This window comes from Sceloporus occidentalis, unplaced genomic scaffold, assembly GCF_023333645.1.
Source record: "Sceloporus occidentalis isolate IW3139 unplaced genomic scaffold, rSceOcc1.0.p SCAF_2, whole genome shotgun sequence".
NCBI lineage: Eukaryota > Metazoa > Chordata > Lepidosauria > Squamata > Phrynosomatidae > Sceloporus > Sceloporus occidentalis.
Window position 1 is genome coordinate 178,479,387 of NW_028316982.1, and position 72,089 is coordinate 178,551,475.

The 72,089-nt window shown below is 39.9% G+C and overlaps 1 protein-coding gene across 8 annotated transcripts; it reads right to left on the bottom strand.

The window, feature by feature from the left end:
- Window positions 1–5,989: 5,989 nt before the first annotated feature.
- On the bottom strand, window positions 5,990–41,680 carry LOC149319380 (patatin-like phospholipase domain-containing protein 4). 8 transcript variants are annotated; one of them, XM_089511572.1, is made up of 11 exons: window positions 41,577–41,629; window positions 39,561–39,657; window positions 37,257–37,320; window positions 33,960–34,270; window positions 29,304–29,427; window positions 22,074–22,258; window positions 15,893–15,987; window positions 15,573–15,708; window positions 14,546–14,611; window positions 10,834–10,986; window positions 5,990–6,757 (listed from the first exon to the last, which is right to left on the bottom strand). In XM_089511572.1, exons 4-11 carry the CDS (start codon window positions 34,116–34,118, stop codon window positions 6,626–6,628), a joined length of 1,050 nt encoding a protein of 349 aa, XP_089367698.1. In that variant the 5' UTR covers window positions 34,119–34,270; window positions 37,257–37,320; window positions 39,561–39,657; window positions 41,577–41,629; the 3' UTR covers window positions 5,990–6,625. The 8 variants fall into 8 exon arrangements, with proteins under 8 accessions (XP_089367698.1, XP_089367699.1, XP_089367702.1 ...); XM_089511573.1 differs by lacking the exon at window positions 39,561–39,657 and having other exon boundaries at window positions 41,577–41,626; XM_089511576.1 differs by lacking the exons at window positions 37,257–37,320; window positions 39,561–39,657; window positions 41,577–41,629 and adding an exon at window positions 41,654–41,680.
- Window positions 41,681–72,089: the final 30,409 nt, after the last annotated feature.

The window sequence follows — 72,089 nt, forward strand, 5'->3', positions numbered from 1 at the left end:
AGTTCCTCATCTATATGTAGTCCCCACAGGCCTATCAAAAGCACACAAACGTAGCGGCTCAGCCAGGATTAATACCAGTGGATTTTCAGATCTATTCCTGAATCCTCGGTAGCTCCTGACTTTCCAGAAAGTTCCTAAACCGTGGGTCTTTTACACTTGGCTCTTGTTGATTGACAATAGCTTAAAAACATCTGGTATGGAAGACAATCAATAGCCAGCTTTCCTTTATAAATACATATCTTCAAATAAAGGGACGTTTATTCTCTTGTTCAATGCACTCATTAATATTACAAGTACCTCTTCTAAAGATCTCACAAGACAAAAATGACTGGTCACCTAATAAGCTCCAAAAAAATGGGCTTATCTAAAATCTTGAAAACCTGTTATGAAATCAGGGGACATAAAAAATGAAGACAGAAATTATATTTTGAACTACAAGATGGAAAGGATCAACTTTTCAGGATATAGCATTCATGTCTACAGCTAGGCCAGAATGGTTTACATTCGTTCTTGTTTTGGCAAGTGTGTTCTTAACTATGTTTGTTTTTATTTGAAGCCAACAATAAGCTGAATCAAAATTCAAACATCTTTGTGCAGAGTGTTAGCACTGCTTCCTCTAGGAAAAAAAGTCATGCTGGCAGGTGTACATCACCCCACACAAAGGGTGAACACACTGTGCTAATATGATTAATTACTGTAATTTCCTATGACAGGAAACATACAGATTTTTAAATAATTATCAGAGGTGGGCCACATGAGAGAGAAAATCAAATATTCATTTTGCTTAATTATAGTATGCCGCAAAACATGTTTTATAAAAGCCTGTGACAAACCTGTGACTCAGAACAGTATAAGTGGTTCCAGGAAGTTTTAACATAAATTTGCAGGCAACAGTGTTATCACTGTCTTGTCACTGTTCTTTCATTCACATGCTGGAACAGACCTGAAGATCAATAGAGGTGAAGAAGAGCTTAAAAATAAAGTCCCATGTAGCAAGTATTGTTAGAACAGAACATCAGTATGAAATAAAACAGCTCTCATATATGAAATTGGAGGAAATCTTGAACAGACGTGGATCATTAGAAGACTAGGAATGGGAAAGACAGTCATAAAAGAATTAGATAAGATAAAGTGTAGAGATATACAACTGAGCACTATTATCCAAACCATTATATTCTTCCTCATCATGTACGGATCTGAGAGCTGGACACTGAATAAAGCTAACAGAAAGAAAATAAATTCATTTGAAAGGTGATGCTGGAGAAGTGTGCTGAGGATTCTGTGGATGGCCATGAAGACAAACAAATGAGTCATAGAACACATCAAGCCTGAACTCCCTCTGGAGGCCATGATGATGAAATTGAGGCTGTTGTACTTTGGACACATCATGAGAAGGCATGACTCACTAGAAAAGATAATAATACTAGGGAGGGTAGAAGGCAGCAGGAAAACCACACACCAGATGGTTGGACTCAGTCAAAGAGGTCATGGGCCTGGATTTGTATCTGAGGATGCTGACTAGAGGGCAGTTAACACACAATGAATGAACAATGATGCAAAGGAGGAAGGGCACAAAGATGCATGCCTTATTATTGTAAGGATTTCACTTGTTTGATAGCTGCTTTTTGTTTGTTTGTTTGTTTGTTTGTTTACTTACCTTTATACTGCCTGAGAAGAGGTCATAACAGATTCTACAGGGAGGGTGAGAAATCCTTTTCTAGTATCTAAATATAAGTTTCTGTTCCAACACAGTAAGCAGAAAGATCTTGTACCATCTTTGAGACCAACTGAAAGAAAGAAATTGGCAGCATGAGCTTTCGTAGACTTCAGTCTACCGTATATACTCGACTATAAATCGAGAAATTTTATCCCCAAAATAGCCTCCAGAATCCTGAGTAGACTTATGCACGGGGCAATAGGTCCTTCGACTAAGCCGCTCCCTGGCTGGGCTGCCTCTGTGGGGGACAGTCCAATTAAGGAGAGCCTGCAAAGGGTGAGATCTTGCCCTGGAGTCTCTTCCTGGCTGGGCTGCCTCTGTGAGGGACAGCCCAGTTGAAGAGAGCCTGCAAAGGGCGTGCTCTCCCCCTGGAGTCTCTCCCTGGCTGGGCTGCTTCCACGGGAGAAGGCCTAGCTGGGGACAGGTTTGGAAGGGCGAGTGATCACCAGCAGCCTCTCCCCAGCTGGGCTGCCCCCTTAAGTCTGACCCTCGACGTATCTACGGGTCATATAAAAACCCACATTTTTGGCCCCAAAAGTTGACCTCAACTTATACATGAGGTTGACTTATAAATGAGTACTTCTTTAGATGCATTTAGTGGAGAGGAAACCAGCAACAGACATATAAATGCCATTGGTATGTGAGAATGACATTCTCACATACCAATGGCATATATACTGTATTTTCTGGCATATAAGACTACTTTTTAACCCAGGAAAATCTTCTCAAAAGTTGGGAGTCGTCTTATACGCCGGGTGTCATCTTATAGGGCTGGTTCTGAAACTTCTGAGTCAGACTGGAGAATCTGTGGTCGCCACATATGGTGGGGGGAGCTCAAAAGCGGTTGCGGCCACATCCCCGCCGTATGCGGCGATTGTATGAAAGCAGCTACCGCTCTGATAGTCTTGGAGACAGGGAGGGCTGGGCAGGCAGGGAGAGCTGACCAGTCCAAGCAAGCTTTGTATACAACAAGGTTTCATGCTAAGTACCTGCATGTCATAAGCATTTGAATGAAAATTACCATATTGAAATCAAATCTGATTTTTAAATTTTTTTATTTGGTGTGCATTGGAAGAGGGGTAGTCTTATACGGTGAGTATATCCCAAACTCTATATTTTAACTGGAAAAGTTGGGGGTCTTCTTATACACCCAGTCGTCTTATACGCCGGAAAATACGGTATGTCTGTCCCTGGTTTCCACTCCACTAAATGAATCTGAGGAAGTAGACAGAAGTCTATGAAAGCTCATGCTGCCAACTACTTTCTTTCAGTTAGTCTCAAAAGTGCTACAAGATCTCTCTACATACTGATTCTACAGACTAACACGGCTATATATTTGAACTGTTCCAACACAGTTATAGAAAGGTCTGTCTGTTATTTTGGCTTCAATTCTATACATATTTTCCTTGAAAGCTATTTCATTGAACTCAATTAGACTTAGATCTGATGACACATGCATAGGATTTGCTATCGGTCTGTAAGCAGAAAGCTGTCCCATTCCTGCATTAGAGCCCTGTTTTGCATCCAACATCCACAGAGAATATTCCCCGTAAGGAATAAAACTGAGAACTCATTAACATTAAAGAACTTTTACCATGCATTAAATACAGCAACTGAATTAAGTAAAGATAAACTTACCAGGAGAGTGCATTTATTTTTCCAAATTATATATGGTACTCCCCCCTCTCCTGTTTGTGTCAAAGTTCTTCTCTATCTTTCTAGGCTATCAGCAATCCTGCTTATCTTCCTTGTCTACAATGGTATATACTCCCCACTCCTCTCTATCAGTAGTGCCTATGTACACCAATGCCTTAAAGAAATATCCACGAAATTGCTGCTTTAAAATCAAAGATAGCATTCATAAACCTCATAACCATACTATTTATTCTTCAAAGGTCTTTCCAAACACATTAAAAGTTTCTACATCTTCTGAAAGAAAATTTTACCAATGCCAATATACCAGATATTTCCTAGATTCTAAATTAACTCCATTTCTTTTTCTAACTCATGTTCTTTTGTCATTGTAGAAATAGCTCAGAAGCCAATCCCTCTACTTTTTATGGAATAACTACAACAGCTAGCCTCAGCTAAAGTAAATTTGCTGAATAGTAAGTCAATACTTAGGTAAACAGAATTGCTTCAGTGGGACTATCATAGTTGAGACAACTACTCTACAATAAGTATGTACAGGACTGCAGCCATGGTCTCTGTATAAATTTTATTAGAATTGGTCTATGAACTTCAGGAGTTTCTTTGTCCTACCACTAACCATTTTTGTTGCTCAGCACTTTCTCCTGAAATGTCTGGAAAAATAATACTGTACTCCATAAAGGGTACAGCATTGCGTAGTGGTCTGAGTATTGGACTACAACCCTGGAGACCAAGGTTCAATTCCCCACTTGGCCAATGGGTGGTCTTGGACAAGTCACATGCTCTCGACCTCAGGGGAAGCCAATGGCAAACAACCTCTGAACAAAATTTGCCAAGAAAATCCAATTTTGCTTTAGGGTTGCCATAAGTTAAAAGTGACATGAAGGCACAACCACCAACACCACAGCAACTCCATAAAATCCAGGCTGCAAATTTGGAATATTACTGTCTGTTCTGGGCCAAGCCTGTTCATGGCCTATTTCTCTATGGAACTACAAATGATTATTTGTATTTGGTTTGGTTTCCTCAGACTGAGATTTTACATATTTTACATATTCATACTTTTATTTTTTACATTTCAGTCCTACAGTTTAGCAAAATATGAAATTAAGGAACCATGCAGCTTGATGGCAACACATTACTTGCCACACTAGAGCCTAACAATCTGAATCACTGCCATAATGATACACACAGATAGCATCATACATTGTACACATACTAAATTTGATGCTCCAATTGTTTGTCAGTCTTGAATGGTTTCAAAACATGTTAAGTGAGCTGCCACTAGACTTGTCATCTCTGTGGATTTTAGCCTGTCTCATCAAATAGAATATGCCTGATTTCACACATGCCACTTAAAAGAATTACCAACCCACACACCCACCACTGGTGTGCACATGTGAAACAGAAATGTAGTTTTAAACATGCCTTTGTAGGCTATTTAAATTATTATACAAGTGCTGAATTACAATCAGGGTCTACATACATAATCTTTGAACTGCATGCAAGTCAACTGTGGGAAGACAACAGGTAACAAAACATGGTGAACAAACTGCAATAAGACAAACATTAATTCAAAGTACTTAATATCACTAGTAAATATATGTTATAAATCACAAAACAAGGAGAAATAGTATTTTTCTTAAATTATGTTGGTAGCATACATGTAAATTATGTGAATTATCAGGTGCACAGAAAATCTCTTGAGTAAATTGGTTGCCTCTGCAATTTGGGCTACATCATCCAATTCCCTTTGCTGATGTTCTGTGGGCAAGAGTTGCTTCATGCAACTTGTTTCTCCATAGAATGGAAGAATTTTCTAATCTTCTAATCCAACTCCTGACCACTGAAGCAATCAACAGCTAAAGCATCCCCAAACGATGGCCATCCAATCTCTGTTTTAGAACTTCCAATGAAGTCCAACACCATCTGAGATAATTTGTTCCACTGCCAAACAGTTCCTACAGTCAGACAGTTTTTCCTAATGTTTCCTTACTTGTATTTCAAATCCACTGCTTATTCTCTTGAGAAGCAAAAAAAAAAACCAACCAAAAAAAAAACAAAAAACAACAAAAAAAAACCACAAAAAAAACCAAGCTTGTTCCATCTTCCATATGACAACCCATTCGATATTTAAAGATTGTTATCAAATCATCATTCTTCTCCAGGCCAAACATACCCAACTCCTTCAACCATTCCTTACAGAGCATGATTTCCAGACCTTTCCCATCTTGGTTGTCCTCCTTTGGATACATTCCAACTACCAATACTAGTACTTATAGAGTGGTACTGTTACACTTCCCCTTGAGCTTGATGCTGTTGTCCTGTTGATGCATGCTTGCCTTGTAATGTATTAAAATATCCATATCTCTTTTTTACATACACTACTGTCAAGGTAGGTGCCACTCATCTTATATTGTGCATCTGATTTGTTTTCCCACATTGCTATATAACTTTCTGCTTCTCTCTGTATTCTGGATAGGAACCATTCCACTGGTATAATATAAGAATAGGCCCAAGGCATGTGTCTATGTGTACGTATATCTCTTTAGAAACTATTTCATCGTCACCCTACCTGCAATGTGTTTTGCACGAGAGAAAGCAAGAGACAGCATATGCAAATGAAAATTGAAAAAGTTATAGAATTTATTTGAAGAACAAGATGTTCTAATGGCAAAACACATACACATAACAATTAAAAGATATGCAATTAAGCTGTTTTGTCTCCCACAGCTTCTTTGTAATTAGAGTTCATGCTTGAGAGTACACCAGCAGGGGAGGGGGGAAACTGGATTTAAAAATGAAAATGAATAAGTCAATTAATGGACACACAAACAGGATTAATTGAGAAAGAACACAAGTATGCAACTCTCTGCTGACAGTTCCTATTTTCTGTCCTAATCCAAGCATACATCTCAAATCTTACTAATACCAGCAAATCGTATTTGAACATTTCTTAAATTATTATTGCATACTGTATGGCATTCACATGACACAAGAACAAAAAAAACCCAAAAATCCAATTCTTTTTTAAAAAGCAGAACTGCTACTACACAATTCCATTGCATTTGAACCTGTTTACAAATTCCATCCAGCACACCTATATATAAACACTTGTATGACAGTGACAGATGTAAGTCCTATGGCATTCATTTTAGATAAACAGAAATTGTGATAGCAATCCCTTGGGCTCTGTGGAGTGTTTTGTAGCTTTACTCTGACAGCCATCAGACTTTGTTAATTTTTGACACACATAATCTATTCAAACCAGTTTTCCTTTAGTAAAAAATGTACAGCATCGTCATATCCTTCCTGGTATAGTGATTCCATTTTCTCCTGGCCTGGTGGAAACAGGGCCTGATGAAGTCTTACAAAATTTGCTGTGGACAACTGTAAACAAGAAATAAGACAAATGAAAGGAGTCTTATATTTTCTGGTTGGGGTTAGCTTCATTTTGAGGCAACACATCCTTAAATATAGTGAGCCTTTCAACTTCTGTGGCAACTATTGTAGGACTATATTACTGTACACGTTAAGTGTCATGGCAACAACCTAGAATCCTGGGATTTGCAATTTAGGGAAAGATATTGAGAATTCCCAGCCAGAGAACTGTAGTGCCCGACCAAATTAAAAATTCCATGATTTCATAGGAGGTTGATATGGAAGTTAAAGTGGAAACAAAAGTCCAGAACACACTGCAGAAACAATCCAGTTTGAAAGTGATTTATCTGCCCTGACTCAGTGCTAGGGAATCCTGGGAATTGTAGTTTATTGTGGCTCAAGAGCTCTCCGACAGAGAAGGCTAAATATCTCACAAAACTACATTTCCCAGAATTCTCTAGCATTGAGCCAGGGCAACTAAAGTTGTCTCAAACTGGATTATTTCTTCAATGTGTTTTGGACCATACTCTTTCTTGCTAACTAGTCCTAAACATTATTATTCTCATAAATATTCCATCCACTATGGTATATTAAAATCCTACATATAATATATGAAATATTGTAACTTGCAACTCTTGTCAGTTTCAATCATCTTATAAGACAAAGTCTGACTGAAGTAGCTTTGAGTGAGAGGAAACAGCTTTATAGTAGTCGGCTCTCCTTATCCATGGAATTTTATCCATGGATTCAAGCATCCACGGCTTGAATATATTCCAAAAAAGTAAACATTCCAATAGCAAACCTTGATTTTCCATTTTATATAAAGGACACCATTTTACTACCCAATTGTTTTTAATGGGACTTGAGCATCCATGGATTTTGATATCCACGGGGGGTCCTGGAACTAAAACCCAGTGGATAACTAGGGACCACTGTACTGCCAGATTCTAAAAAACGGACAGGGTACATGATAGCTACATTATTTCTTTTTATTAAATCATTTTTTCTGCCTGCCCTTTTGATCTCATTAGGATGAATCTTTGCCTACTAAAATCCCATTTCATTTTTTTTCTCCCATTGTGTCATATAAAGAGTTCAAGGCATCACATCCTAAGTGATATCTGAATCCCATCAAATTCCTCCATGACTTTTTCATATCATCATTAAGGATGCTTCTGGTGATCTGAAATGTTCCTGAACTACATTTCTCAGATTAATGTGCAGATTGGAACAGACATACATTTTTGGGGGAAATAAAGGTTAAAATACATTTTTAAGCAACTATATACTTTAAACTGTGTATTTAAATATTGATCTGAGAGGAAGCTCCAAAAAATTGTAGATCAGTGCTGGAATAGAACAGAGTTATGGATAAAAACAGAGACATATGACACAGACCAGAAACAGATCTGCTCTTCCCCAATTTTAATCCAAATAAAAGGATAGCACAATTTTTATGCACCCCTGGAGCATGAAATTTTATGCAAGCACTTTTGAAAGAGATATATAATTTATACATAACTAGCCATGTTAATCTGTTGTATTTTATGTCCACTGTGGACTTTAGTCAACAATTGTTTATATTACATTTTTTGTCCAGTTAGTCTCCAAGGAGTTACTGAAATCTCTTCATTGGCTGTCTATTAGCTTCCAGGCTGAGTACAAGGTGTTGGTTATTACCTATAAAGCCCTACATTGCTTGGGTCCAGCATACTTGAGGGAACACCTTCTCCCATACAATCCTTCCCACGTACCCAGGTCCTCTGGTAGGAACCTACTCCAGCCAAAGAAAACCAGGCTGGTGGTGACTTCCCAGAGGACCTTTTCAGTGCCGTTCCTAAAATATGGAATGACCTGTTGGAAGCGATCCGCCATATTACATATTTGGAGGCGTTTAAAAAGGCGTTAAAGATGGATCTCTTCCGGCGGGCCTTTCCAGACTAACCTCCAGCTGAATTAACCAAATTCATCCATTCACGTTCACTAGCTCTCCTGATGGTCTCTTGGAATAATTCGACCTGTGTTGATCCTTAGTTACAAAATTTGTAACTAAGTACACTGTACTGGGGATATTGTATTGTATCTTGATGTTTATGTGTAATTTTTAGCAGTAGGAGGGAGGGTTAAGGGGATTAGGGAAATTTTATTATTGTCTGTATATCTGTTTTATTGGACTGTTGTTACCTGCCTAGATCCCGGAAGGGAGAGGCAGGATATAAATAAATATTTTATTATTATTATTTTATTATTATTCCTTTATGTCTTTTTACTGTCGTCTCTGAGGTTACTTCAAAATACAGTGGATCCTTGATATCCGCTGGAGTTTGATTCCAGAACCCTCCATGGACACCAAAATCCGTGGATGCTCAAGTCCCTTTAAATACAACAAGGCAGTAAAATGGTATCCCTTATATAAAATAGTAAAAATTAAGGTTTGCATTTTTTAAATAATGTTTTCAAGCTGTGGATGGTTGAGTCATGGATGCAGAATCCATGGATATGGGGGTTGGCTATAAATGGATCCTCATCTCAACTATGCAAACTTTTCAGGCACAGATGCCTCTCACAGAGTATGAAAATGTTTTCTCCATCTTGGCAACAATTTCCAACTTTATTTATTTCACTTACATCCCAGCCTTTTCCCCAAGCTGCCCACCAGAATCATTACCTATTTTATTCTCAGAACAGACCTATGTGGTAGGTTATTAAGCGACAGCAACTGGTGCAGGGTCAACCAGTATACTTACTGGTTGTACCAGGTTCAGTCAGATCCATACTCATTATTTTTGGTATCACATCACCATGGGTCTCACCTAAAGCTGTTCCATTACAATTAAGTACTTTCGGCACCAGGTCAAAATATATTTGTTTCTCCAGGCATTTTCAACTGCTTTATTAAGTTAGTTGATGTGAGCTCTCTTATTTTCTGTCCTTTATTGCTAAAGTTGATGGTGTTTTATACATTACATTAGGATTTTATTACATTTTGTAATAAGATAAAGGGTGATATAAAAATATTTTTATATCGGTACAGTCAAATAAATGAGCCCTGATAACTGATATGATATCTTATCATCAGATGAGCTGCATCATCAGGATTACAGTGTCAAGAGCAAGGGAGGTAGTAGTGGAACTCTATTCTGTTTTGGTCAGACCTCACCTGAAATACTGTGTTCTGTTATGAGCACCACAATTTAAGAAAGATATTGATGAGCTGGAACACATCCAGAGGAGGGTGACCAAGATGCTAAAAGCTTGAAAAGCAAATCTTATAAGGAATGGCTCAGGGAGCTGGGTACCTGTAGCTTGGGGAAGAGAAGACTGACAGGTGATATGATAGCTATCATCAAATGTAGATGATAGAGAAAGCTTGTTTTTTGCTGCCTCAGAAGACTAGAACATTAAACAATGGATTCAAAAAACAAGAAAAATGATCCCACCTAAACATTAGGAATAACTTTTTTACTCTGAGAGCTGTTTGACAGTTGAACAGTTTTGGAAGTCTTTAAACAGAGGTTGAATGGACATTGTCCAGGAGTGCTTTAGTTGTATATTCCTGGCAGGAACTGGACCAGATGGCCATTGTGGTGCCTTCCAACTCTAAGATTCGATGAATCTATGATGATATTGCTTTGGTTTCATTGTCAGGCCTTCTTTTGTTTTGCCATATATTTGCTTTAAATGTTGCACATGACCAATCCCAAAGATGTAAGATAAAATATTATTTAATATTTATTTTATTTATAATATTTATTTATAATATTTAATATTTATAGATAGTAACAAAAATGTGGAAGTTGCCAAACTATTAGCATAAGGTTTAACTTTGCTTAACAAGAGTGGTTAAGCCTTGTGCAATGCCTTTATGTTAGTGACTGGATTTATTTATCTTTGTTTCACACTAGGGTTATATATGTGTGTGTGTGTGTGTGTGTGTGTGTGCGCGCACACACACACACACACACTATATATATATATATATATATATATGGAGAGGGAGGGGGTGCTGCAAGATCAGGTTTTAGTACAAGCATTTCCAGGTTTTAGCATGAACATTTCCCTAAATATTTGTTTGTGTAACTCACCATTAAGTCTTGTTTTGCAACTTTAGCATAGACATCCATACGTCCTTTGTCCTGTGGGCAGATGTCTAGTCGGCCAGAAAAGGGAGAAACAGTCACAGTTCGGCCCACTGGCAGAATGGGGAGGCCATTGGTTAAACCACCATCGATCCATTTCTAGTAGAAAATGAAACTTGACCTTGTTATATCCTGAACATACTTTACCTGCTCCATTATTCTATATTTGTGGTATCTTTTCCAAATCTACTCTTCTAAGGTATGTTTTATTTTCTGTTCCAAAATTTCCTTAGCTTTATGAAATTCTAAACAAATACAGTATTCTAGTCCTTTTTCAACTGCTTCTTTTTGTAAATTTATACCTTGCAAATTTAATCTACTTATCTGTTTATGATATTTTTATACAGCCCAACAGACAAGTCTCCTCAGGAGGATCATAAAACTGAAGAAAACATCCTTCCATAAAACATCCTGAATTCACTAATTGGTCAGATTTCTTTCTTAATTCTCCCAGTCTCACAACAGTATGCCCCTTAGAGCACATTACCCACAGAATGATGCAAGACACGTGTATGATTTATAGGAACCTGTGAGATGGTCATAGGACTATTTTGTGTTATTTGGCAGAAAATACATACGGGGGCCAGTAAAATATAAAGTTTGTTGAGACAGCAAACCTTCTGGATGAACATAAATTCAAAACCAGATCCAAATCAGGGGCTAAAATTCAGAGGTGGTCCCATCTATATTGTGTTTATCATTATCTTAAATTTAAGAATTGGTTAATATCCATGAGTGGGGCAAAATGTAAACAAAACAAGTAAATGTTCATCTGCCATGCATTTAATCTGCAATAAACTACTCCTAATGGGAAAATGTACTATTATACAAGACAAAAAAAATGAAGCCAGATTAAAAACTCTCTAGTGCCCTTGTCCTTGCTTAAAATGTGTAGCTTCTTGTCATCTATGCTATCAAGAACATTTCCAGAATGGAAGCAAAAAAGTTGGCTTCTAGATAAAAACATACAAAAGGGCAGGTCGAGACATTTTCATGGAAGAAGAATGGCTTTGGATTAATGGCTGGGGCTGACTCGACAGGTTTATTCTATTATGGACTAACAATTGCATTTAGGTGACAGCTGGAAAATGTGTGCGCGCACACATACACACACCATGTTGCTTAACTACAACTCCCAGTATTTCTCATTGTTATAGTGGTTTGTTGGCACTGCAGTTTAAAAACATCCAGAGGAGCTCAGAATTGTCACTCTAATTTAGGACAAGATCTTCTTGACAGCAAAGCCTTAACCTCTATAGCAGAATCAGTGGGGGCATAGTATGGGGTCTTTCGTTATAAATGGTGAGGTACAGCAGCCTTGCGGTTTTGCTGCCAAGGATAACTCTATCCAAAGGTTCTCCTGAATGTGCAAAGGCTCCAATGAGGTAGGAGGAAAAAGGTACACATGCTGGCCCTGCCCTTTACATGTCAGTGCACACCTCTACTTGACCCCTCATTCCTGACCATGCTACTCTATTAGCAGAGTCCTGTTGAAATAAGAGTCCTGTATTCATGCATAAAAGAACAAAAATAGAACTCTCCTTCATACCTTCTCAGTGGGAAGGGAGGTTGAGGACTAAGAAACTGTGTGCCAATGTGCATGTGTATACTGTAGAAGGAAGAGCTAGCATGCAGAGCTCCATTCTCTGACAAACTTTGAATTCTCACACCTTCCAGAGAATATGAACACAGAGCTATCCATGCAATGAAGGGGAAAAAAAGAGGCGTGCCAAAGCTGTTGGAGTCTCAAGCCCCTGGTGTTCCTTACTCGTGGTTGCAGCAGCACTGCAGATAGCTCAGTTCTTAGGGAGTGTGCTCTCCTTTACAACAAAACCTATTTTCTCCCACAGCATGATATTAAAATGTACCTCTTCATAATTCAGAGCCTGTTGCATTTTCACGTATTATTTCTAGTAATTCACACATATATTACAAGCAGAAAAGATACTGTGAAACAGTGTGCAGTTAAAATCCACTTAAAAGAAGCACATGAAGCATGAGGACTAAGCTTAATGGAATATACATCTACAAGCAAATTCAGGTATCTAAATCTATGTAACTGGGCTCATTCATTTTAGAGTGCCATGTGCTGCTTCATGAACCAAACAAAGGCATAATCGGATGGGTAAATGATAAAGTCTCTCTTACTCATCCTCTAAACCATAATTCAACATAATGCTCCAGAAATGCAGATGTCTGGTGCAGTGGAAGGCCAGGTTAGAGGACAGGGCACAAATACAAAGAGTTCTCTTAAGGCTGCAGATGTATCTCAACCATGGGAATCAGGAAACAGAACAAAACAATTCACTCTAAAGTCCTCACTAAAACATACCTAGATAGTGTTCTGAAAAGTCTGTGATCTGCAGTCCCTTTTTAGAAAAAAAGAAGTCAATGGACTTCTTTTGGTCACAGTTTCCATTCATGCAGGAGACTCAGGGGCTCGACAGACTTTAGAGAGAGTCTGAGAATTATGCAAGCTGCAAGATGCCTTAAGGGGTTGGGAGGAGAATCCTGTGCAACTGTGGGGCTGCCCTGGGATCTCTCCCCACATTTTGCACGAAAAATAAAAACTTTGATTTAAAAAAAAATTAGAAATGCTCCAGAATACTAAGACAACTTTGGTGGGTGACCTAAAAACAGTAAAAGAGGGAGGGAAATCCACCCCAAAAAGTAACCAGGAGTAACATAATGTAATTTCTTATCACCCAAAATGGCAGCTGTAGCAGTACAGTCCTCCAGGGTCTTGGAGGAGCCCGCCCCCCCCCCCCAAAAAAACCACGGAAAAACCCAGCTGTAGCATGTCTACCCTTGCTTTAGATTTTGTGAGGAAAACCTCTTGGAGTATAACAACAAGAAAGTGGTTTTTTTTAAAGGTCACTTTGGCACAGTACAGAGTGCCAAAAAGAGGTGCCAGGGAGGCGCCTCTCCTTGCTCCGCAGCAGCGCCATAGCAACGGCACAATGACGTGCCAGAGGCACAGCACCATTTGGACACTGCACTGCTGGCACGTCATCGCTGCACGCACCATCTGAATGGTGCCACACAGCTGCGGCATGCCCATGATGTGCTAGGGTTGCGGGCCATGTGCATGCCCCGCCCCCGAGCAACACTAGCACGTCATGGGCGCACCGCAAAGGGACCGTCTGTACTGGGCCTTTGTTTCAGAAGTAGGATGTAAGGTGGAGATACTGAAATACACTAGCTTTTATTGGCACTTATCTGCTTAACTGAGAGCATGGTTTTAACAATATCCACATAAATTCTTGAATCCAGTTTTGAACCCAGGTAGCTGAGTGTAGGTAAGCAGATTTATTGCTTTCCCACATCAACTGTAAATGACCACAGTAAAGATCTGAAATACCTGTATCACCTTGCAGAGTCCTTTAAAATTAAGGACAAAGTCATGATTTGCATCATTCTGGATCTGATTACATTCTATTCCACTCCCACAGCTGTATAAATAGGTTTTATACCTAAGGCTTTAATACCCCTTGGTACTGCATCCAAAGAAGTGGGTTTATATCCATGAAAGGTCATGTAAAAATAAAAACCAGTTAGTCTTAACGCTGTTGTCACATTTATTTTTTTCATCTCTTCCCTTCCTCCTTTCTACACATATCTGTAGCATCCAAAATATTAGAGATTTAATCACACAGACCTGTCCTTTATAATCCACTGGATTGATACCTGCATACAGAGGAATAAAACTGCTGGCTAGAAGGACCTGTAGAAAAGGGTGGACGGGATGGAAAATAAAAAATGTTTTCACTTATTTATAATGTCTGTTTTATAGTAAAAGATACTAGTTGTGTATAAGTATCTTTCAATTCAATAATAAATATATTTCAGTTTATTTCAGGATATGCTGCTTCTTTAAGACTAATGACTAAATAACAGAAGTTACTGAACATCATGCAAAACCGTGGATGTTTTAATGTTCCAAGGGGAATATGTAGCAAGGCTTGTGCTTTCACAAAGACACCATACCACTTCTATCCTCCTCTGCATCAAAAGATATAAAACTGAGGTTTCTTATCACATTTTAGATCAACCACAGGCTAGTGTTACATCAAAAATCTAAACAGTGGCTAATTTTAACAACTTTCTCCAATTATACCTTCCCAAAGCACTTCATGAGTCTGAGGAAGTAGGCTCAAGTCAATGAAAGGTCATGCTACCAACCTCTTTCTTTCAGTTAGTCTCAAAGGTGCTGCAAGATCCTTTTGCATACTTATAGCAAGTAAGATAGTGCTCCTCTTAAGAAGCTTACAATTTAAAAGACACAAAAGAAAAGGAAGTGGGGAGAGGACAGGAGGAAGGCACTGAATCAATTTATGAAGTTGTTTGTTACTGTAAATCTGGCCCTCACTCCATCTCTAATGATATACAACATCCCATAATGTTGGATGGGGGGGCTCATATACCCATCTGTGTCAAACTATGCATGCAGTTAATTCAGGAGTATCTAGGTGTGCATGGTTTTCTATACAGAAATCTGTTGCAAAAGTTTTCAAAAATATTAGGTCAGGCTGTTGTTATTTCAAACTAGTCAACAGTTCTTTTTCAAGCAACAAAGTGAATAAAATGAAGAGTTCTCAAGCCACAGCTAATAAAAAACCTAAACACTTCAATCCTGGAGACAGTCATGCATTTTCATTTATAGAAGTGATACGCAACTCTCCTACCTTAACAAGATCCTCCCTGGAGGCAAAATTTGAAAGCAAATGATTCTTTCCATTTTTAGCACTAGTGACTGATACAAAGAGACGATTTTCCGCTATCTCATGTGCATTAGGAGGGAGAATCGAATCAATGCAGCCCCTACAGAACAACAGAATAATAAACATTAGTCAGCCTTAATAATTAAAGACCATCTAAATAATTTAGGTAGAAGAGAATGTACTGTTTCTCTCATAGTCATTACAAGAAGCCAACCAAACAAGAATCTTGTCAGAAACATTTGTCTGAGGTGTTTACATGAAGCCAAATTTAAGAATATACTTACCTAAGTTTTGCCATGAGATCAAAGCCTGGTGTTAGGGCTCCAAAATACAGCTTCCTAGTATCTTCTGCAAATTCATAGATAATTTTTGTACATTCCTGGAAAATTCCACCCCCCCCCAAAAAAAAAAATACTCGTTTTATTGTTATGTCTAAAACACAGAGACAGATATACACTGATTATAAGAAGTTAAATAGGTTTAAGTAAACTTTAAATGTGTGCTGAAAAAGAACAAAGAAGCATGATTGATACATATTCCCTCCCTACATAGTCTCAGTTGCATTTGCACAAACATTTCCTATTTCCTATTTTGTATATCAATTATTGCCACACTGCACAAGAATAAAACAATAAACCTGTCATCCCTGCCAAAGGAATACAGTGTAAAACACACTAAGGACTTTTTCACACGGGGACCTATGTGCTTCCATCCCAAAAATGGTTAAAGTGTTGGCATCCTAGAAAAGCAAGCCAATTTGCTAATGGTTATCACACACAGAGCACAACAAGGGGTTAAAAGCACATTAGTAAGCAAAGAAAGTGTGTCAAGTGCAAATTTGGGTTTCAGATGGTGAAGACAAATACGGTTGCTAACTTGGAAATGCCTTTTCTGCGCATGCTCCAAACTGTCCTTTCCCCAAGTGCAGACACACACATGCTCCAGAGATGGAAAGGAAACCAGGGAGGAAAATCCTCTTTGTCCCAGAAGCTGTTTCAGAGGAAGGAAGGATGAGGCTTCCCTGTGCAAATGCCTTTAAAACCACACCTACACCCAAACACACACACTAGAGAAAGAGGAGGGGGCTACTCCATAAACCTGCCTGATTCCAGTGAGGGCTGATACTCCCAGATGCCCTTCTTTTCTAGGACATGTCCTCCATTTCTCTCTCCTCTTCAGGGGGAATTACAAAACATCTTCTCCCTCTGCCTTCTCTCATCAGCTGTTCCTTTAATTAGAGGCTGCAAGAGGAGGAGAGTTGGGGGGGGGGGAGAAGAGGGGTGTGTGTATCCTTTTAAGAAGATCCTGTCCCTCTCCTGGGGACAGCAAGGAATCTTGGGAAATTCGAGAACAGGGGGCATCTGCTGCCATTATGCGAAGAGAGCAAATTCACAAATGAAATGGAAATGCAAATATGGTAGTTTTGCAAAATTGCTTATTTCCTGATTCACCTCACTTTCTGTCTGGAGTCTGTCCTGTTTGCGTGCAGCGTCATGTGAAAAGCAACTGCAATCTTGTCTCTAACGCCCTGGATGACCCTGCATTGGACCACTTTAACCTAATTTTCCCCGTGTGATGAAGTCCTCAGAGACTATCTCTCTCACGAAGGACAACAGACAGGACAGAGTTAGTGCACTGCTGACATTATGTATACATATCTTAACTATGGTAAATGAGGAAAGAAAAAAACTCTCAGACTAACTGCATTGAGATATTGTAATAATCTAGATATAGTGCTAATGTTGCTGAAGATTATTTCGCTTTTCTAGATGTTTTTGAACTCAAATTCCAACCAGGCCAAGGTACTAAATGGCAAAGTATGATGGGATTAGTAGTTCATCGTGGTTTGTAGAGTCAACAGGATCAGACCTTCTAGGTTCACAGACCCACCCACCCCACACACACATCTAGGTTTGGACAACACAGAAAGCTGCTGTACATCAAATATTGGCGCAAAAGCTTCCAATATCTTCCTTATAGCCCTGGGATAGAAAATTATGGTTTCTCAAAATGTTCAATGCAGCCACTCCACAAAATATATTTCTCATCCTCTTTTTATCTCAGATACATACACTAGAGAGCCAGCATGGTGTAGTGGTTTGGGTGTTGGACAAGGACTCTGAAGACCAATCCCCACTCAGTCATGGAAACCCAAGGGGTGACCTTGGGCAAGTCACACTCTTTGAACCTCAAAGGAAGGCAATGGCAAACCCCCTCTGAATAAATCTTGCCAAGAAAATCCCATGATAGGGTCATAGGGGCTTAAGCCTTAGGGTCGCCATAAGTCGGAAACAACTTGAAGGTGCACAACAACAATCATAGACTAAATGGAAAGCTGAGTGCAAATTGTGAACTATTTTGTTTTTAAAAAGGACTGAATGTCTAATTTTTAAGAATTCCCTGAGAAGATTAATCTAAAATATATCAATTTTATTAGCATTTAACAAAGAATCACTACTCTGATTAATCAGTGATTTGAAATTCCTGAATTTGCCTGAAATTCTTGCCAGCCAAGAGAACAGATGATGAAAAGCATCCTATTCCCAGATTCTTCTCAAGCAACATATACCCTTGAACACTTATAAAGAATCATGCAGGTTTCAGTCACAGAAAACTGTCGATGACAATTTTCAGTGATTTTTAATGCCACAGACTAGCAATTGTAATTTACTAAGACAAATGCTCGTAAAAATGCAAAATCAGCTTAAACAACTGCACTGAGCATATGGACAGTACACAAGGCAGTGGAAAATTAAGAGAAAACTTAGTCAAACAACAGTGATCCCTACTAGTGACTAGGAAAGCTTCTGAGAGCATATGACTAAGGGTACTGGCAGTGACAAGCATGGCACCATGTATGCTAGTGTAGTTTTCAGGGCAAATTATATGACTGGAACATAACTCCTGGCGGGCCTTAGTGAGAACCTGCTGTAGTCAATAGACAGGGTAAAATAACTGTAATATAACATCTTAAAGAAAATGGAATCTTCTGTGAACTGTGCAGTCTGTTAGACCTATGCCCAACCTGCTAATGAAATGTGCCAGAGAAAGACTCACTAAATTCGGCGGTGGAAGTTGTAAATGCTTCTCTGAAAGAGGGTTATGTTCAGCCTCTCTAAAAGAAGCCATGTAAAACCTTTGTTGAAAAATATTGGATTCCCTCTCCCTAGATAATTAATTATTGGCCAGTTTCTCATCTTCCACTCCTCTTAGTCTGGGTGGTGGCAACACAACTCAAGGCTTTCTTTGATGAAATAGATTACCTGGATCCATTCCAATCTGAGTTCAGGCCTGGTTATGGACCGAAAATAGCCTTGGTCATCTTGGTGGATGACCTACTTAAATGAGAGAGTGTGTCTGTTGGTCTCCTGGATCTTTTAGAAGCATTCAATAACACTGACTGTGGTATCCTTCTGGATCTTTTGGCTGATATTGGACTTGAGGGCATAACTTACTCGGATAACATTCTTAGGGGATGGTGCTGGGGGACTGTTGTTGGGACTTTTGTCCATTAGTTCTTTGGGGATGAATACTGTCCCCATGCTTTATAACATCTACATGAAGCACTGGGAGATGTCCCTATGCTTTATAACATTCAGAGTTGTGTAGTTGGGTGTCATCATAATGCTTGTCTACGTCTTTGTCTGGATGCAGTGAAGGACAGGATGCAAGTGAGTAAATTAAGGCTCAATCCAGACAAAATGGAAGTGCTACTAGTCAGTGGGGAAACCAGCTAAGTACAGGGCTGAGATAAAAGCCTGTTCTGGATGGAATTGCACTCCCTCTGAAAGATCAAATTTATAGCTTGGTGATGCTCTTGGATGCAGCACTGCTCTTAGAAGGCCAGGTTGCTGTGGTGGCCAGCAGTGGCTTTGCCCAGTTTCGACTGGTGTACCAGCTGTGCCTTTTCCTGGTGGAAAAGGCACAGCTTGTGATTAATACCATAGTCTCCCAATTAGGCTACTGTAATAGTCTATGTGGGAATGCCCTTAAAATATGTTTGGAAGCTGCGGTTGCTGCAAAATGCACCAACCAAACTGGTGTTGAGTGTGCATTTTAGAGACCATGTAACATTGGTCTTGTAAGAACTGCATTGGCTCCCAATCTGCTTCCAAGCTTAATTTAAGGTGCTGGTTTTGACCTACAAACCCCTAAATTGCTCAGGGCCAGGATATCTGAAAGACCACTTCCTTCCATAAGAGCCTGTCAGAAATTTGAGATCTCAGAGAAGAATGTGTTGTGTGTTTCAAAATTGTTCTGTTATAACTGTCTTAAAATTTTTAGACTGTTTTTAAAAGTCTTTAGAAAGAATTTTAATATATTTTAAAAACATTTTTATCATTGTACTATTTTATTGCTTTCATATGTTCCTCACCTCAGGAGCCCTTATGGGCTGGCAAGTGATACAGAAATATGGTATTATAAATAAATGAATGAATAAATAAACAAAAAGATAAAATGGTTAGTATGTAACACTCTGCATGCAGCATGTAACTAGGGTGGGTTAAACACACTCACTGTTTTGTTTTGTTTCAATTTAGGCGTCCAATTAGGAAAACTGTAGAGATCAACACTTATCTAAAACCAACTACTGCACTGAACTATTATCATGATGCTACTTTCTGTCAGACTCAATCAGATTTATAATTCTGGCAGGGAGGAGATGATTAGGGTGGGTTTACACAACAAACTCACATACATGGTAAAGAGGACAATTAGAAATTGAGATGTGTACCTAATTCTACATTTTTGGTGTGCATTTGGACATCATATCTTTCAACATCTTTCAATTCTTAAAATCTAGGTTCTACACCATCCATAGCTAATGAAGTACTATAGGTGCATCAGGAATACAGACCATTTCAGAAAGAAGGGAAATTATTGGCCTTATATCTCTTAGGTGGAGTGCAAGGTTGAAGTGAGCAATTGCTGCTGGCTAGCTGAAGGTTTCTTCTCTCCTGTCTCAGTCACACTGCAGCCCCAGCTGTTCCCACTACAGGAAAAAAAACCCACAGCAGGATTCTACACATATAAACCTTGGGCTTTACTCTTCCTAAAAGACTCATATACCATGATTGGAAAGTCAAATATTCACCATCCATCCTTCAATGGGCAGTAGATTTGGCCACCATTAGTCATGCATGATTTGTATTTTACATCCACCATCTCCAAGTAAATGTAGTAGGGCAAGGTTTTACTAATGTAAATGCTGAGCCCGTGTTCGTATTCTATGTATTACACCCCTCCCTGACTTTTCCCTTTTTCACCCTTTTTGTTTCTCTCCACCCTACCCCACCCATAGTTATATTTCAAAAAATGCAGACACCAAAAATAATGCAAAGTATAGTGAAATATACTGGGAATCCCTGCTTCTTAGGCTATAGGTATTACTCATAGCTCTAGTCCAACTAGTTTTGGACTATGACTGCATCTGCACTACAGAAATAAAGCAGTTCAACAGCACTTTAACTCTCACATTTAGGTCTAATCTGCACTGCAGAAATAATGCAGTTTGATGTCACTTAAAATGCCATTGCTCCATTCTATGCAATCCTGGGATTTATAGTTTGATGTGGCATCAGAGTTTTCTGGCAGAAGAGATTTTCACATGGGGAAAAGTGATGGGAGCATAACGGGATGCTCCTGTCACTATCGTGTAATTGCATGAAGATTTTCAGACTACGTCAAATGATATTGCAATAATCACATCATTATCCCACGAATAAAGACGAATTCTAATGCAGTTTTTAATTCACTGTGCCTTTAAGTCATTTTTGAATTATGGTGACTCTAAGGTGACCTTGGGTATGTCACACTCTCAGTTTAAGAAGAAGGCTTACATTGAGGTTTTCCGTGGCTATATGGAGATTTGTACCCTGGTCTCCTATAATCCTAGTCAACATTCACACCACTACACCATGCTGGCTTTAGATACAGATTAAGGAGCGCTATTTATTGTTTTTATTTCATGCCAACAGAATGTGCCCAGGCTAGGTATTGCCAATTACGTTAGCTATAACAGCTAGCCTATTTTAGCTTTTGGCATAGAGTACATTTTATAGTAAATATTTTAGGACTAAGTTGATAGAATTTTTATACCCTCAGCCTCAACTTCATCTTGTTAACTACATGATAAATCTTCAAATGATAAACACTTCTAAGTGTGTACTATAAAATAATCGAATAAGAATTATAAAAGCAGTAGCCTCAAAAATAAAAATAAAAAATCTTTCATCAACTTTCCCATAAAAGTGTGCAATGTAGCAAATATACAAAAGATCTGCAGCCAAAAAAAGAATGCTTTCTATAAATTTATTGTTACTACCATATGCTTTCTCAAGACTAAATATGCTAGCAGTAGCCTTTAGCTGTTTTGTGACAGAATTTTGATCCTGATTTTCAAAAGGTTTAGTTGATATCCTAAATTAGTAGAGTTTCAAGTTTGCACGTTCTTTTTCTAATTACCTCTATATTTTCTGGCACCGTTAAAAGAACAGTGGCAATCAAAGATCCAGAAGAAGCTCCTGCAAAGGCCTTGACAACCTTCAATAACTTCTTACCATGTCTGTAAAAAGCAGATGCTGCCCCCAAGTGGTAGATCCCCAGAAACCCACAGGCTGCAAATGACAAGTTGATATGTTTCATTTTTGCTGTGGAAGGAAAAGAACATTTAGAAGGGAATATTTCCCCCGGAACCTTTAACTCTGATCCTTAACACAAAGTTCAGAACCGGCAGGTTATGCTGCATTGTTAAAAGGTACAAAGCACATTAGCTCCCCAAAATGATTGGATGTGCATACATATTAGGCAACTTTGATGTGGAGGCCAGAGGTTCTTTGAAATCCAAATGAACAAAACATTACAATATGTTAATTTTTCTAAGGGGAATTTCATCTAAACATACCTGCTCTCAACATGAATTTTAATCAGTTGTAAAATTGAATTATGAGCAATTATGAAGCTCCTCTTCCAGTAGGCAACTTATAACAATAATCAACACTTTTAATCATTTCCCAGAGCTTTTTAAAACAATGGTTCTATCTAAAATGTACACATTTCCTTACTACTGCCAGAACTGTGCAACTGATCATCATGTTCTCTTAAACAGGAATGCTAAAACCTACTAAAAGCTTGCAGTTAGGTAATATTTGTACATCTCATTCACATGTGCATACTTGAGAGTTGTCCAGAATGCTTTATCACTCTGGGTAAGCAACAGTAAAATTAACAAAAATAATTTTCAGGTCAGAGGTGGGAATTGTGCAGCTTTGGCTGGCCTGCACCTCTCACTATTCCTCAGTCCTGGCTATACTAGATGGGGCTGGTGGAAGTTGTAGTCTTCTGTTCTAGAAGTGTGTGTAGTTCCAAGCCGCCCCGAGGCTTTGTTTGATGTCAAAAATTCATACATATTACTGCTATGAGATAAGATATAGTGGGGGGAAATAACTTGGTAGTAAATGGTATTTAACACAGAAGCATTCCAGCCCTTTTACAGATCAGGTCCAGTATTCCCTCACAACCAGTGTTAGAACTGGGTCCCTAAAGAGCTCCTAGCTGGCTGTATGGGGCCCCTGGGATGGGATGTACCCCCTTTCCAGGGAAAGCTGGTGGAAAACAGAGTTCTAAAGGATACTAGTGCAAAAGTACAAAAAGAAAATTAAATTCAGAGACATAACCATGTTAGTCTGGAATATCAGTATGCAAAGGGATCATGTAGCTCCTCTGAGATTCAATGAAAGAGAGAGGTTGGCAGCATGTGTTTTCCTAGACTTGATCTACTTCCTCAAGAGGCATGGCACTGGTTCACTCTATTCATCTGAGAAAGTAGACCAAGGGGCGAAACAGACCAGTCCAATAGAGCAGCTTGCCGCTGCCCCTTTCAGCACCGGATTGAGACAGCAGCAACCGCACACTGTGGCCCCAATCCAGCGTTTTTCCAGCCCCCAAAGTAGTGGCAAAATGCCGCTCCTTTTGGAGCTGGAAAAAAGGCACCTTTGCCACTGCAGTGGCACTTTCCAGCGCTCATTTTGCCGTGCACCATCTCAACACTGCATGAAAGGAGTGCCATAATGCCACCTGCCATGAGGTCCAGGAGACAGTGTGACGGCAGCTTTGGGGTGGAGTCGGGGTGTGCATCATGAGTCCACCACACCCCCACTGCACCCCAAACACCGGCTCTTTTAGCCGGTCTGATTAGCCCTCAAGTCTATGAAAGCTTATGTTACAATGTCTTTCTCTCAGTTAAGTTTCAAAGGTGCTACAAGATCACTTTGCATAAAGCAAACACAAGCCATCTCTCCTCCACATAGCTATTATAACCTTGAAAGTAGATTAATAACAGAGAAAAATTCCCTTTCCCAGTCTGTTCTCAGCCTTAATATCTTTTCCCAGGCTGAAACTGCTAATGTATCACAAGATGATGATGAGGATGATTCTTACCCACCTTTCCCTAAGGGTCAATGTGAGATACAACACAGATTAAAACACATAAAACCATGTTAACATATCAAGTGTATCCAACAAGATCACTAATACAAATTAACTCTCTCTATACCACTGGATGGTTTAATTTTAACAACTCCATAAAAAGGTGTTAGTAGAGCCCCCAACTAACTACAAACAGTAATCTGGGGACCACACACGGATGCCCTAACTCTGCCCCTACAGCACCATTTTGGCACGCACCAGTCAACACACACAATTTCCACCCTTTGTCCTATTTAAACACACACACAAGATTGCTTTGGAAGTCTTTTTTATAAAGATTTTAATTTGGGGGAAATACTTCCATCTCATATGAATGATAATGATGGAAAAACACCATTGTGGATAAAATAATATTAAACACTTATTTATTATATTAGAGTAAAGGAGATGCACATGTCCTAGTTTGCATTGGATATTAACCAGATCTACACAAACAAATAGTGAAGTCACAAGATGGAACTCGATACTGAGCAGCCACCGGAAGCAATTCCTGCACTTTCTTCTTGCTCTCCTAGCAAGACAAAATCCATAATGCAACTTCACTATACTGCAGCTTCTCATCACCCTGCAAGGAGCAGCCAATTCAGCAGAGCGGCAGTGAAGAAACTCACAATGCATAGAACAAAGCATGTTTTTCATATCTGTAATCAGACAAGCCCCCAGTTTGTATTACTGTAGTATGGAAATAAAAACAAAGGCCCTATACAGGCTGGCAGAAAGCACCAGCCTCTGGGTGAAGTTAGGGCACAGCATCCTGATGCTGGATGCCCTAACTCTGCCCCTAGGGCACCATTTTGGCACGCACCAGTCTACACAGCATGCGCCATCATGGTGCAACTCCAGTGAGGCATCCACATGATGCAGCACCGAAAGGGTATCAGAAAGCAACATCGCCGTGGCTATGGTGCCCCTTGGAGACTACAAAATGGAGCTGCTTTTTGCAACTCCTTTTTGTGCTCTCCAGAGCCAGTAAAGGGATAGCCCCAAAGTTTAAAACTGTCCAAAAATACCAGGACAAGAAGATTACAGACCACCAATTGGGAAGAATATCTGAGATTGTTCAAAGACCTATGTTTTTGTGTATATGAATAAAATTGCACAGATTTGTGAATTTTGGTTGGTGACACTAGAAATGTATTTTTTAAATTTTTCCTTTCATTTCTTCTGCAACAACTCATACGAGTTCAATTTATGAGCTTGTATGAGCTCAGAGAATATAGCAGCATACAAAAGATATGTAAATCTAATTAAGTATATCTTTATATTTCCTGCAGCTAAGCCTACTGCTTGCATTACCAAAATCTACTAGAATAATAAGCTTTTTAAAAAATATATCATTTTCTTCATGTAATCCACTTATTTCTCTCTCTCCTTTTGTATGCTTTTTCAACTTCAAATATAATATGAAGTAAATGCAGAAACTAATTATTTTGTACTGCATTGTGTTTTCAAGATTAATTGTCCAGACACATCATAACAACATATTATTAGCAGACATCTAAAGCACTCAGCCTTGACACACCTCTTCAAGTATCAATGACACCAACATGCATCGGCAGTAATATTGACCTCTGAACCACAACACAATTTTGTACATATACTGCACCATTCTAGACTACCTCAAGCAAATAATTAATGAACAATAGCTATAAACGCTACCACAGATCGCAGAGCCATGTGACAATCAGATTTTTAGTATTAGGCATGGCAAAATTTTGTACACAAGCCTGCAACAGATAAGCCTTAGTATTTTATCAGATGCTTTGTGGTAGAGCTCAGCTGTGGAACACAGGAAGCCCCATTAAATTTGTGTTCCCCAAAAAAACACTCTCCATTAGTTTATATAGGATTTTTCAAAATTTGAACACAGAAATATGAAACAGTTCTCAAGGGCAAATTCCTTTCTGCCCACATCCCAGTTCAGTAAATATGATTACAGAAGCCCCATTCTCGCTGCAACCATCCTACTTAAAACAGAAACATAATGGTTTGTGAGCAAGCTTTATCACACAACTTGTCAATTGCACAAGTGGGGCTATTTCTGCCATCTTCTGTACTCCCCCTTAAACCTGGCCCCCTACCATATGCCTTGCCTAGCATGCCTTGTAGGTTTTTTAAATATATATATATGTGTGTGCATGTGCATGCTTTACCTTTTCAGTTCTGGATTATGCTAATGCAATTTTAAGTTTTTTTACAAAGGAAAGAAAAGAAAAAAATAAAGGAAATCAGGCTGCTTGCGAATAGCGAAATGAAGGGGGGAATGGGGAGAGGAGGAGATTAACACCACATGATTGCTAATATTGCAGCTGCTGTGGCAGCAACATTTGGTATATTGGGTCTAATAGGATTGCAGCACAACTGGGAGCTATTGATGGGTTTTCCCCATAAATGAAAAGGGACACATTAACCAAGCTTGGGAGACACAGCAACTATGGGTTGGAGGCAACATGGTGTGATAGGTATCACCAAAGGTGCTATTTTAAAACAATAATTGAAAATTAAGTCCATTGTAGCTGAAAGATTTGCTAATAGGCAAGTATTTTAAAAGCCTACACATTTTCATGATCAGTGGCTCCTTCGTTTCAGCAGCCCCATTCACCCAGTTGCATTTTTACTCTTTGGTGAAAATGACTGGGGCTGCTGAAAGGCAAGGAACTGATCCTGTATGTTATAGATAATTTGCACACTGTACAAGATGGATAGCCAAGACGGGCTTTATGGAGTAAATGAGACCCTTATTGCCTAGATCGGAAATACAGGAGGTGAAAAGAGATCAGAAGAAGGTTTGGACGCAGGTTTGGTAACTCTTTGGCATATCCAGGGATTATTTCTGGGACGCCACAGAAGCAATGAGTTGATGGTGTGCTCCTTTCTAAGGAAGGGCACAAGTGAGGGCTGTATTGGCTGGGTTAGTGGGCCAAAATGGGCAAATCACATGATTGCCTCTTGTTTGCAACAGGTAGGCACACGTTTGTCTCTTGCCCACAGCAGCCGGGGTGGGAAGAAATGGAAGTATGATGAACCCCCTTAGACACCTACTGAGTGAAGGAAATGTAACTGGACCTGTTCTTTAAACTTGAAGGATTTAAGGAGTGGGAATGAAAGCTTCACTTGTGGCTGTCCTGAGTCATGTCCTCCTCTATGTCTCAGTAGCTGAAGAGGTGATATCCCTTGGGAGGTTCTTCCTTGGATATACCTGGGGGACAGGTGAGAAGATCAGAAGGAGGCTCCTGCCTCAATCAGTGAGCTGTCCTCACATCAGATCCATTACATGGGTTTGTATGCCCTCTTTTGTCCAGTGGCTCTGGTGAGATAGTCCTTCTCAGCTAAGAAAGGGAAACTAGATATGCATGAAAAAATTTGACAGTATTCTTCTGACCTAAATAATATTTTTTTAAAAGTCTGACCTAAATAATTTTACCAACTCATTTCTTTGTGAATCCATGAAAAGATAAAGCATCAGATAACAGCTATTACATTGTTATAATTATCTGCAGCTTTAAACTCCTTTTTCACTGTTCTGACTTAACAGCAGTACATGGATTCAGGGCAAAAAGCAGCTCTTATAAAATTATAATTTATAAGTTAACAGGCATCATTTTTTGAGAAAGAAGAGACAGACTGCAGACCAAATTAACCATGTAGCAAGCAAGTGAGGCAATATGCAAGAGAGAAGTAATTGAAGAATGTGAATATTTTATGAAGTTGGGAGGAGGGAAATGAAAGAAGACCCCAAAAAAAGAGGCCAAAAGAGATCTATTTGAAAAAAGAAAGCAGAAATATTACCGAGGGAAAATTAAAACTTCATGTGTTCTACATGCAGACCATAGCCTATTGTGTGATAGAAAGATAAAACACAACGGTATATGGGCAAATTAAGTAATCAGACACTAATTAGATAGACCCAATGTTTTTATACCAGCAACTACCCTATCAACAAGGTTCAGTTCATATGCTACATTTTTAAAGGTACAGTGCTGCCTTGGAACAGATTAGCATCCGCTGGAATGATTGCTACCATGGCTGAAGATGTCTGTATTTCTCTTTCCAAAACAAAATACCACAATCAACATTCAAAATGATCTCCACAGAGCACAATAATAGTTAAAAAGCAAGCTAAAATTTCAACAGAGAAAAGTCAGAATCCCTCTCCCCCTAAAAATCCAAGGTTAATGTACAGGATGGGAAAAGCCTGGCTTGGAGTCAAAAGACATGCAGTGATGTTGTAGCTGATCACAAGACTTGTTCTTTGTTGCAACAGATTTCTGCTGTTCTAATGATAAGAGTTGTGTAACAGTAAAACAGACTGCCTGAGGTACTGGTAGACTTTCTCTTCCTGCCCTAGAGGGATTTATGCTAGAGGCTGGGCAGCCAACTATTTGGGATAACATAGGGATGAAATAGACAGTCCAATTGAGGAGGCTTTCAGACTCTTTGGAAGCTTGCTGATTAAATAACACACACCTCCAAAGCAGCCAGGAACCGTGCTGAAACCACGCTCTGGTCCTTAGGACCAGACCAAAATGTAGCCAGAATAATCCAACTCCTGGCAGAGCTGGTCAGCCCCTGCATGCATGGCCCACCTTGGGATCAGAGTGTGCGGACAGTAGGGCTCCAACCCACTTCCAGCAGGAGCAGACTTGAGCTGCTCTTTCATACATGTCTGCTCTGGCCCATAGATGCATCCTGTGTTGTGAATCCTGCATCACAGTGTAGTCAAGAAGGCAAAAGTTATTTATGAGGAAGAACAGATAAGCTAAGAGTAACTGTAGCCATTTAGTTTTGCCTGACTCTACAAAGAAGGACAAGACTCGCCCTTTCTCCTGTACCTTCCCTTTGCAATTGTGTGAAAACTACTTTTCCATTTTGAACTCAGTTTGCAGCAATAAATATAGGACAAAAAGGGAAAGTGGGAGAAGTGAGAAATTGGGACATGATAAAGGCAGCCGAAGAAGTGGGACAACGGAGGATTAGTCGGGACAGTCCCTGTAAAGTTGAGACAGTTGGAAGGTATGAACGAAAAAGCTGTAGCTCTTCAACTGTTTTAAAGATAACCTAATCCTAGGAAGTGGTTTTGCTGTTTGTTTTGCCTCCCCATAAGGATTTTTTTGTTCATTTCTTTGTTTACTTGTTTAAGTGACATAGTTTTGTAATTCATCTGGATTCCAACCCCCCCCCCCAAAAAAAAAAAACAGTACAGAATACCTTCGATCTCATGATGTCTTCCACCATGTGCCTTTGATGATTTGTCATAAGCAGTAATGCCTCCCTCTCCATTGACAGCTGCTGACATATCCATTATCAACCATGCATTCTGACCTCTGGAGACCTACATGTGCCGTAAAAGAGGTGATATCTTCAAACTTCAACAAAAAAGCGAAGTAAATCAGAGAATCATAGAGTTGGAAGAGACCGCAAGGGCCATCCAGTCCAACCCCCTGCCATGCAGGAAATCTAAATCAAAGCATCCCCAACAGATGGCCATCTAGCCTCTATTTAAAGACCTCTAAGGAAGGAGACTCCACTACACTCCGAGGGAGTTTGTTCCACTGTCAAACAGCCCTTACTGTCAGGAAGTTCCTCCTAATGTTGAGGTGAAATCTCTTTTCCTGTTGCTTGCATGAATCCATTGCTCCAGGTCCTAGTCTCTGGAGCAGCAGAAAACAAACTAGCTCCCTCTTCAATATGACATCCCTTCAAGTATTTAAACAGGGCTATCATATCAACTCTTAAACTTCTCTTCTCCAGGATAAACATCCCCAGTTCCCTAAGTCATTCCTCATAGGGCATGGTTTCCAGATCCTTCACCATTTTGGTCGCCCTCCTTTGGACATGCTCCAGTTTCTCAACATCCTTTTTAAATTGTGGTGCCCAGAACTGAACACAATATTCCAGGTGGGGCCTGACTAGAGCAGAATAGAGTGGCACTATTACTTCTCTTGATCTAGACACTATACTTCTATTGATGCAGCATAAAATCGCATTGGCCTTGTTAGCTGCCACATCACACTGTTGACTCATGTTCAATTTGTGGTCTAGACTGGAAGAAGACAAGCCCTCCCTTCAGCCACCATCTTGAGGGAGAGAGAGCCAGGCTAGCTCCAAGAAGCCAAGTCCTCCCTCCAGTCCATCTGCCTTGGTCCAGACCTCGGAGGTAGAGAAGACTGCTGGACCTCATCCCTTTCCCCACCACCATTCCCTTCTCCTTTTGTGTCGTGTCATTTTAGATTGTAAGCCTGAGGGCAGGGAACCATCTAATTAAAAAGATTGTATGTACAGCGCTGTGTAAATTTACAGTGCTTTATAAATAAAGGTTAATAATAATAATAATAGACTCCCAGATCCCTTTCACACATAGTCTTGTTCAGCCAGGTGTCCCCCATCCTATATCTGTTCATTTCATTTTTCCACCCTAAGTGCAGTACCTTACGTTTCTCTGTGTTGACATTCATTTGGTTAGCTTTGGCCCAGTTTTCTAATCTATTAAGGTCTGTGATGTCCTGCCAGGACTGATTGAAACTTTCCCCTGCATTTTCTTTCATTTTGGTTCAGGCCATAGTATGTTTAGTGTAGAAAAGTTCTTTGTATTAGTTGTGGGAGGAGCTGTAGGATTCCCCTGCATTATTTCCAGGTTTGGTTTGCCCTTTCCCAGCATGCTCTGTTGTAGCTGGAAGCTTTTAGTTTTGGAGCAGTCTTTGCTGTGAGCAGGCAGAGAGCTGTCTTTTTGGTGGCAAACAGGCCCAGACAGCCGGAAAGGGCATTTCTTACAAGTTAGCCAAATTAGTTACCAATTTAGCCATTTTAGTTACCAACTCAGCCAAATTAGTTACCAACAACAAGTGAATAATGAATTCAGGAGCTGAAAGACCCTGCACCAGCTCCATTGAGTGAGGAGAGCAAACCATCAGACCCAGAAAGATGACAACCTGAAGATTGCTGAAACTATAAAGTATCTTTTGTCTAGAGCTGGGGAGGAGAAAACTTTAATTTTGTCCTTTAAATTAAATTTCCCCCCTTTTTGAACTTTACATTCAGCTTCAGAGCCATTTTTGGGTAGAAGAGTTTGATCTCACCAGGGTACCAGCGTTGCACACCCAAACCTGCCACCACCTTTAGTTGGGTGTGTCTTCACAAGGTCATTCTGAAGTTTGATCCTGACCTCAAGGATATTAGCTACTCCTCCTAATTTGGTGTCATCTGCAAATTTGATAAGTATACCTCCAATTCTGTCATCCAAGTCACTGATAAAGATGTTGAATAACACTGGCCCCAGGACAGAACCCTGTGGGACCCCACTGCTCACTTCTCTCCAGGATGAAAAGAAGCCATTGTTGAGCACCCTTTGGGTTCGGCCAGTCAACCAATTACAAATCCATGTAACAGTTATGTTGTCTAGCCCACATTTTACAAGCTTGTTTGCAAGAATGTCATGGTGGACCCTGTCAAAAGCCTTACTGAAATCAAGATATACTATATCCACAGCATTCCCTCCATCTAACAAGGTGGTAATTTTATTAAAAAAAGAGAGAGAGAGATTAGTCTGGCATGACTTCTTTCTCTGAAATCCGTGTTTTATTTTTGTGATTATGCCATTGCTTTCTAGATGTTCACAGACTCTCTTTTTAATGATCTGCTCTAGAATATTTCCTGGTGTTGATGTCAGAATAACTGGACAATAATTGTTGGGATCCTCTTTTTCCCCTTTTTTGAAGATGGGGCAACATTTGCCCTCCTCCAGTCTGCTGGGACTTCTGTTCTCCAGGAGTTCTCAAAGATTATTGCCAATGTATCTGATCTTACATTTGCCAGTTCTTTTAGTACGCTTGGATGTAGTTCGTCTGGTCCTGGAGAATTATATTTGTTTAGATTAACCAGATATTCCTGTACTATGTTTACTTATTCTGGGCTGAAATTCCCCTATTCTGTCCTCTGCTCCATTATCCTCACATAGAGCACCCTTTTCCTTTTCTGAGAAGACTGAGGCAAAGAAGGTGTTGAATAATTCTGCCTTTTATCTGTCTTCTGTTAGCATTTTGCCATCTTCTCCACACAGTGGCCCTACCATTTCTTTCTTCTTCCTTTTGCTGCAGACATAGCCAAAAAAGCCCTTTTTGTTGTTCTTAACCTCTCTAGCAAGCCTGAGTTCATTCTGTGCATTAGCTTTTCTGACTTTACCTCTACATATGTTTGCTATTTGTTTGAATTCCTCTTTGGTGATTTCCCCATTTTTCCATTTCTTATACATGTTCCGTTTAAAACTTAGCTCAGTTGAAAGTTCTTTAGTCATCCATCCTGGTTTCTTGAGACATCTCCCATTTTTCTTCCTCATTGGAACTGTTTGAAATTGTGCCTTCAGTATCTCCCCCTTGAGAAACTCCCATCCATCTTGAACTCCCTTCTCTTTTTGTATTCCTGAACATGGGATCACCCCCAGTATTTCTCTACGTTTACTAAACTCAGCTTTCCTAAAGTCTAGAATGTGTGTCTGACTATGCCTGGCTTCTCCTTTCCACTGTATAACAAACTCCAGAAGTACATGATCACTCCCACCTAAGGATCCCACCCCATTAACTAGGTCATCCCTGTTTGTTAGGATCAGATCCAAAATAGCTGATCCCCTTGTTGCCTCTTCCACTTTTTGGACAATGAAATTGTCTCCAAGACCAGTGAGGAATTTGCTAGACCTTGAGGATTTGGCTGAGTTTGACTTCCAGCAAATACCAGGAGCTCACTTTTTTTTCAAAAACAAAAATAACCAAGTTGGAAGAAAAAAACCTGCAAAACATGTGTCACCGTTAAGTAAAAAAGCTTTCTCCACACCAGCATTATAAATTGTATACATACATCTCAGAGCATGTGCACCCATACTCTCCTCCCTACCTGGCTCTTATTTTCATAGTAGCTAAAAATTATGCTACCATTTTAAGAATTAATCATTAAGGTCATTTTCATACTGCTTCCCTCACCTCATGAGTCTTAGGCTAAAGTTTTAAGCACGTTTACTTGAAAGGAAGGAATTAAAGACCTTTCTCTTCTGACAAGCTTTCCCCCATGTGTCCTGACTTCATGCTGTTCTCCCCTGTTGTACAATGGTTTCATTCAGCTAGTCTGTTTTTTCTGGTTTTTATGCTGCTGTATTTTTATGGTGTTTTTAAACGTAATGAGCTGTTTTTATGATGTTTATATTGTATGTTTTGTATTTTGTTTTGTATATCTTTTGCCTTGTTGTAACCCGCTTTGATCTACCCTGGAAAAGTGGGCTATAAATAAAAATTATTATTATTATTATTATTATTATTATTATTATTATTGTAAGACCCTCTGTATATATTTGGACTAACCTCTAAGTAAATAAGTAAAATATTTTAAATCCCCAAGCACTAAATCTGGCTATTCATTCAAATGAAATCTGAACAAACATTCTCTGAAGATGCCAGCCACAGATGCTGGCGAAACCTCAGGAATAAACTCTTCTAGAACATGGCCACATAGCCCGAAAAACACACAAAAAACTATGGATGCCGGCCATGAAAGCCTTCAACTTCACAAACATTATTATTATTTATCCTCTGCAAATTTATGTTTCACATGTATGATAATTTCCTCAGTTAGTATGATTTTTTAAAAAAAGACACATTAGGTTTCATTTATTTTATATGTCAGGATCAAGGGCAGGACTGTAAACTTAAGACAGCCTTCAGAATGAGCGCAGTAATACCCAAGAGCAAGCCAATGAAAAGATCCTTCATTTTCAATTGAACACTTGTGTGTATAAACACAGCAGCAGAGAAGTAAATAAATACTTTTATGTTGAATAAAATCTAAAAAGAAAAAGAAAAAAAGAAGTAAATACATACTTACACTGTATGTGAATAAAGGATGGAGAGTTTGTAAAATGCAGCAGTTCTCACTATCATGATGATATTTCCGAATTTTAAGAAGGAGAGCATTGTGTGGGCCACACTGTCTGAAGTGAAGGAGTTGTGCAGAAGATCTGTATAAGTTTCTCGTAGCCCACATTCCTCCAAATTTAGATGGTATCAGGAATCACTTAAAGAAGATTCATCTTGCCATCCACCAGTATAAAGGAGAAGGCAGACAGAGCACTGCCTGACAATTTTATTGCAGAGTGTATAGATTACAAATACACTTGTAAATAATCTTGAAATTACCTGGTTGAAAACACAAACAAACAAATTATAAATAGCTGTCAGGATGCTGTTGCAAACTAATAAACTACAGGGGGATCAATGTGATCAAGGCAGGAGGCAGTAGTTAGGCAAAAGAGCAGTTTCAGGATCACAGGTTCAAACCTGCTGGAGACAAGCCAAGGATGACATTGATGGAGAGAGATTTAGCGCATTCAAATTAAGATTCACCCTTCATTGCTTCTCCAAGGCCTGAAATTGTGTACCTAAGGCACTGAAAACAAGGATTGTGCTTTTAATCTAACAGGATCAAATTAGGTTTAAAGTGTCAGATTCATAATAAGCATGCAATGTTCCAATTCTGCCAAAAATTGGGATTTAAAACAGAAGAAGCCTTGGAGCTACTCTAGTACTTAGGCACAAGTGTATGGATGTTCCCATTTTTTTTTTCCTGGAGTCACCAAAAAAGCTAAAGCCATTTTCCAAACATTAATTCTATTCCAGTGCTACCCAAAGTGGCAGTTCAGGGACTGTCCACAAGTCATCAATTGCTGGTCTCTGGTGAGAAAAACAATTTTAAGTCAATGGGCATAAATATGGTACTAGTCCCTGCACACTGGGGGGAACCTGCCAGTCCCTCACATAAGACTACTTGAAAGGCATAGCTTTATTCTCAGTGACAAAACACTGTGTGAGAAAAGACAAGTGGCATGTCCTACTTCTTTAAATACCTGCACATAAGCTCAGTCACAGGCTCCTTGTTTATGGCCACCATTATTCCATCCACCATGCATTCAAAGTGGTCTTGATCTATAAATCCCTATAGGGCTTACGTCCAAACAATCTGAAAGACCAACTTTCCCATATGAACTTGCAAAAACTCTTAGATCTTCTGAGGAAGGCTTTCTCTCTATTTCACCATCATCACAGGTACTCTTGGTGAGGATGCAAGACAGAGACTTCTCAGTGACTCCCAACCTCCTGAGTGTCCTTCGACAGGAGGCTAAGCTGGTTCCCTCCCTGCTTTCCTTTTGCCAGCAGTCAAAAACTTTTTTTGTTTAAGCAGGCTTTTAATATGTAATGACACCAGGGAAGCTTTTTTTATTGGGGGAACATTTTATTTATTTGTTAACTTTTGTGATTTGAAATAATTTTATACTGTTTTAATTTTGATGATTTTAATTTTTTTTAAAATTGTATGGGTAGATTTTAATTAATTTCCTTCTGTGAGCCATCTTGGGTTCCACTCCGGTAGAAAGATGGCATATGGAATAAATAAATAAATGGAGGGGAGACAATAATTTGGAACCTATGGCCTGGAGTTTTATCAAAGTTTATTTTGAGATCAAACAAACAAGCAAACACAACATAAATTATGGGCATGTAACTTTCTTGTATTTGAGAATGAACCTGGTAACCTTAAGCAGCAATGAGCTACGTGGAGGTGAAAAAGAATATAGGATGAAGTTTTCCATACTGCTATTGCTGCACTGAAATTCTCAATAGCCCTGGTCAGAATAACTAAAAATAAGGACTAGTGACAGTTGCAATCTGACATTTGTAGGAAAGCCCCATCTTCCTGCAGTCAAAGCTGTCTGTCCCTCATCCCCTCCCCATGCTGGCAAGTATTAATTTCTTGCAGGGCAGTAAGTATTGCAGGGTGATTTATACAGCTTGCATAATCAGAGGAAGAGTTTGTTGTTGTTGTTGTTGTGTCTTCAAGTTGTTTCTGACTTATGTCAACCCTAAGTTGAAACTATCATGAGTTTTTCTTAACAAGTTTCTTCAGAAGGGTTTGCCATTCCTTCCTCTAAAGCTAAACCACTACAACAAGTTGGTTCTCAGAGGAAGTGTTAACACCTCCATGATCACTCACAGATTTAACCCCTGCTGTACAGAAGAAAAACAAAGTAAGTTTATGTGTATAAACATTGTAGAAATTGTTATTATTTACCATCAATATGTGTATAAACATTGTAGAAATTGTTATTATGTACCATCAATCTGGCTTTTACTTATGGCAACCCTCTAAATGAAAGACCTTCAAGGGCCCCAACCCCTCAATAGTCCTGCTCAGGTCTTGCAAACTCAGGGTTATCATCTTTTCCAACAAGCAAAAGGAGCTGTTAAAAATTATAATCACTGTGTGAATCCAATACTGTACTTCCCAAACCTATCACCCATCATAAAACTTATTTCCTAGTTATTTTTTTAGCAATAAAGTGTTCCAGATTAAGAAACCATAACCATAGCCAAAAGTAACAAAAACAACAAGGCTGAGAAAGCATGGTTAGGGCATTTTTGGCTGCATCTACTAAGCAGAATTAATGCAGGATGACACTACTTTAACTGCTATGGTTCAATGCTATGGAATTCTGGGATTTGCTGTTTTGTGAGATATTTAGCATTCTCTATCAGATTATGAACTACAAATCCCAGGATTCCATAGGATGGAGCCATGACCGTTAAAGCGTGTCAAACTGCATTAATTCTGCAGCGTAGCAGCAGCCTAAGATGCTCAATTAGTTGATATTTTTTTTATTCTTCATAACTTAGGATGTACTTTTTTGTTTTATTCAAAGAAATATCCCTGTTTCTCAATATGAGTAAACAAAAGCATCTTGTAGCATCTTGGAGACTAACTGTACTATAATCTTTTATAGATGCCATCTACTTCATCAACATCTGAGACTGAGTAGATAGTGTCTACAAAAGCTAATGCTACAATGTTCTTTCTCTCAGTTAGTATCTAAGGTGCTAGAAAATTCCTTTGTATATCCTTGTTTGTTTGTTGTATTCAGCAGAGTGCCTTTACGTTTTGTGTAACATGAAGAAACTGAACATATGAAATTCTCCTAGAAAATACAGGAATAGTGAAATAATAATCAAATTCTGGACTATCGTACAGGTTCTAGTGACGCAGAAAAAGAAAACAGCAATATTATTATAACCGTGTAGGTTATTACTGTAGTGTGTCTTTGAAAAATTAGAAGTTTGAGATTCTGCCCACCTGTTATTTATCCTTATTCAACAGACAAAATATGGCAATATATGGAGATCTGGAGCCAAGATGCCTGAGAACAGAGCAAATGCTCATTAGTGTCAGTCACAATTTGTTATTAAGGCATTACTAACAAGGACCAAGACTGTGCCAACAGTCCAGAGATTTAAGGCATCATAATTTACCACTTATTCAGCTAAACCACCCAGCGCTTTGGTGCATTGCTATGAAAACTAATGAGGTTGGTCAAGTAACTGAATTTAAATCATCAGCATCATTGATCTAGGACACTGTAAAACTGGCAAAGTGCAGGCCAACAATAGCTCCTACTTGGGAAAAAGCTGTCTTCTCCATTTCTTTGGTTTTCCGCATACAAAACATTCTAATCACTCAGCAGTAAACCGGAGGGAGAGACATTATTGTGTCTGAATTGTAAGATTCCTCTTACACTGCTGCTACATCTGTCCTGGATCCCTGGTCTATTAAACCTTCCCTACAGCTTCATCCACACTGCAGAAATCATCCAATTTGACACCACTTTAATTGCCATGGCTCCATTCTATACAATACTGGGATTTGTAGTTTGTTGTGGCACCAGAGCTCTCTGACAAAGAAGGCTACATGTCTCACATAACTACAATCCCCAGAATTCCACAGCATTGAGCCATGGCAGTTAAAGTGATGTCAATCTGCATTATTTCTGCACTGCATCCACAGCCTATGTTCAGTTCTGACACGAGAGTTAGTTTTCTCAGCTGTTGCAAACTTGGCAACTTTTTCTTTAAGCTACTTGTTTATCTTTTTATCGAAAAGAGGACCAGTGTAGTGCAGTGGTTTGAGAATCAGACTCAGGGGAGATGGGAGTTCAAATCCCCGCTTGAGCATAAAACCCCACAGGATGGCCTTAGGTGAGTCACACTCTCTCATCCTCAGAGGATGGCAATGGCAATCCCCCTCGGAACAAATCTTGACATGAAGACACCATGATAGGGTTGCCTTAGGGTTGCCTTAAGTCAAAAATGACTTGGAGGCACACAATAACAATAACAAAGAGGATTGATCCTGTCTAACTAGATGAAAATATCAAATCTTCTGTTTCCATGAACCGAGCTTCTTAGCCAAGGTTGGAAAAGGTTCCTTTTTCAGAACAAGTCCCAAAACCTGTCAGCCAGTATTACTCAATGCTGGCTGGAGCAGTCTGGAGGTTGCAGTCCAAAAAGTAACTTTTCCAAGCTCTGGCCATTATGAACCAACATGCATACATTTGATATGAGGCCACAAACTACTGGGAGAAGGACTGTATACGGTTTGCACATATAAAGCCCAGCACCTTTTCCCATCTCCAATTACAGCACATCAGCAGGGCTAGAAAAAGTATCTACCCAAAGACGTCAGAGACAGAGAGACTCTAGTTGTCCGAAAAAGAGTCCCTTTCATGCAACACAGGGTCTTAACAGACAGGCCAAAATAAAGCTGCTTCGGGTCACTTTGGAGGTATGCTGTTTAAATGACACACACATCTTAAGAATCCAGAAGCTGTGCTGAAGCATGGCTTTGGCGTGGCATCCGGCCTCTTAGGACACATGCATCATTTAAACAGTATATCTCCAAAGTGACCCAAAGCAGCTTTATTTTGACCTGTCTGTTTGGGCCCACAGTTTATAGCACTATGATCCTACTTTAACTGCCATGGCAACATTTATTTGTTTTTATTTATTTGTTTATTTAATTATTTATTACAATATTTTCAAATTGTCCTGCCATCAAAAAATCATACTGATAAAACAATATAAACAATGCAAACAATCCAGGATTAAAACCGGTAAATAACTTAATCAGGATTATACATATAACACATATATTAAACGTATCTCTGTCGCAGCTTAGGAGTAGGAAAAATAAAAACAGCTATGTTTTATTAAGCTTGTAATTGCACTCTAAATGTTTTTGCTTTTTGCTATCTGCTCCTTTTTAACTTCTTCAGTATATTTCTTGGTTTGTGACCACAATAAACATTACTATTATGTGTAGTGTGCCTTCAAGTAGTTTCCAACTTATGGTGACCCTTAAGTGAAAACTATCATGAGGTTTTCTTGACGTCGCCTATTCCTGAGGCTGAGAGAGTGTGACTTACCCATGGGCCACCCAGTGGGTTTTGTGGCTGACCAAGAATTGAACCCTGGTCTCCAGAGTCAAAGTCCAGTGCTCAAACCACTACACCATGCTTGCTCCTTACAATAACAGTTACACTTGGTAAATCGACATGTCCATAATTTATATTGATTCAGCATATCTACTTTAGTTAGAACTAACCTTTGGATTTAGACTGGGTTCCTCAGGCATACGGCTTCCATCAGTTTTGGGAAAGGATGATGGGACTTATCAAATAAGATCTGGGACAGGAAAAAGGCTAAAAGCAAACTTGTAAGTCCTGAATGCTCTCAGCAGTTTTGTCTATGTTTATTGCTAACAGCTAAAGCCACCACAATTCCTCATAAATAAAGTAAATTACAAACAAAAAAGATACAATAACGCTGGCTCTCTACTACTACTACATTACTACTATTACAAGAGACATACATGCATAAAATTAGGCCACAGGGGATTTAACAGAAAGCCAACCTCCCTCTGATGAAACTTGACAAGAAAACCCTATGATAAAGGTTCGCTTTAGCGTCACCATAAGTCAGAAACAACTTGAAGGCACAAAACAACAATAAGAACAACAACTTGTCTTGATCCAGTAATTCAAAGAAACTAACATGGGGAGGGCATTACAGAAATGGTGTACCATAACCAAGAAGATCCTCTCTGAGTCATTCCCACACTGTATTGCCATTAGAGTAGTATAGTAGTTTGACTATGGCTGCGCCCACACTGCAGGAATAATCCAGGTTGAAACTGCTGTTACTGCCATGGTTCAGTGTTATGGAGTTCTGGGATTTGTAGTTTTTGAGAGACATTTAGTCTTCTGTTAGAGAGCTCTCGTGCTCCACCAAACTACAGTTCCTAGAATTCCATAGCATTGAGCCATGGCAGTTAAAGTGGTGTCAACCTGTATTATTTCTGCTGTGGAGACGCAGCCTATGATTCTGGAGGTGCTTCCTCAAGTATGAAGGCTCTGTCCTACAGAATCCTGAGATTTGTAGCTTGCATTAGAAAAATGCCAAGAATGCCAAATGCCTAATGCTAGAAATCTATAAACCCCAAATTGGTCATGCCCTCCATTTTTTCTTGAATGACCCACATTCAAGGTGACCAGAGGTCCTTCTCCTTTTCCAGGACACATCCTTCATTTCAGCCTTCTATCCAGGAGAAAATCCAAAATGTCCTTCGTTTTGAGCCTAAGAAACATGCATTTATATTAAGTGTGTGTGTATAGCTTTTATTTGGTCATGTCCTCCATTTTGAGCCTGACTAAGAAGCATGATTTATTTTAAGTGTCTGGTTTTTTAAAATATCTTTTATTTGGCCATAGCCTCCATTTTGAGCCTGAGAAGCATGAATTGTAAAGGAATGGGCTTTGAGGGTTTTTAAAAACCACTATCCCCCATTTAGTCTTGGAAGTCTTCCATTCTGTGGTGGCTGGTCATCCTTTATATAGTTAGGACCCTTATGAAAATATGATAGTGGGAAGCCTTGTCAAAAGTGGTCCCCAAACTGTGCCCTTTAAGGGATTTTGCACTTCCAACTCCCAGAAGCCTCAGCCATCTACTTAGCCAATAGTCTGGGATTCTGGGAGATGAAGTCCAAAAAGTCTCTTAAAGAGCACTGTTTGGGGACCACTGATCTAGGCTTTTGACAAGGCTCCCCATCATATTTTCATAGGCAACCTAAGGGCTAAACCAGTGGTCCCCAAACTGTGCCCTTTAAGGGATTTTGGACTTCAGCTACCAGGATCCTCAGCCATGTTGGCCAGTCGTCTGGGATTCTGGGAGCTGGAGTCCCTTAAAGGGCACAGTTTCAAGAACTGACACCATCTTAAGAAGCTGATCCCCCCCCCCTTTTAAAAACAAAGCAAGCCAGCCAAAGCACAAGGTCCCCACTATGGAAGGGGCCCCAAGGGACCATCCAGTCAGTGGTCCCCAAGCTGCTCTTTAAGGGAATTCTGGACTTCAACCCCCAGAATCCCAGACTGCTGGCCAACATGACTGAGGCTTCTGGGAACTGAAGTCCAAAATCTCTTAAAGGGCACAGTTTGGGAACCAGTGAATTCCAGTCCAACCCTCTTCCATGGAGGAAGACACCATCAACCAGAGTAGCAGCTTAAAGCAGAACCGAGGGAAGCAGCTTTTGGGGGGGGGGGGTGTATGCAATGGCAAGCTGTACCCAATTCCCCCTGGGCAGCCTTCTCCTCTCTGCTGCTGTCGCCCTTGGCTTCCTCCTGCAGGCCCTGCTACGTTTACCTAAAAGCCATCAGCAGATTCCACACAGCTGCTCCATCCAGCTACGTTGCTCTCTTACAGTGCTGCTCTTCCACATTAAGTGGTCTGGCTGCCTCCTCCTGTTGCATTGTGGGATTTGCAGTTTAAGGGAGAGGCGTTTAGAATTCTCAGACAGAGAGCTCTTAGGTCTCACTGGACTACAAGCCCCAGAATGCAACAGGAGGCAGCCACAGAGCAGTTAAAGTGAAATAGCAGCACTACAAGAGGGTAGTGTGGTAATCCCCTGGGCTCTCTGGCCTTAAAGTGCCAGGGAGCCTTTAGGGTATAAATACCATAAAATAAATAAATAAATAAAATATAGGCCTTTAGGTCAGGTATCCTCACCTCAAAGGAGGCCAAGACACCACAAAATGGAGGGCATGACCAAATAAATGCTGAAAACCACACCTAGAAATGCAAATACTTCTCAGTCCTGCTCAAAATGGAGGATGTTTTAGAATTCCTCCTGGAAAGAAGACTGATATGGAAAAGGAGGGGCCCTAGTCACCCTGAATATGAGGCATTAAAGAAAATTGGAGGACATGTCCAACAGTTAAAACCAATATAAATGCAGCTTCTTAGTCCTGATCAAAATGGAGGATGTTTTAGAATTCCTCCTGGAGAGAAGGCTGATATGGAAAAGGAGGGCCCTTGGTCATTGTGAATGTGGGACATTAAAGAAAAATGGAGTACATGACCAAATAAAAGTTAAAAACACGTAATATAAATGCAGGTTCTTAGTCTTGCTCAAAATGGAGGACGTTTTGGAATTCCTCCTGGAGAGAAGGCTGAAATGCGGGAGGACATGTCCTTGGAAAAAAAGAGGACTTGAAAATGGAGGACATGACCAAAGAAAAGCTCAAAACACTCCTAGAAATGTAAATCCATGCTTCTCAATGCTGTTCAAAATGGAGGGTGTTTTGGATGTTCTGGACAGAAGGCTAAAGTGTAAGACAGGTCCTGGAAAAGGCAGAAGAGTGGTCACCCTGGGCTTCTAGTGACCCTAAGGCTAGGGGTTTTCATGGGGTTTTTTTTAGCAAGATTTGTAGCTTAGAAGGGTTGCCCCATCGCTGTCTTCTGAGGCTGAGAGACTGTGACTTGCGCAAAGTTACTCAGTGGCTAAAAACACCCATAGAAATATAAATTCCTGCTTCTTAGCCCTGTTCAAAATGATGTTTTGGAAGTCCTCCTGGACAGAAGAGTGAAATGTAGGACAGGTCCTGGAAAAAGGAGGAGGACCTTGAGTCACCCTGTCCATAACCACTGCCTGCAAGGAGGTTGCCTCTTCTGTTTCCCTGTTGCCTTTTCCAGAGTCCTAAAAATGGTTCCCAAATACTTCACGTTTATGGTGGCAACAACTCTCACGTTATGAAATAACCCAGTTTGGAAACCGGGTTCTTTCCCTGTAGTTCAGACTTGCACAAATTGTAGTTTGGGGTGGGGGGGCAACTGAAACCAGTGCATTTGGCACCGGATCCCTTAGCAGTTCTTGTTTTAAGAACCACAATGATCCGCATCTCCGATAGTACGAGTAAGCTATCAGATCGATTCGCATCACACAGCCACCATTCAGGAAATGGAGGCGCCTCCATTTTCATCAGGAATAGTGGAAAATGGGAACTTGAGAAAAGACTTAAAATGTAATAGGAACAGTGAATCGATTCACAAATGTGAATCTCTCCCTATAAAAAACATAAGTGTGGCTGGCCCCTAAGATAAGGTCACTAATGGTGCATGTTGTTGTTGTTGTTGTTGTTGTTGTGTACCTTCAAGATGTTTCCATCTTTTGGTGACCCTATACTGGAGACCAGGGTTCAAATCTTGGCTCAGCCATGGAAACCTGCTGGGTGACCTTGGTCAAGTCACACTCGCTCAGCCCCAGAAGATGGTAAAGGTGAACCCTCTTTGAAGAAACTTACAAAGAAAACCCCATGATAGTGCTGCCTTAGGGTTGCCCTAAGTTGGAAATGCCTTGAAGGCACATGACCACAAACAACTGTTAATTGTACTCATATTTGCAATTTTGGGCCCAAAATGGGATAAGCTACACTATGTACTGTCAGAAACCGAACTCTAGAAGTTTAATCTGATTCATAGCAGGACTTCTTTGTTTGGCTGTTCTTCTTTTCCCCACTCCACCCATTTGATGCCAAAAATAACATTCTGGAATGGCACAACTGCTTTAAAAACTACTTTAAAGAAATAAGAGAACCGTTAAGGACTGATTCAGAGGAGGCATAAATCAGAAGTACCTCACGTACAAATCCAAAGAGTCTCTATAGGATGGAGCCCTGTAAACTAAGGGGCCATTCAGACTACCGTTTGTACCAAAATGTAACCTGGATTAAAAGTCGGAAGTTCCCACTGGCACAGGTTTAAACACATCAGAATTAGGGTCTTTCACATCTGATCCAGGACAAATCCCCTTTAGAGAAGTTTTTCCAAAAGTGGATTATTTCCTGTATCTTTTTGGAAAACCCATTTCTTCACTGCTGCCGGCAAATGTGCTTGGCCCTGGTCATGATCAGGTCAAGTTCAGGGGTGGGATTTAGGGCAGAGGGAGGGCAGAGGGTGGAACATGCCTCCCCTCTCGCAGGCAGCTCTCTCTCTCTCTCTCTCTCTCTTTTGTAATTTTATTTTTGACAGATTATGCGAATGCGTGTTCTACAGGTTGATACATATTGATAGAATGTGTCTGCCTGTGCTACATTTCCCTTTCGTTTGCTTGCTGCTGGCACGGCAGGTCACTTTGCAAGTGGCATTTTTTTAAAATATTTTTTTTGTGTGTGTGACAGAATATGCAAATGCTTGTGTTTCTTTTTTGGGCAAATTGATACAGTGTGTGAATGCTTTTGCCACATATGTGTACGTAAGGAGAGATGGCATTCTGGGGTGGCAATTAGAGGGAAAGTAAAGAAAAGGGATGCAGAGACGCGTTCTGAGGTGAGTTGTTGTTATTATTATTATTATTATGACAGATTATGCACATGCTTTGGGCTGGAAGGAAAGGGAAGAGGATGGAATGGGGGGAGGCAAGGGCTTTGGAGGTGGCATTGGGCTTGAAGGGAAGGGAAGGGAAGGGAAGAGGTTCCAAAGAGGAGGAAATGCTGGGCTGGAAGCAAAGTGGAAGCTAGAGGCTTGCACTCAGAGGGAAGGCTGTGGAAACCCATGACTTTGGGGGAGTCACACTCTTTCAGCCTCAGGGAAAAGGCAATGGCAAATCTCCTCAGAACCAATCTTGACAAGAAAACCCCAGGATGGGGTCGTTTTAGGGTTGCCATAATCTGTAATGACCCAAATACACACAACACACACACACACCTAGAGGTTTTTAAATTTGACAAGTTGACAGAATATGCACACACTGCCGCCAGTTTTTTTAAAAAAGGAGGGGGGAAAGAACCAATTCCGTTGGCCAGTGATTGTAAGATGTGTCACCTTTGACGAAAGCGGAAGTGAATTTGATTAATAACAAAGGAGGCTCCATTTTATAGCAGTACTGCAAATGTGAACTTCAGAGGGGCAAATTGCATTGATCAAGGTAAAGGATAGTACGAACTTCTTTCCGGGCAGATTCGGTATGGGGCCAACCAGATCTGCCCAGTTCTATCCCGTGCAAATGGGCTAGTGAGAATGGGGCCTTCAATGGTACCAGACTAATATGATTATGTAGTTAATACATGTGGTTTCCATTATGAGTGCTGCCTGGCATTCACAAGAGGTTAAAAAAAAATCCTTGAAATAAATAAAACAAATAAATTAAATGCCCAGCTGCAGCGGGAGCACGTTGCCAGCTGTTCGACCCAAATCCTGTGTGGCCATTTCTCAGAGGAGCCCCTTCAGAGTACCCAACTGAGTGGCCAGTGAAAACGAAGTGGACTAGCAGCAAAGTGACCAGATCTGTCCTTACTGCAAAGGAGGACAAGGCACTGCAAAATGTAGGGCAGTAAAAAAAAATGGAGGCCATGACCAAAGAAAAGCTAAAAACACTCCTATAAATATAAATTCATCCTTCTTAGTCATGCTCCAAATGGAGGACATTTTGATATTCCTCCACAGGGGTGGCAGGGGACTTGAAGCCAAGAGAGATGGTGAGTAAGGAACTGCCTCAGAAAAGTGGGCAAAAATGGGAATTAAAAGCCTTTACTCCCTACTTTGTTTAAGGGTGCATGCATGTGCACTGTTGAAATAATGCAGTTTGCTACTACTTTTACTGTCATGGCTCCATCCTGCAGAATCCTGGATTAGTAGTTTTGTGAGGCACCAGCACTATTTGGAAAGGAGGCTAAAGATGTTGTAAACCTACAAATCCCAGAATTCCATAGGATAGAGCTACAGCATTTAAACTGGTGTCAAACTGCATTATTTCTACAGTGTAGATGCATCCTCAAATTTGCAAAGACCTGTACTTACCAAGAGTGCATCAGCACTATAGAAATAACTGAGTTTGACACCACTTTAATTGCCACAGTTCAGTGCTGTGGAACTGTAGTTTAGTGCGACATTTAGCCTCCTCTGTCAGAAAGCTCTAGTTCACAACAAAGTACAATTCCCAGAATTCCATAGCATTGAGCCATGGCAATAGGTGTCTGGAGCCCAAGTGAGGGAACTGGTGGTGTCAAGATGCTACTTTTACTAAATTAAACACACATATGTACTTGGCACCCATGAATTAACCGGAGGGAAAGACTTGTTCCTTGCTGGGAATTGAAACATAACAAAAATATAGGATAGATCCTAACTAAAGAACTGTTGGCCACATTTATTTATTTATTTATTTATTTATTTATTTATTTATTTATTTATTATCCCACCTTTCTCCCTATGCAGGATCCAAGGTGGTTTACAACATTTTTTGAAACATGGCACAGATCAAACATTCTTTTCACAGAAGTTTAAAAAGAATTACAGTAAGTAGCAGTGTGACATCGAAGGCTTTCACGGCCGGCATCCATAGTTTTTTGTCAGTTTTTCGGGCTATGTGGCCATGTTCTGGAAGAATTTAATATTTATTCCTTACATCAGGATTAAACTCTTCCAGAACATGGTCACATAGCCTGAAAACCCATAAAAAACTAATTAAATATCAATTCAGTTGTTGTGTTCAGGCAAACTGTATTCTTGTGGAGGATAATGGACAAGAATGGGTTCAGTGTCCCCTTTGCCATAAGACAAGTCCCCAGAGTTGCCTCACGTTGCCTAATGGTAGGGCTGGCCATACACTTGTCATTGCCTTCCAAATCAGCTTTGCTCTACCACTTGAATTCATATTCCATGTGAAGTGAGGGCTGTCAGAGTGGGAAGCAGAGCCTTTGCATCAATTTGTCCAAAGCTCTGTTCAGATTTTGGGGTATTTGGGTTTTTTTAGTGCGACTATCCACATAATGCCAATAACACATTCCAGTTTTGTAATTCACCCCATTTTAAAAAAAAATTGGGACCACATCTCTGCAAATTAATTAATTAATTAATTAAAGATTAACCTTCCATTTTGAAGCCAAGCCCTCCCTCCAGTCCATCTGCCTTGGTCCAGGCCTGGAGGTAGAGAGGAACTGCTGGACCTCTTACCCTTTCCCGCCACCACTCCCTTCTCCTTCTGTGTCATGTCTTTTTAGATTGTAAGCCCGAGGGCAGGGAACTGTCTAACTAAAAGGTTGCATGTACAGCGCTGTGTAAATTTACAGCGCTTCATAAATAAAGGTTAATAATAATAATAATAAAATTCTGTTGCTCAAATGTGCCAGCACTCAAATAATGATGTTGATGATGCAGATGTATTTTAAACATGTTCAAGGCATGTAGAGTTTTTTCCTGGTTTATACTGGGTCTATTTGCATCACTTATTCACACAGCCAAGAATCCAAATCCTTTAGACTCAGGGGGGAAAAAACCCTCAGATCGATGAATCTGGGGCTTTTTGGGCAGCCCCCCCCCCCAAAAAAAAAAAAAACCTTCATTAGATCCATTTGAAATGCATGTGAACAACAAAGACTCAACCCAGATTCTACTGGGATTATTTTCAACATCTGCAGAAATAATCCAGTTTGAGACCGCTTTAACTGCCCTGGCTCAGTGCTAGGTTATTCTGGGAATTGTAGTTTATTGTGGCACCAGAGCTCTCTGACAGAGAAAGCTAAATGTATCACTAAACTACAGTTCCCAGAATTGCCTAGCATTGAGCCAGGGGAGTTAAAGCAGTCTCAAACTGGATCATTTCTGCAAGTGCATTTTGGACCTGTGGAAAGAATTTCCTCCTTTGGAGGCCAGCCGTTCCTCTTCTTTTTTAGTGTTCAAACAAAGTGCTGTTGGCCTTCTGTTCAGCCAGCTACTTTTATTTGGTGCTGTTTTCTTGTTCTTTCAGTTGTTTAAAGTTTGTCTTATAACTGCATTGGCCCCTCAAGCACTCAGGCAGGAAATAAATAATTTAAATAAATTCATTGTAACTCATTTGCATGTGTTATGGGTTTCCTTCCACCATTAGTTTTCATTTACAGTGATGCTCCAGGTTTCAGCACATAGCAAATCATGATCTGGACCAAAATACACTCAGTAAGACAATTTAGCATAACACAAAGCACTGGAAAACTATTCCGCTGACACTGAAGCATAAATATAAGACTATTTATGAACTAGCAGACAGAAAAATGGGAAAGGAAAAAAGACCCATTTGCTGTTGAAGTCAGGCTTCATGTCCTTGAATGGAGTTTGTATTTACATTTTTTGCCACATCAGCTGGGTTTTTTTGTTTGTTTGTTTTTTGTTTGTTTGTTTTTTGCTTTCTTAACACACTTTTGGGTCATCGTGTTACTGTTTTTTAATTGCTTTTCATATACATTACAAAACTAGAAAACAATTGCTCTTCTATATATACATGTTGCATATAAGTAGCTCTCTAGTTTTATTTCATCTTCAAAGGCTTACTCCCTGTCAATAGAGACTTGTGCTCTTTGCCTAGCTGAAAATATTACTGGCATTATACCTTTTTCTTCACCTCTGGTTCTCTGGGGCTCTGACTTGCAGAGCTGGCATGCACTTTTAAGAAATACCTCACAAGCAGCCCTGACTGCTTTTTCAGTGCTTGCTAGAATGCTGTTGATTTCTTTTAACCATTTAAAGCTTGTCAGTTTTTTTTTAAAAAAATCCTTTTAGCAATTTATTCTTATTTTTTTCCTCCCTCAAGTTCGGATCATGTTGTGTTGCCACTTAATTACTCAATCTCAAGTAGTATCTGTGATGTATTTCTGTCAATACCAAAATAGGTAAACACAAGAAGTCCCATAATGTCCTTTATGTATAGAAACTTGCTTTCCTTTTATTTCCCTTATAAACAAGGGGCATTTAAATTTGTCTCAACTATGGTCTGTGCTGCTACAGTTTATGCCCTGTGCTTTGGAATGATAACATCATCTGATAAAGGGAAAGGAAAGAGGAAAATAATATACAGTTGCCCCTCCATTTTCGAAGGGGATCCGTTCCGTCCCCCACCATGGAAATGGAAAATCTCTGATATTAGAAACATATCACTTTTTCAAATGTTTCATGATACTGGATGTGATAGACAATCAGTGGGAACGGGAAGGGGACAGACACAAGGAAGGGAAGGAAAGACAGAAACTTGGGAGATTTCAAGAAAAAAAAAACCAGACGGAGGAGCAGGAAAGAAAACATGAATATGTAGATATAATAATAATAATAAAAAAAAGAGCTAGAAATTCTCAGTATTTTTAGGCAGTCTTGTTGAATCCTGTTATTGTTTTGACAAGAGAAAAAAATAATCCCTGTATAACAGGTAGGTTTTTTAAATGATTATTGAGAACTTACAGTCAATGCTTATGATTTATCCTCTTATGGATTAATTATTATGGTTTAATTATTACTATAACATGGTGGATTAAAGATGAAAACATCTTTTGCCATATCCTATTGTTCTATTATGCTGAGCTCATTTCACTACGTGCCACCCTAATAGTAGTATACTAACACAGTTTTGCTCATGAAACCTCACAGGTGAAAGCAGATCTAAAAATACATCTCTCCCTGTAAACATGCATTAAAATGTCAAAGACCTTCCAGTATAATCTGCCATTTTACAGCAGTTTTTTTAAGGCAGGAAATGATGCATGGCTAGTCTTGGCAGAGACTTGCACTAAATTCATGGGACTGAATAAAACTGCATACTGTAATATTTGGCTGCCTATAAGCAATGGCAAGCAGATTTTCTTCTGGTGTTTTTTAATTCATTATTCAAATGCAATTCCCTAAATTTTACTTCTGCCAGGAAGTGCCAATTTATAGAAACCAGTAGTGAAATAATGGCCCTTTAATATTTACCATACAAAACTGTGTGGGTTTTTTTTAAATTAAGAAGACCTTTCTTTGCAGACAAGTAATAGATTTGTTTAATGAATAATAAAATAGCCAATAAATTAATAAAATTGATCCAATCCCCATACTCTAAATTTTATAATGAGGTGCTTATAAAATTACTAGTATCACTCAGCTGCATTCCTATGCACACTTAAAGTAAGTCCCACTGAAGACAGTTACAACATCTAAATAAACATGCATAGGATTGGGTAGTAAATTTGGTATAATTTAGAGTGGTAAAGGTATGTCTCTTATTTTGGCTACTATTACTATATATCCCCATTGAGGTTACTGCATGCAGAAATAGATACTCTAGACGTATGGCTCTAAACCTTTGTCCCTCCAGATGTTTGAGACCACAGCTGAAGAAACACTGATTGCCGGCTATGCTGGCTGAGGTTTCTGGGAGATGGAGATCCAAAACATCTGGAAATTAAAGGTTGAGAAGCTCATTTTCTATACTGGATTAGAAAGTAATGACCAGTAGAAATAATTGTTAGGGATAGACCACTGTGAAGGTCAGATTTTTACCTATTTCTGATTGATCTAGTAAGCACCTGTAATCCCTGCTGAGGTGGTTGCTATGATTTGCATTCAGAAAGTGATGGATCCAGAAGAAAGATGTTAAAATACATTTTGGTCTATTAATTTTTATTAGGCAAGCACAGAGGTTATAAATTTTGTGTAATCCTTTCATGTATCTCAGAATTCTATCAGACTAGCTCATTACCAAAGCAATAAGAAGACAGAAGGAAAAACTGATTTAAGTTAAGGCTATGGAGTCTGTATCTGATAATCTGAAAATCCCAGGCGATTATTACACAAGGCTCAAAAAATGAAATAAAAACAGCATGGTAGTATCTATTGCAGAACCTTATCAAATAACCAAGTAGGCTGGTTTTCTCCTTTTTCACTTTCTTTTCTTCATCCCCCTCCTCACTAAATCACATTACCACAGTTGCTAAATTATGTTAAAAAGAGAAATTAAAAAATAAAATAAAATGAAAAGCATGCAGGGTTGAGCAATAGGTCAGGGAAACAGGGTTAAGAAGCAGCCTGGGAAAGATAGGTTGGGACCTTTCATGACAGCAACAGCCCCAGTTCCACGGTTGAAGAAACATGTGATAAACTCTGCTCTCAAATCAGTATGTGTCCAGTTCCTTTCATTAACATGATCATGGGGAGGTCTCATGCAATAATCTCATCTAGATCAAGAAAGGCATACATTTAAATCAGACATCACCAGGTACCTAAGATGATATTCACTTATGCCCAAGTGTTTCTGGAAATAAGAAAGAAACAAATAATTGTATATCCCTCAACTCCAGAAATATACAATTAAGTAATTTTTCAGAATTGTTCTATTCTTTAAATCAAGGTCTGCTGTCTCAGCCCAGGATTTCCTCTGCCCCATCCCGGATTCGCCCCTTTTCACTTGCTGCCCCTCACTCCTGGAACCTTCTTCCCCCACAAGCAAGAGCCATCACTTCTTTAACCAGCTTCAAAACGGAGTTGAAAACCATCCTGTTCAGAGAAGCCTTCCCAGGCATTGCATAATTGTCTCTTACTATTTGATGTTCTTTTGGTGCCTGTTTATCAAACCATTTCCTGTATTGCTATGTACTGTATATGTATTATCCTACTTGAGAGTATGTATTTTCCCTGGAAGATTAACCATCCATTATGAAGCCAAGCCCTCCCTCCAGTCCATCTGCCTTGGTCCAGGCCTCGGAGGCAGAGAGGAACTGCTGGACCTCTTACCCTTTCCCTCCACCACTCCCTTCTCCTTTTGTGTCATGTCTTTTTAGATTGTAAGCCTGAGGGCAGGGAACCGTCTAATTAAAAAGATTGTATGTACAGCGCTGTGTAAATTTACAGCACTTCATAAATAAAGGTTAATAATAATAATAATAATAATAATAATAATAATTATTATTATTAATGCGGTTGCTTTTTGTGGCTCCTTTTTGTGCAGTAGAAAGGCCAGATTGGTGCCATGGCATGTGGTTGCTGCGACCCCCACCTGGCAAAGATGGAGGTGGCTGTAGGCCACCCCTTAGGAGTGGTTTGAACAGCCCCTAAGAGATTCAGTATTTTCACACTGACAAGCTGATAGTATCACCTCACAGAATTCTTCCAAAGTTTATTACCAGGATCATAAATTGCAAATTTTTGTATCCCATCTCAGTCTGATCTAATCTCCAGAAGTATGGTATCATTCTTAAATACCTGTGGCATTATTTTTGTACTCCATCAGTGTGTCTGTAGAAGTGGATTAAAATCCACAAAAGATCATGCTAAAATAAATCAATTGTTTCCAAGGTGCTTGGAATTCTTCCTCCTCCCTTTTCCTGTCTTCCTCCTTCCCTTTTTATGCTGAAACAGATGAACAGGATTCATCTTTCAGAATTGCAGAATTATAGCTGGGCTTGGATAGGAGTGTGTGCATGTGCCTCATCCATCAGAAGCAGAGGCAGGGAAATAAAAATAAAATAAAAATCACTTAACAAAAGAAAAACAACAACAGGTGTTTTCAAACCTAGTCATCCAACAAAACAATATAGTTGCAAATCAAGACTCATGACTAAGAACAAAGCCACCGTTAATCACAACTGCATGTAAATTCCAGCCAGAGACTCAAATCCACATCTTTTGTTTTCCATTTTGTTGACTTTTCACTGCTGTGGCTGTTGGAACCTTCATATCTGCTCCTCTTTCTTCAACTGTGCATGTGTACAGATGTTTGTGTGCGTGTTTTACTTTTGCTACTGAATGAACATGTGATCACAGCACTTGTGTACCCAGTGGCTGCCCAAGTAGTGGAATCATAGCAACTGAATTCCCTGAGAAACTCATCCCCATATATTTACACACGTTTGTTTTCGGCTATGTTTTTTCCAGTGATAGTTTCTTCTCTTGACATAGGTAAAATCCTTCTTGTTCTTTGTCATATTCAGAGGTGCCTTTTCTGTTTTCTTTGTCCTTGCTCAGCAATCAGTCAGTGTTTGCTCTCACAGTTTGCCCATCAAACTTTATACCGTTGCCTTACACATGACATATATTCTGTCTTGTAGTTCAATATTTACTGACATTATTTTCAAAGACCCTTCTTTCAGAAAGTTCCCTACTTTCTCCTTATGTTATGTGCTGTAATAAACAGTACAATATAGTGTAATTGGTCAGAACAAGTGTGATCTGTAACACAATGTTGTGGTGTGCTTTGCTCTTGGAAGTGCAGATAGACACTCACAAGCTTTTCCCTAGATGCCCACTACAGGTACTTCTCCCCCATATTTCCATGCCCCCTTCCACAATCAGTCAACAATCCCTATCCCACATTGTACCCACATTGGGCTGTTTAATAGTCCCCATATCTATTATGATCCGTCACTCCCCTTTGTGTATTTCTGCAAGCATTTCCATGCTCCGAAACCTACTGATACCATTTTCTTTTGCATGATGGTGCCATTTTGGCTGTATAAAGTCTGTCATACACAAATAAAACTTATTAGCAGAGGTGTTTTGGCTCTCTAGATATTTTTGTTGTCAGCTGCCAGAAGATTCAGCCACCATTATCAGTGATAAGGACTTGTATTCCAAAACAGACAAAAAGGGTTTCTATCCCTTGTGTACAGGATATTCTAGGACTGTATAATGGATGACAGGCACATTACACATAATATGGGAAATTCTGTAATCAGTTTTCCTGTGTATGTGCTTTTTAAAAAAAAAAATAACAGAAAGACTGAGCTGTGCAGGAGGGGGCATCAAAAATTTTTCCTTCAGTGCCATATTCCTCATCCAAACTGCCTCTCAAAGTTTCTATTTTTCCTCCTAGAAGAAAAAAGAGGCACATTTTCCTGTGTTTTCACTGTAACTGGACTGGTAATAGTTGCAGGGGTGAGTATTTCAGTCACGAAACTTGAATATGTGTTGGAGAGGAATTAATGTTTTGATGTTTGAGGAGAAAAAATCCAAATAGTGTTTCTTCATGGTGGATCAGACTATAATAATATCTAGATCATCAGCATCTTAGGGCTGGTACAGACGGGCACAATAAACTGGCTTTCCAGCGGTGTGGGGGTGTGGCGTAGGTATGATACACAAGTCAACTCCCCTCCAAAACTGACATCACAGCACCTGCCCAGTCAGATGGTGGGTAGCATTGCGGCACTCTAGTGGCATGGTTTTCATATGCTACATGCTGCAGGAGTGTCAAAAAAGTGCAGTAGGGGCAGAAAAGCCATATTTTTTGTGCTGGAAAAAAGCTTGAGTGGGGGGGGGGGTGTTGTTGCCGCAGTGCCCACCCCACTCTTTCAGGGGCAGCGTCATGCTGCCCCTTTGGGCCGGCCTATTTCCACCCTTAATCACATTTTAGTGATGCCCAAAATCTGCTACCTGAAAAAGGCCACCCCATTATGCCTATTTTTTGGAGGGGGGGGGGATGTGGTATATAAGCTGGTCTTGTAAGGAAAATACAAGGAAGACGATAAGCTTCCCATTCACTGTCCAGAGGCAGTTTGCACCCCAACACTGGTCAAATAGTTGGAAATGAAGTTTACAAATTAATTGTTTACTGCGACTGAAGATGAGAGAGTTCAAAAAACAAATTTAAAATTAGCACAGTGAATTCTCATAACAACATCCTCCTAGGAATTGAGAGAGGTGTCATGCTAATTACCACTTATTCGCAAGTTTGAAGTCAAGGCCTGTTGGCTTCGTAAATGTAAGAAATCTAATTTTAACACTTCCCATGGTACCTAGGGAAGCATAGATTAAAAGGCTGCTGTTGCTGCTGCCAAGCGTGTTGTTATTTAACAGACAAATTAAAACCCTGGGGAAAAGTACTATCTCCCCTCAGATACTGAAATGTACGTGTATTTAAGCGCTGATTCGGTATGCTGGTGTTTACAGGAAAGGAGAGGGGAAAGACAATCACAGCAACCAATATGGAATAGCCATCAAATTGAAACCTTTCACTGTGCTAAACTAGGGCAGAGGAACAAGTCATTCTCTAGATGTAACTGGATATGAATTCTCATTAACCCATACCATACCCTCCAGCTATCCTTGGTAGGCAGGGGCAATACCAGATAATCCTCTGTCTTCCTACTCATTCAGCTGCTTTTAAAATATCCCAGTTTATCCCACCTCCCACTTTTCCCTCTTGTCCTCAACTTACTTCATTGCTGCAAGCTACATTCAAAGTGCAAAAGCACTTTGTGTTCAGTTTGGCAGGAGAGGGAGGACAGGAGAGAGTTTTGCCCTTCACAGTAGGCTCAGGCAAAAATCAAATTGCTGCAGCCTCTCTTCCATCTTAATTACTGTATATACTTGTGTATAAGTCAAGAAATTTAGGTCAAAAAATTGACCCCAAAAACCTGGAACAACTTATACGCAGGTCCATAAGTAATTGACCTGACCCTTTCCCCAACAGGGCTGCTTCCGCAAGGGACAGCCCGGCTGGGGAGAGGCTATGAAGGGCGATTGCTCACCCAGAAGCTTGTCAGTTGCCGGGCTTTTTGCCCAGGGAGAGAGTCTGCCTGGAGAGATGCTGGGCAGGGCGCTCGCTCCCCCTGAAGCCTCTCCCTAGCCAGGCTTTCTCCCCAGTGAGAGAGCCTGGCTGGGGAGATGCTGGGCAGGGTGAGTTATCCGCAGCTGGACTGCCTTGGGAAATTTGACCCCCAACTTATCCACTGGGCATACCAAAATCCATACTTTTGTCCCCCAAAGTTGACCTCGACTTGTACATGAGGCTGACTTATAGTCAAGTATATACGGTATTAATAACTTTCCCATCTCGATTACACTCTGATGTTGCCTTATGTTGAACTGTGATATATTGCAGGGTGTTCTCACCAGCATATCCAATATTGAGGAATCATTGGAACTGTAGTTTAAAAACATCTAGAAGTCCACAGGTTGCTAAACAAGGAAGGAATACAATCATTAAGTTATAACCTCTAACAAAGGTAAACCATTTTTAATAAAAATAATAATAATGGTGGGTTATAGACCACCCATTTGGGGCGGTCTGGACCCGCCCCTTTCCCCGGAGTATCGGGGCCTCAGTGGCTAGAACGGCAGCCGCTGAGGCCCCGATCCGCCGCTTTTCAGGCTGCAGGGAAGCAGCAAAACGCCGCTTCCCTGCAGCCTGAAAAGGGGTGTCCCTGGGGCTTCAAGCCCCAAGGACACCCCACGGCGGCAGGGAGAAGAGAAAGGGGCCGCTTGGCCCCTTTCTCTTTTAGTCTGCTGGGCGCAGCCATCTGAAGGCTGCGCCCAACGGACTAAACCAGGAAGGAGCTCCGAAACGGAGCTCCTTCCTGCTCCGTGTTCAGGGCGCACTAAGCACCCTGGCGCGGAGCAAGGACATCACGTCCGCGCCACCCCGTCTAGAGGCGGCGCGGCCGTGACGTCCTCACGGTGGCGGCCATATGGAAGGGCCGCCGCCATTTAGTGTGTGACGAGCACGCACTAGGGTTAGGGCGGTGCGGAAGCAGTGCCCTTTTGTAACCCTAGTGCGTGCTCGTCACGCACTAAAGTGCCGGTTTGTAACCGGCCAATAATAATAATAGGGACTGAATTTGGTCAGTTTTACCTAAATAGCATCTAAAAGTTTTACAAATGCAACAACAGAGAGACTTCTTGAGAAATTCAGTGTTCTCTGCAAAAGAAGGAGGCAAGTGGCCTCCCACAGGACAGAGACACCCTAAATCTCAAAGGAAATTTCTTTTAGTGTTCCTAATGGAGTTTAAACTTTATTTCCTGGACTTTATGACTCTTTGTCTCTCAGAGCCCACATGGCCAAAAGGGAGGAATAGTCTCTGCCTACATGGATATCCCTCCATAGCATCTTAACTGAGAAGAACAGTAACAACATCTTGGAAAATGCAGCCCCTTGACTTCAACATTGTCATTTTTTCTTCTTTATCCTATACGATTTTTTACACCTTTTTTTGATGAAGGAGCAGTGGAGCTTTGAAAATTTGCATCATGTATTTTGTGCGTTTTTGGTTGGCACAATAAAGATATCACTGTTTTGTGGATTTTTGATATTATTGTATTTAACAATACAGTTGAATGGGTAGGCTGAATGTTTAATTAATGTCTACATTTTAATAAGATAAAACAGACAGAAAAAGTGGGCCACTCATGTGAAAAATAATCCCTTCTTCCATGTTTTTCAGTTTCAGAGATGTAAAATCCCTCAACACAGAGAGAGATTTATAACTTTGGATTTATACAAGTCCTGAACAAGATCAAAGGGACATGAAAGCTGAAAAATAGGCACCATTGGGAGATCCTTGGGGGGATCTAGAAATAGCTTAGATCACTGGTGTCATTAGGGGGTGCAAGGGGTGCAGACCACACCAGGTGACACCCCCAAGGAAGCCAGGGCAACAGAGAGGAATGCAAGGGTGGCAGACACATGCATGCCCCTGCTGGCCTCGCTGTCTCCCTGGTTCCCTAAGCCAAGGAAGCCAGGACAGTGGAGATGAAGGCAAGGATGGCAGACACATGCATGCCCCTGCTGGCCTCGCTGTTTCCCTGGTTCCCTAAGCCAAGGAAGCCAGGACAGTGGAGATGAAGGCAAGGATGGCAGATGCATGCATACCCCTGCTGGCCTCCCCACTGCCCAACAGCAGGAAAGTCCAAATAGGAAGCCCCACCCTCTGTCTTTGTCTGCTCTTTGCTGCCTTGCTTGTCCAACTGCCTGCCTCCTGGCATCCCTTTCCGGGTGTTGCCAGGCAATGGACGGCCAGCTGGTGAGTGAGTCAGTGCGGGAAGAAGGGGGCACTACACCAGGGGACACCAAGCCTGGTGGCACCACTGTCTAGCAATCTACTTCTGGTTTTGAAATTTTGATGATTGTTGATGTTACACAGTGCAAAGGGCCCTGAAACCTACATAAAAAGTGTACTGCTGTTCCTAAAAACTCCTAAGAGAGGAAATTCAAAATGTATTTGTTTTTGCCTTGAATCTGCAGAAGGTTGGGCCACATGTGGCTTCAATGTCATATTGCCCACTTGCATCTAAATGCATATTATTATTATTATTATTATTATTATTATTATCTTACCTATCTCATCTGAAAGATTGAGGCAGGCAGGGAACAAGAGATTAAAATAGAGCAATAAACAAGCACATAATATAGTTAAAAATATGAACACCAACTAAAAATACAGAGTTAAAAAAGCATTACCCTTACTTTAAAAAGCACACGTATTAAAAACATTTCAATTCATAACTTAGAAACTCATAATTTAAAAACCATCTGGAAAGGCTTGCCAGAAAAGATTGCTTTTTAATGCTGTTTTTAACTCACACAGTGTATCCAGCTGTTGAATCTCTTCCAGCAGGTTGTTCCAGAATTTGGGGATGGCAATATTAAAAATCATTTGATTAACGGTTGCCAGCCTAATCCTGATCGACTGAAATAAATTCCCCAGCCCCTGCTGTTCTTAACAGTAACAATAACTATCACAGGTTGAGTCTCCCTTATTAAAATCAAAATGCTTGTGAACAGAAGTATCTTGGATTTTGGAATTTATTTTTTATTTTGGAATACCTACATTTGCATAAATGTACAGAATGGGATGAGGGAATCCAAGTGTAAACATTAAATTCATTTATGTTCTATATACTCCTTATACACAAAGCCTGAAGGTAACTGTATGCAATATTTTCTAATAATTTTGTTCATGAAACAAAGTTTATTAAACCATCAGAAAGCAAAGGTGTCACCAGCTCAGCCACTCATGAAAAAAGTTTTGATTTTTCCAATATTTTAGAATTTGCAATTCCTGCTAAGGGAGACTCAACCTGTTCTATTAAGCATTAGCAGTTACTGCTGTTAAAGGAGCATTGATGGGACAGGCTTAAAGGCAAGCTTAATGTTGTAAGAAAAACATGATGTTCTAAGAAGAACATCAAAAACCTTTTCCATCTTTTTTCCCTTCATTTTTGCTAGTCCTTTTTATTTGGTGGCTTCCAGGCTAGTGGTGTGGCAACTTGGCTCTGTGTTTTAGTCCCAGCTTTAAAACTGTACCTTTTCTGGCAGCAGGGTTCAGCACATTGGATAAGTCCTGGAAAGTTAAGGCTAAACCCTAGAGGATTCACCACCCCACTGGCAAGGAAGGTGCCAGTCTCCAGAGCCCAGAGGTAAGTACTACTCTTTGTAATCTTCTCCATATTTTAACATCAAGATATGAAGAAAGTTAATAACAGATTAGTGCACTGTCTTTTAAAGTGCCTTATCCTCGATGTGATAAAGGCACATTTTTTTAAAAAGACGCCTGTGGCTGGGTGAATGCATTCTGTTTTCAGCCCAGATGCCAGCCAGGCTTATCCCGCATCTTTTCAAGAATGGGAAAACTTCATCCTTGAAAAGCAGCAGAATAAGCCCAGCTGGCATCCAGGCTGCATATGAGATGCATTTGCCAGGCCATGGGCAAATGTGATCAAACCCATTTTAAAAATTTATCCCGTGGGGGGAAAGGCACTTTAAAAGACAGTCTCCATAGACAGCCCCAGACATTTTGCTCTTTGAAGTAGAGTAGCAAATGGCACCTTCTTTACCTAAATTAATGTGCATAATACCCAAGTTCAGCAAAGATGTTTTGGCACAGAAGGAAGACCAAAAATTCCTCAAACATTTCTCCCCATCTCCATCAATAAAAAAAAATACAGTTTGATATGCAAATACCAGCAGGTGAAGCTTCTGAGAGCTTCACAAAGGCTGTATATCAAACAGTTACTGTAAAATCTATGGGGCAGGCTTAAAGGCTGGTGATGCTAATTGCTGGCAAAGGTTCAAATGACTGATTGTTCCTTGTTCATACAAGGATGAACAAGATGAACAAAGAGACAAGAAGAAAACAGCAGAAAGGTTTTCATATTGCCTGCTCAGAGGCATGCTAGTTTAACTTTTAAAGAGGCAGAAGTGTATTCTTCCTTCCTTCCTTCCTTTTATTAATCAGTCAGTAACATGAAGGTACACACAGAAACATATAATTTAGACACACTATTCAGTTGAGTCTGTATCCTAAGACTGCCAGCTTTTCAATGTTAGAAGTCCAGAGTCAGGTTTACTCCATTAATGAGAGTTAGGTACTGGGAAATAGTTGATTACAGTATATCGTTCATTCTGTATCTCACATGGTGTGAATTTGTTTTTAAAAAGAACATGCCATTGTAAGAAGCTGCATTACTGGAGTAAGGAGTTGAATTACTGGTGGTAATTATCATCATCATTATTATCATTATTATTCTATAGATTCAGGTGCGCAACCAAGATGCTTGCATTATTCTAGATCTTCTTTTCCCAACTTGGTACCTTTTAGATATTTTAGACTGCAGTTTACATCAGAAAGAGTTGGCATACCTAATTGCCAGGACAATGGGATATGTGACCCAATGCATCCTGAAGGCTGCAGGTTGGAGACATGCAGGCATAAATTATTTTATCTTTTTTTTTATGAAAAATAACATGTTCCTTAAATCCTGATTTTATATCTTAGAACACTGATTCCACAATCCTGTAAAGCTCTGTCTTCAAAACCTCATATATTTCTGATTTAAACTAGCACACATTATGGTATTTGACTGATGCCCAGCTTGTTTCCTTCTCCTTTCAGTGTTGTCTTTTTGATGCATTTCATTTTTGTTTTCGTCATTTTTCTTACCTTCTCGATCTCTGAATAATATATAATGATGTGATTGATGACAACATGTTGAGAATAAATACAATGGAATTGAACTGCAATGTGTTGTAAGTGCCACACTTGTTTTTATTAGATGGGGGGGGGGGGGGCGGGGGGGGCGGAAATTGCAGATTCCATGCTGACACCAAAGAAAAAGCAATACCAGCTGTGATGTGGTTCTACCTGCAGGGGGCACTGCACTACAATAAAAGAATACACTGGGAAAAAAGCAGCCACAGTTCCCCAAAATTATGCAATATATGTTTATAGCACAAAAATCACTAGGGGCTGACTTTCAGTTATTTTATTTTTCACAGCTCAGTTCTGCTAGCAGAAAGCCTCAAATCCATTCTGTTTTCCATTTCGTTGTGAGATATTTGGAGAGAAACTAGAATTATATGTGTTGACAGGGTGAGTGTGGTATTCCTGAAGGCTTGGGAGGATCAGTTCAAGTGTGGATCTGCAGATGACAAAAGGACTATGATATTATGAGGAGGCATGGTTATTATTTCACAACTGCACAAAATACTGCATAGTATGTAGAAGAGGAAATTACTCCAAACATCAAAAGTTATCCCTGTTAATTTTAGCTTTTGCTCAGTGTAAACACAAAAAATATAATTCTGGTCGGCATACCTATTAGATACCAATATATCCACATTCCATGTATTCACCTACATGAAACAGTTAAGCACTTAATCAGTTTGGTAAAAACAAATATGCAGCATGTTAATCATGTGTTTTGAGCAAAAGGAGGTTTTTCCCCTTGATTTTGAAGATGCTTCCTTCAGCTTATTTATATTTTGAAAGCAGAAGAATTATTTCCCTCTATTAATTGTTCTGGTAAAACTCTTAACTGTTTAATGTACCTTCATTACTTCAGGTTATCCCTTTAAAAATAACTTGAACACTCCACTATTAGAGTAAACTAAAAAGTGTTATGTGGGAACTGAAAGACACTTCGTCAAATTCGCAGCAATAACTTCTCAGAAGTCCATAACTTCACTTCAAGGCCAATGCTCATGACTCTTAAAATAAAGTTAATCCAAGCAAGGGAATACCTTACCATGAGTAAACACTTGAATTAAAATGAAATTAACCTGTACTTAAAAAAAAATCTTGGTAGGAGGTGAAACTACATGTCTGTCATAGATTAATTCTTAATTCCCTACATACTGTGGGGAAGAAATTTGAGTTTTATTGCTGGTTTATAATGAAATGAACTGATTTCATCACTCCTCAGAGATCAACTGAGAAAAAAGGTAAACTGTGGCCAAGGAATGAATAATAAGGGGCTGGCTTATGCTAAGGATTTTTGTCTTCATTTGGGTAGGTGCAGATATGTATTCAAATTGTTCAGCTAGCTTCAAAAACTTTGTGTATGTGTATGTGCCCTCAAATGTTGGTGATCCCATGCATTTCATAGAGTTTTCTTAGGCAAAGAATACTCAGAGGTAGTTTTGCCAGTTTCTTCCTCTGAAATATGAGGTGATTGCACACTGTTTGTCTCCTTTGGGCAAAGAAAGACTAAACATTTCTGTTAAATACAGTACCCATAAGACAGTACCTTAAGATATTTACACTATGGAAATTTTGCATTTGTCAAACATTTGTAGTGTGTTTCTTTTGAGCCGCTGAAAATTATTGTGTATGTTAACAAAATGGGCTGATTAGATAATTTACTAAAGCCACGTTTCTAAAATCTGTTCTACTCCACATGTTACATGCTATTACATGCAACTCCTATCAATCCTGACTTTTCACTGTACAGGCTAGATCATCTAGGAGCTGAAATCCAGCAACATGTCAAGGGCTACATGTTCTGTACTCCTGAGACCCTTAGGAGCCCTGGTAGTGCAGTGGTTAAATGCCAGTACTGCAATACACATTGCAAACTGCTTAGAGACTGCTTAATTCAGTATGAAGCAGTATAGAAATGTAAATGCTATTGCTATTTCATTTTACCACTATAATTCCACTTTAACTACAATTTATTCCATTTTATGGAATCTGGGAGTTTGTAGATGGATTAGGCACTAGAGCTCTGGCTGACAATTTTAAATGCCCCATCTAAACTTAAAGTGGAATCATAGTACCAGGAGTGTCACTACGGGGTGTGGATGGCAACAGGTCACACGCTAAGTGACACCACTGCTCCTCAAAAATCTGCATTTTGGCGGAAACAGACTATAGTATTTGCCTGTGTCCCTTTAATATGCTAAAGCAATAGTGTGAGTGGACCAAGACTCAGTAGGAAGAGAAAGGAGAGGCCCCAGGGTTTATTAAAATAAATTGTAAATGTTTAATTATTTTTTTTAGTTTTATATTTTAAAAAAAATAATTAAAAATTGAATTCTTTTAAAAATTTCTTTAGAAACATCACATTTTACCAAATTTTCACTTTGACATGAAACTATGTACATGTATATACATTTAGGCTGTGCATATGACACTGTAATTTGAAGGTATATTTAGAATTTTGCTAGTTGTTTATATCGCAGCTATTACCATTACATTCAGTGATATAAGGCAATCATGATTTATGGGTAACATTAGTACAAAAACATTACTAAGGATTCTGTATGCCGTGGTAATGGGAGGAACACAATGGGGGGAAGTGGTACCAAGTGTTACCGCACTGGGTGATGCCAACCCTAGTGACACACTGCATAGCACTATAAGTATACATTGCAAAAGGGTACCTGTTGTCAGGAGTGTAACCTAGTAGACAAGCTACCAGAGATTGATTTGGAATACTCCACCTCTAAATCTCTTCTCAACTAAGGTTTTTTTTTTTTTTGGGGGGGGGGGGCTGGGTTATGGCAATTCACTATAACTCTAACTTAATTCATTCGCATCTGACAAAGTGAACTGAGTTCAAAAGACTTATGATGGTATATCTTCTTCACAATTAGTCTCAAATGATTCTTTTCTGCCTCTTAATGTTAAAATAGATAAGCACAACTCTTCTTGGGGCTTTTGGGTGGGGGAGGAGGGGATAAGTGCACTGCCTTTCCATGAAGGAAGCATGGAATAAGATATGATAAATAGAAAACATAATTCCTGGACAAGAAGCAATGGATGTGCTTCACCACTAGGACCTTAACCAGCCACATTATTCTAACCAAGCGGCAAACAGTATTTATATAGTTGCTGACATATTCCCCTTGGGCTTGCTAAATTCATTTATAAAACAAGGAAAAGAGATAGCTATCTTTTGACATGTATTTATAACCCTGCCTCTCTTGGGTAGGGAACACAGCAGGACAGAATAATTAGATTTAGTGCATGCTCTAGAAATTCTATTTCTGAGGGGTGAGAGAGGCTGTTAGAATGTATTTCCAGTTTTATCTCTAGATATAGCTTTAGATTAAAAAAAACTATAAGAATTTGGTATGTGAAGAATGACTTCTCCTATGTGTTGTTCATTGTATTCCTCTATTCTACAAGAGTTATTCCAATTTCTGTCCTGCTGGAGTTTAAACTATGATACTGACTGTTCAGCAAAACAATTATGCAAGAGATCAAAGAAGATAACACTGGGCAATGGTACATCAATACTGGTTAAAAGAAAGAAAGAAAAAGAGCAATTTTCCATGTGGAAGGATCCATTATGAGATGAAGAGGAATTTATCTCTGGCCAATGTTCAGACTAAATTAATATTCCAAAATCTTGGATATAATTTCCTCCATCTCTAGGATTTATAAATAATCAAGATATGTCTCTATCAAACTACTTGCTTTGGAGGGGGGCACTTACATAGCATAACAAAAGAGAAACTGAATCACCAAAATACAGGATAAAATCTATTTCAACAATGAATACTATCATTTAAATAGAAATGCAATACATTTTACACATGGAGTAGAATGTCTATGGCAAGAAATCAGGACTCTACTCAGGCTGCTGTCAAAGTCCCCTATTCTCTCTCCTCATGGTTTCCTCTCTTTTAACTGGACTCATGTTGGACGCTACTAGCAGGTGTCTTCGAAGAGAAAAATCTTCTAACAGGCCTTCAGATAGATAATTGTCTACTGTAAGCAAGGCACCCAGTCAACCTGTTATTCACTAACAGACAATGGGTATGGATACTTTGCAGCCTGAAAAATTATTATTATTATTACCTAACTTTCACCCAATAATAGGACCCAAAATGGCTTACAACATTTTTAAAAATAGTACAGTTTAAAAACTATACAAAAATGTCAATAAAAGCATAAATATAAAATCTATTTTAAATGAATTAAACAATTTATAAGGTTATAAACATTAATATCTATTAGACAACTATATTTGTTGTTGTGTGCCTTCAAGTCATTTCCAGCTTATGGCAACCCTAATGCAAACCTATCACAGGATTTTATTGGTGAGATGTGTTCCAAAGGGGGGGGGGGAGGGGGGCTACCCTTGGCTTGAGAGTTTGACTTGCCAATGTCACCTGATGGGTTACCATGGCTGAGTGAGTATTCAAACCCCGTGTCCAGTGCCATAGTCCACCCTACATCTCAAAATATTATATGCACAACACTAAATAGTACAGTACAGCACTAAAAGCTCATCCCCGTCACTTTCTAAAAGCCGGACAGTATAAGAATATTTCAACATGTTGGTGAAAAGAGTGATGGCCTCTGTAGGGAAGTAGTTGCAAAGTCTGTGAGCAGCCACCTAAAAGGCCTCCTCCTTTGTTCCTCACAATCAAACCTGAGAAGATGATGGGACAGACAGAAGGGCCTCTCCAGAAGAGAGCATAAGATAGAGTACAGAACAAAAGGAAACATTAAATGGATTTCTTCTGGGAAAGTGAATAAATTCGATTTACATGTCAGCTGAAGCTAGCAATGAGCTGTAGCTGGCAATTAGATTTATGTCAAGATCAGCAGTTAGCACAGGAGGAGGAAAATTCATTTAGTGACCCATGGACTGATAGTTCCTGCTTCCCTGAATGCTCTTCCAGGTCTTTCTCCATTCCTTCCCCATTTTAGTTAGGAAAAGCAATGGCCATTACACAGTTTGGAGAAGTTACGTTATTGAACTGCAATTATCAGTATCAACCAGCACAGTAAGAATTCTTAGCTAGAAAGTTTCATTGCAGTCGCCTAAAGTAACAGTAATAAAATTCTCACAATTCAGGATTTGACATGGATACTTACACTAAAAGGAAGCACATTGTAGTAGAGGTGACTTCCCTCACAGCCACACAGCCTCTGCCACCACCCCATAGAAACCATCAATATCTGCCATGCTAAAAAATAATACATAACTGGCTTTCATATGGCATTGAAGGTTGGAGGGAGCTAGTGTAGCTATACTAGCTGGAGACTTTTGGGAGATTTGTAAAAAAAACAAACCTAACTTTTTCAAGTTCTGGGCCTGCCTTTTGTTACTCCCACACTTCAGTTCTACAGCAGCATTGCAAAACCCTATGCATAAAACATTACAAGATAATTTAACATCCTCAGGGAAGCAAAGCAATCATTTCCCCCCAAATGTTCCTGAACAACACAGTGCATATGCCATCCCAATTTGTGTCCCAATTACAATATAAGCCAAGGGGAGTTTGCATATTGGTAACAAGTCACCAGCACACAGTTTGGGAGCCCAAGATCAACCATGTTGCATATGCTAAGCATGTTCTTTCAGAAGAAGTTCCCACTGAGTTCAACAGTGCTAATTTCCACTGAGGACTTCAAGAATACTATAATTTTTATCACAATTAAAAAAAAAATGGCCAGGATCCTGTTGGCTAGTGTAACGGTCTTAGGGTTGCAGAGCTATGATGGGAAGAAGACTGAAGGCCCTGTCTGCATGGGCCAAATAAAACACTGTAATCTCAGTGAGGAGATTGGATGATGCATGGCCCAAACCTCAGTTGTGGTCTGAACAGACTGCACAGGATGATTGTTTAAAACCCATTCCTCTCTGCCTCCTGATTTATCTGCTGCCACCATGGGTTGATTTGCTCTGAGTTCAGAATGAGATGCTCAGCCAAGTGATTAAGCAAAGAGACCTCCCTAATTGAGGCGTAGGACAGGCTGTCTGAAAAGGGCGGCTTGCCGGCAGCCTAATTCCCTCTGGAGGGAAGCCGCAGCTATCAAACTGTGCAGCTTCACTCCAGAGGAAAAAGAACCCGGAAAAAACAGATTCTTTTAGCGCCGCAGGGCAGATGTCGTGAGTGCGCCAATGGTGCTTACATCATAATGGCAGTGCCCATGTACACGGGATGCCACTATTGTTACGCCGCTGTGCCATGCTAGGGTTAGGGGCTGTGCAGTTGCCACACGGTCCCTAACCCTAAAATCAGCACCAGCATGGCACAAAAGGGTGGTCTGTACCGTGCCTGAGTCTATCCATCTGGTATGAGGTCTTCCCCTCTTTCTACTGTTTCCCACCTTTCCTAACATTAATGCCTTTTTGAGTGAGTCAAGCCTTGTCATGATGTAGCCAAAGTACGACAGCCTCAGTTTTGTCATCTTGGCTTCCAGGAGGAGTTCTGGTTTGATCTGTTCAAGGACCCATTTGTTTGCCTTTTTGGCTGTCTATGATATCCTCAGCACTCTTCTCCAGCACCACATCTCAAATGAGTTGATTTTTTCATATCCATTTTCTTCACTGTTCAGCTCTCACATCCATATGTTGTGATGGTCATGAGGAATACTATGATTTGGATGATTCTGACTTTAGTGCTCAGTTGTATGTTTTTGCTCTTTAGTATCTTCTCTAGTTCTTTTATAACTGCCCTTCCTATCCCCAGTCGTCTTCTTATTTCATGTACCAATAGGATTTCAGCCACTGTTAGAAAAGCAAAAGATAATTAATGCCATAAAACCATTATTACACTATCTCCTGATCACTAGTGCAACATCATATCTTTTCCAATCCTTCTCTTGAAACTGGCTTAGTAGGGGGAGAGTTCCCAGCATTTCTCAGCAGCTTCTAGAGGTGTGCAGAGAATGTTCAGAAGAAGGGGCTTTCAAGTTTCAGCAACAACAGAAGTACCATTCCATCCGTGCTATGAACCAGCCGACATTTTCTAGTGAAAGAGCTAAAAGGCCTATGCTGAAAGAAAAATAAAACAAAACAAAAGTCTGGCCTGGCTAAATAAGAGAAAGCATAAAACATCCAGTATTTGGAAGTACATCTAAAATCAATCTGATATTACTTAACTTGAGTTTGTTTGTCTAAGCATATGGGCCACAGTCCAATCCAGGGTTAAGCATGTTTAAGTCAATTGATAGCAGTGGCTTTAAACATTCTTCAGTCTATGTGTGGGTGCGGTTCCTGAGTTTTTTTCATTGATTATGAAGTGGCACTCGCTAACAGGAAATTATGTGGTTGTCCTCTCTGTTTATGTTCTTTCTGCAAAACTGAATCTTAGTGATTATTTAATTACTGCCAAGGTCCCATCTGTCTGAGGTTGTGCTGGCTGTTCATGGTCTAAAAGCCATTAGTGGTCTAGACAAGGAGTGGTGAATTGGATATTTATCTCACAGATATAGTGTCATAACAATGAAAATTGAACTCCAAAAAATGAATAATAGGCCTAGGTTATAAACATTAATATTATGTACTGAATACAATGATAGACATTGCTCAATAATTTTCAGACATCTTAAGAAGATAATTAGTTTGCTAATGTCTGTCAAACCTTTCTTTTATTTATGATCCCTTTCGGCAAGCAGGTTTATAGTTAATTGCCCGTTTTTCCTGAGTATCTTTCTTTGCAACCTGAAATCATTAATAATCAGTGAGGGTTATTTCAATTGATTTTTTCCCAATTCAATTCAATTGAATATATTTGAAATAGTCTTGATTTTTTCTAAATAGAGTTTTATAACAAATATATAATGATGGCAATAGCAGCTATTCACAAACAAATTAAGAAAAACCTGAGGTTCTTCAGAACTAATTATCTTACATCATTCAGTCAAAACACCATGTATCATGTCCTGTACAAGTCCAGTTTCCTCATTCTTGGAGTATATGTATGCTAGGGGTTGAAAGGGTGTGGCACTCTAGACGTTGTTGGACTATAACTCTAAGCATAGGCTATACAGCTATATAACATCTGCAGTGCCAACAGTTTCAACATCTGAGCTATACTATGCAGTTATATCAATTTCATACCCATTTTAAATGTCATGAGCCTATTCTATGGAATCTTGGGATTTGTAATTCTCTCCGGTACTCAAATTTCTCTGCTAGTGAGATCTAGTGCTGTTGTGCAGGGGAGTGCAGTACAACTCTCTAAAGCCTAAAAAAACCCACCTTCCAAGATTCCATAGGATGGGGGCACAATATGTAAAGTGGTATGAAACTGCTACAGTTATATAGCATAGATATACTCTTAATTGGGTATCAATGGTCAACAAGGAAATGTGACATTTCAGACATATGCCTTAACTTCCTGGAGAGGAATAGTCCTACTTCTCCAGTGCCATTGAGGCTCTTCCAGAATGTGAAATTGAAAGCTGCATTAGAAAAGGCAATAACGGAACACTAGATGCTAAAAACAGAAGGCCAAGCTGCAGATTTATGAGGGAAGCTGCAAAGTTCATTTGGGAGGACAGCAGAGAAAAGGAGGGAAAGAACTTTCTGTAGCCCAGGTCAAATAGCTGGGTTAGTGGAGCAGAAATAAAGCTTGGGAGAACGATTTGTTTGTTTAACAGAAGCACAAAGTCATAAAGTAACCAGCCCCCCTTCTCTAAAATGTGCCTCTTTGAAAGGATGGTATTTTGAGTCTTTCTGGGGTTTGAGGATACACTGAAACTCTCTTCAGTAACTTCTCTATTTATTATATTCTGAACTGATTTCTATTTTATATGGTTGTATCATATGTAATCATTATATAGTATTATTTGGGATGTGCTGCAACAAACTTACTTGCAATTCTTTAGGGTATCACACACCACTAAGTTGTTGAATCATTCCACGGTGGCAGTGAGGAGGCCTCCGCTGCCGCCGCCGCCACCCAGCTTTTCATGCAGCGGCAGCAGTCAGGAGGTCAAGCAGTCATGCCAGAGGCCTTCAAGATAAGTAAGAGGGAGGGAAGGGAGGGAGGGAGGCATGGAGGGAAGGGAGGAGGGAAGCGAGGAGAGGAGGGGAGGAGAAGTAAGTTGTGCACGCGCGCCACCATTAGGGACAACTTCCCGGTTTGCCATCCGCGGATGCTCAAATCCACGGATGGCAAATCCTCATATAAGAAGGGCTGACTGTATTTGTTCATTCATTACCCTTTATTTGACGTAATTTGGGCAATTCAGCAATTGAAAATCAGTCCAAAGCAACCTTGTACTTGGTTTGAGCATTGGACTATGACTCTAGAAAGCAGGGATCGAGTCCCACTGGGTGACCTGGTGCAAGTAACACTCTCTCAGCTTCCTCAGAAAATGGCAATGGCAAACCCCATCTGAATAAACCTACCAAGAAAACCCTGTGACAGGGTCATGGGAGAGAAAGAGAGAGCCCTGGCTAATCCCTTCCTTCCAGTTGGATAGTATGAGTTTGCAAAGGGAAAGAACCTGAAAGGGCTGAGAGGAGGAGGGAGGCAGTGTATGTGTGTCTCTGTGGGGAGGGATGCTTCATCCCTAAAACAGCTACACAACTCAGAGAGGAACATTGTGAGGCTGAGAGAAAAGCCCCCCACACCCAGAAGGAGGGAGGGAAGGTGGGCTTTAGTGCCGGTCTTTTAAGCCAGAGCATCCCCCCGCCCTACTCTGGGCAGCACAATTGCCTTCACTTTTCCGGTCCCTTTTCTCCCAGAGGGATTCATAGAATCATAGAATTGGAAGAGGCCACAAGGGCCATACAGTCCAACCAGCCAGGGAGCACAGGAGAGAAAATTGCAGCCAGCAAAGGAGCTTGGGAATTGTAGTCTGATTTGATGGCAATCCAAGGGCAACTGAGACATGTGTTCCATACCTGACAAATTCGAATTGAACACAACTTTGGAGTAGAACAGGATTTGTAAACTCTATATTTCCCCAAATTTACCCATATCTCGGATGCCCTAGGATTGGGTTCAAATTGACTTAGGACTGCCTTCGATTACATGTGATAAGCTTTTGAGTAAAAACATGAAACCCCATGATTGCATCCAGGATGACACTGCATTAACCTTTCCCCATGTGATAACGTCCATAGATTTTATTTGGGATCCCTGGCTCCAGCATGTAAAACCTGTACTTGTGCAGAATTTTGCAGATCTTGTTTAGGAGTGGGAAGGCAGAAAGGATGCAGCAATTCAGTTGTGCATAAAAATGTTCTACATATGCTCAGATACTCTCAAAATTTTCAGATGAAGTATCCTCCACTCTTCATTCATTGACCAAGTTTTGTAGCTATCTACTTATAGCTGTATGTTTGCTGCACCAGTGCCCTCTAAGTGAAATAAATAACTCCATAATAATAATAATAATAATAAATCTTTATTTCTATACCGCTTTTCCTGGGATCAAAGCGGTTTACAAATTCAAAGCATCTATACAGCAAAGGGTTTACAATATAAAATACAATCAAAAATACATTAGATTAAAACATCATATAAAACAGTTAAAATCTCGAGATCACAGTTAACATCCCAATACATTTCACATTACAGGATAGGGGATAGGAGGATACATTCTCTATGATGGATCAGGAGGATATGCTAAACGGAACAAATGAGTTTTCAACATTTTCTTGAAAACGTCAAGGGAAGGACAGACGAATCTCTTCAGGGAGTTTATTCCAATGTGTAGGAGCAATAGATGTGAATGCTCGTTGGTGAGTTGCGGACATTCTCACCCTGGGATATTCCAGTTGGTATTTGCCTGTTGTTCTGAGAGTGCGGGGCGGATTGTGTAGGGAGAGGTGTTCCCTCAAGTAACTCGGGCCCAAGCCATGTAGGGCTTTATTAACCTTTCATAACCAAGTCATTCAAAGAATGAGTGAAGAGTATGTGTATGTGGTGGTAAAAAAAAAAAGAAAAAGAGATGGAGATGACTGACCAATTAAACTGAAAAGGTTGTAACATGAGATTCCATATTTTTGGATTTTCTTAACATACCTGACAGGTCCCAGATGGTCTGGTTTCCCATTCCCAGGCAACAGTGCTATTATGGGCTTTGTAATCCATATGGAAGAAAATTCTGGGTTGAAGGAAGACAAATTTAAAAGGACAAAAAGAGACCTTTTGATGGATCCAGTACCAAGATGTGTTTCTATAAGGTCAATGGTGATAATTTGTACACCATTCCCTGTAAATCCTATTGCCTCCTTGCCCCTCACAAACATTTCAGTAAGTGAGTTAATTAATAATAACATTACAAATTAAATTATTTTGGTTATTAGTGTTTATGCTATTGAACTA

What these genes read in the sequence shown, in the direction of transcription:
- LOC149319380 (XM_089511576.1), bottom strand. Translation starts at nt 34,118, where the DNA reads ATGTGGGCTACGAGAAACTTATACAGATCTTCTGCACAACTCCTTCAC. An exon ending in AAGACATCATGAGATCGAAG is followed by an intron (nt 22,259 to 29,303) that starts GTATTCTGTACT and finishes TTCCTTCCACAG; the next exon opens with CAAAAATGAAACATATCAAC. An exon ending in CGGTGCCAGAAAATATAGAG is followed by an intron (nt 15,988 to 22,073) that starts GTAATTAGAAAA and finishes GGAATTTTCCAG; the next exon opens with GAATGTACAAAAATTATCTA.